Source organism: Pyxicephalus adspersus, chromosome 2 (assembly GCF_032062135.1).
Source record: "Pyxicephalus adspersus chromosome 2, UCB_Pads_2.0, whole genome shotgun sequence".
NCBI lineage: Eukaryota > Metazoa > Chordata > Amphibia > Anura > Pyxicephalidae > Pyxicephalus > Pyxicephalus adspersus.
Window position 1 is genome coordinate 19,043,064 of NC_092859.1, and position 72,089 is coordinate 19,115,152.

General features: G+C 39.4%; 3 protein-coding genes and 1 long non-coding RNA gene across 6 annotated transcripts in view; 3 read left to right on the top strand and 1 right to left on the bottom strand.

The window, feature by feature from the left end:
* Nucleotides 1–8,904: 8,904 nt before the first annotated feature.
* Nucleotides 8,905–26,480, top strand: LOC140323057 (uncharacterized). The gene is made up of 3 exons (XR_011919296.1): nt 8,905–9,012; nt 15,906–15,981; nt 26,378–26,480. It is a non-coding gene; the product is annotated as an uncharacterized lncRNA (long non-coding RNA).
* A 661-nt stretch (nt 26,481–27,141) lies between these two features.
* Nucleotides 27,142–34,825, top strand: PLAT (plasminogen activator, tissue type). The gene is made up of 9 exons (XM_072399804.1): nt 27,142–27,312; nt 27,566–27,657; nt 28,982–29,153; nt 29,745–29,830; nt 30,403–30,604; nt 30,686–30,822; nt 32,085–32,225; nt 32,568–32,716; nt 33,118–34,825. The coding sequence occupies exons 1-9, from the start codon at nt 27,200–27,202 to the stop codon at nt 33,280–33,282; spliced, it is 1,257 nt and encodes a 418-aa protein (XP_072255905.1). The 5' UTR covers nt 27,142–27,199; the 3' UTR covers nt 33,283–34,825.
* Nucleotides 34,826–36,545: 1,720 nt separating this feature from the next.
* Nucleotides 36,546–55,232, bottom strand: AP3M2 (adaptor related protein complex 3 subunit mu 2). Of its 2 annotated transcripts, none has more exons than XM_072399803.1 (9): nt 55,117–55,232; nt 48,001–48,326; nt 46,748–46,919; nt 45,166–45,303; nt 44,189–44,274; nt 42,424–42,557; nt 40,405–40,612; nt 40,172–40,316; nt 36,546–38,491 (listed from the first exon to the last, which is right to left on the bottom strand). In XM_072399803.1, the coding sequence occupies exons 2-9, from the start codon at nt 48,271–48,273 to the stop codon at nt 38,391–38,393; spliced, it is 1,257 nt and encodes a 418-aa protein (XP_072255904.1). In that variant the 5' UTR covers nt 48,274–48,326; nt 55,117–55,232; the 3' UTR covers nt 36,546–38,390. The 2 variants fall into 2 exon arrangements, with proteins under 2 accessions (XP_072255904.1, XP_072255903.1); XM_072399802.1 differs by having other exon boundaries at nt 55,066–55,224.
* Nucleotides 55,233–70,614: 15,382 nt separating this feature from the next.
* The window catches only part of KAT6A (lysine acetyltransferase 6A), a 34,719-nt gene continuing 33,244 nt past the window's right edge, over nt 70,615–72,089 (top strand). The window contains exon 1 of one of the 2 annotated variants that reach the window (XM_072399805.1): nt 70,615–70,788. The gene's annotated coding sequence lies outside the window, so the exon portion shown is untranslated. The remainder of the gene's footprint in view (nt 70,789–72,089) is intronic. The other variant, XM_072399806.1, reaches the window with a different exon arrangement.

Below are 72,089 nucleotides of genomic sequence, written 5' to 3' on the forward strand. Positions count from 1 at the left end.
ATTCTCCTTACTTTGTAAACTTCAGAACACTATGGGCATCACTTGTAGGGCCACCTAGTTACCTTCACCACTGTAGCTCATTGTCTAACAACAAAAATACTGTAAAGTTATCCTAAACCAACCACTAAAAGCTCACATTTTAAATGTTAATGTAACTTTAAAAGATGTTCTTAATATTTTGAAACATGTAGCTTTCATTCATTAAATTCCTTATAATCCTGCCATGAAGGTATTTGTTCAGGTACTTCTAGAATTAGCGTGATATCTAGTTTTAAGTTTTGTACCTGGACTGCCACCCTGTCCCATGCATGCACTCCTAGTGGAGACAGTTATGTTCCTGCACTGCTACCCTGACCCCTGCACTCCTAGTGGAGACAGTTATGTTCCTGCACTGCTACCCTGACCCCTGCACTCCTAGTGGAGACAGTTAGGTTCCTAAACTGCAACCCTGTCCCATGCACTCCTAGTTGAGACAGTAATGTTCCTGCACTGCCACCCTGTCCCATGCACTCCTGGTGGAGACAGTTATGTTCCTGAACTGCCACCCTGTCCCTTGCACTTCTGGTGGGGACAGTTATGTTCCTGCACTGCCAACCCATCACATGCACTGGAGATAATAAGCAGCCAAGCCAACACACATTGTACATAATCCACTTCTGTTTTTAGCAGAGGAATAGGTCAGATCAATGATAATGAAGAAGCAGTAAGTATATGTACGAAATGTCTAAAAACTAAGCCTGTAGGAGAATATCACTAAGATAGGAAGAAGGACGAAGAGTTGTAAAAATGTATTTTTTGGGAAAAGAATTGGGATAGTTTATGATTTACGTAGTGCTTTAGCAAACTAGATATCACCCGGTTGCGTTTCGTATATACTGTAGGGGGAACACTCCAATAAAAACACAATTGATGCATTTACTGGAATTGTACAATACTTTCTCTTTCTGTGACTATTACAGGATTGCTGAATGGCACACATCATCCAAAGTTGTGCAAGGACGGGAACATTGCAGTGTAATATCTGTAATCAGGAGCGCATAATATGTCACCTCGACCAACTAACTAGGGAGCAATGGCATAAAATGGTTTCTATGTCACAGTGGAGAGTAATCTATTTTTATATGATAAGTATTGGAGGTCAGCGTTTCCTGGCATTTCCCTGGAAGTTAGGATGATGCATAGGGTGGTCCAACATATGTATTCTGCATCACATCATCACCCCAGCATACACCGGGGATACAGACAGACCTGTCATGCTGAGTACCCCCCAAACTTGCGTCACAGGAGGGCGGGCAGACCATCACCAGAGCGTGACCTTTTAGATGGTGTCATGAATTGTAGCAGGAAAATAATCAAAAAGGCTCTGACACATCTAGAAGAGAGAGGACAGAAAAGGAAAAATATCTGACAGGAAACAAATGCAGGGTGAAACACATGGATAGAACATAGCGGAAAGCAAAAGAATAGAATTGCAAAATGAGCCTGAACTATTCCCCTATCTGAGCTGCAAGGCAGAAAGCAAAACCAGTGTATAAAACAGTTATATATCGCTGCCATGTGCTGATATATAAATACAAACTAGGCAATAAACACTGCAACAAAACACAAATAAAATAATAAAAATATAGATTACAAAAGCCATAAAATGTTTCCTAAAATTAAGAGAACCTGTGCTGTGGTGGCCACACAGGCAGGCAGAGGGCAAAGGAATAAGAACCAGCGTTGCTTGTGTTTGGTCTGCAGCCAGTCTTTGTCCTATTGCTGACCTCTGTGTGGAGGTGGCCAGCTGAGTAGGATTGGGGCTTTTCTTCTCCACATTATAGCTGCCATCCCAATAACTGGTAGGGTAATGATCAAGAAGGAGCAAGAGAAGCAGAGATACATATAATGAATAATGCAGAAACAGGTAGACGCTTTCACTAAAAGTTATCAGGTACAACTTTATCTCCAGCAAGGAGAACAATGGGCAGCCCAGTAGTGGAATCACCAAATATCGTTCTCTTCATATAACATAGACTAGCAGGTAAAGGCATCACCAAGTCTCATAGTGAATCCCATAGACTAGCAAGCAGCAGGATAACCAAATCTCATACTAAATCCTCAAAGACCAGCATTCAGTGACATCACCAAATCTCATTGTGAATCCCCAGAGACCTGCAGTCAGTGATATCACCAAATCTCATAGTAAGCCCCATAGACTAGTAGGCAGAGGCATCCCTACATCTCATAATGAATCCCTATAGAACAGCAGGCATTGGGATCACCAAATCTCATAGTGAACCCCATAGACCAGCAGGCATTGGCATCACCAAATCTCATAGTGAATCCCATAGACCAGCAGCCATTGGGATCACCAAATATCATACTAAATCCCATAGACCAGCAGGCATTGGGATCACCAAATTCCATAGACTAGTAGACAAAGGCATTCCAAAATCTCATAGTGAATCCAATAGACTAGTAGGCAGAGATATTCCTAAATCTAATAGTGAATCCCATGGACAAGCAGGCATTGTCAGCAGGAAATACCAGCAGGAAATCTCACTCCAAACTTTCATTGACCAGCAGTCAGGGGGAAATCTTTCAGGGCACAGCATAAGCACAAGCATTCCTAAATGTCCCCAATAACACAGCAAATCTTCACTTTATGAGTTTAGGTCCACTTCAAAGCTAACCTGTCACTATACAAAATTACTAAGGCATGATTCATCTGTAGATTGTAGGGGAAAATTAGAAACATTTGCTACAGCCCAACAACATTGAATGCCACTTGGATGTAACTGAAAAACCAACAATTCCACAAGTGTCCATTCCCTGCACCCCCAATAGCTCTGGTTCCTCTACTGTCTTGTGTAACAATTCATTGTAGGATAAGAGCTGTATGAGTAGTTAAAAAGGTGAGTATATGCGGCATTCTTTTTCCTTGCCTTTTGACTTTTCTTTGATGACAAGGTTACTTAAATCCCGGTGAGTTTTTCTCAATATTGTAGTTGAGTAAAACACAAATTGATGTCTTGGAAAATTGATTTAAAATTTAACACAATGGATCTTGACTTTTTTATTTGCACATACAGCATAGTGTATTTATCTAAGAAGCTGCATAGTACCTTATTTTGTAATTTGAAGCTATTTAGTACAGTGGGATTCGTATTTTTGCAAACACTCAATGTGCATTTATATAAGAAGTTATTGCCTAATACACTTTGTCCTGTTTTCAGATTTTATGAATATTATTTGATCAATTGTTCTCAAGCTCTTAACTAAAACTTCAATCCACATGGAAGCAATGTTTGTAAGGTTCTGATATACTATATTAGATTGGATCTAAACCAGAAAAAACTATTTGAGAAAAGAGACATGCAATGTCCCAATTTTCAAATACCTAATGCCCTGGCTCCTGGAGGCTTTTTGTTTTTGTTCTAAACTACTTAGCTTATGTAGCTTAGAGCTTAGTTCTGTGCAGAAGGTTATGCTTTAAGGTTTTTTTAAATCAAGATGATCTCTCAAAACTTCAGTTATTGGGGGGCATTCATCAAGCAAAATAGCAACACAATTAGTCACAAATAAAACTGCCTTGCATTCGGGAATGTCCCTGGGACAGGTTTCAGTGTGTCTACAACACACGTGTCTGTATTCTTGGGTAGCCAACTGCAACAGTTTGTAAAGTTCTAAGCTGGATTTGACTGTACATATGACCTTCTTTGGCTTCAACCAGGGGCATAATTAGAAAGTGGTCTGGGTCATGTTTTAATTCTGTCTCTGTGCTACTTTAGAGTAGATAAGGGAGATATGTATGACCTGTAGTAAATCTGCCACAAAAGCTCTCTCCTTGCTCCCTAGCATTGCCATACTGCAATGTTTCTCAACCAGGGTTCCTTAAAAGGTTGTTAGGGGGTCCCTTGAGCAAAGACCTATTTGCGCCACTCAGGTCAGTTTTACTGACACCAATGAAATTTCTGTCTATCTAGCAATATTCATACATCCAGTTTGGAACCCAAAGTTCTACTAAGCAGGCCGATCCCTGTATAATATTACTATTATTAATAGTAAACAGGATTTATATAGTGCCAACATATTACGCAGCGCTGTGCATTAAATAGGGGTTGCAAATGACAAACAGATACAGACAGTGACACAGGAGGAGAGGACCCTGCCCAGAAGAGCTTACAATCTAGGAGGTGGGGGAAGTAACAATAATAAGCACAATTCATACAAGACATAGATAGATTAGGGCCCTCTCCTCCTGTGTCACTGTCTGTGTCTGTCTGTCATTTGAACCCATTTGTAATATGTTGGCGCTATATAAATACTGTTTAATAATAATAAGGCAAGCATCACTCACCACAGTGCTGTCACACAGACTGCCTGCACTTCATCTACCTGGCGAAAGAATTCTGATAAACCTTGCAGTAGATCATTTCGCAGCAAAACATGTGTAATGTCTGCTGATAATCCTGTCTCCTCCTGACTTTGTACAGCAATCTGCTGGAATTCTGTCTTTGCAGCAAAATCTGTGAATTCATACCTCTAAACATTCCATTCATAGTCTGTTTTCCATGGATACAATGATCTTCCCCATAGCTGGGGTCATTAGCTAACCATCCATGCCTATATGTTATACGTCAGAAGACTCCATCTCATATTAATCATGTTTTAATGATTACCTAACAGCTTCTTTTTTTTACACTCCATGATTCCCTGCATAGCTATGATCATGCTGAGCTGGGGAGCTTCAAGCTCCATTAATTTGCACAGTATTGAATCCATGGAGGTGAAGCTTTGTCATTCTCATACAGAATGTTTGGACCTAATTAGGATTCAATGGACCTGATTTATGGAAGTTCTCCAAGACTGGAGAAAACTGACTTTTAAGGGAGAATCTGCTTGGTACAGCAAACCTGGAATGGATTTCTTATATAAAAATATATTGCTCTTAGTTGGCAAATGTTTTCAAACCTGGACCAGATCTTTTCCACTTTTCTGCATCACCCAGGTTCCCCATGATAGTCTATCATCTCCAGTCTAGGCTAGCTTTAATAAATCAGGCCCAGTGTCTCTCTAGTTTAACATTTATATACATCGCTTGCTACAAAACTGTTAAATGATTACTTTTTCTCCCACAAGGATCTTACGGGTTCTATGTGCCTAAAGTTTTCCACCCTGACCAACTCTTTGCAGCCTACACAACCCTGACAATGTCTACCTCTTCATGCACCATATTGTCAATAAGCTGTCTGCAATGACACTTTTGTGGTTGTAGCCATATCACTAAGGGGCAATAAAACAAGATCTCAAAAAATTATGCCCTCATCGGTGCAGCAATAGGATTTAAATATAGGCAACCCGTGAAGGAAGTGATTTCAAATTTACCATTTCCAGTCGGTGGTGACTGAACGCTTTGTTCTTTAAAATGCCAAGGGCACCACTGGTATCTCGACTTCTGGGTTTGGCATATACCTGGTCCTTGGGTAGGTGCTATAGTCTCCCCCACCAGTGGATTCATCATCGCAGTATACTGCGACCAGTGGAAAAACCAAAGCGCCCAGCAGTTGACACACTATTTTCCATATCTTAAAGTATTGGATACCAGTGGTGCCCATAGCTCTTTAAGAACACAATATTTAAATCACCTGATCCTGGAGAGGCCACAGGTTCATTTGAACCCTTGCTAGAGTTTGTTCTACATTCTGATTCCTTATAAACACTATATTATCTCCTTTGCAAAGCATTTAGTTAAGGATATGTTAAAAAAAAAAAAAATGATGATACCGTCATAGTTCCAGGTTCAACACCATTTGGCAGAGCCAGAAGGATGACACCAGTGATCTTTATAGCTGTCCAGAAGTGTGGCATTGTTTGATACTGTAACGGCATTCTGTTTTGATTATCACCATAATGGGGGCATTCTACCCACTGACCATCAATAAATACATTTTATCAGAGTCCCTGAGATCCAAAATTTGCTTCATGGGTTCCTCTGGGGTAAAAAGTTTGCCAAACATGTATAACGCATAACATTTTGACCATTCTCCATAATTTACTATTCCATTTATTGTATTAAGATAACAACATACAGAACATAAATCTAGCTTACTTGTATATGGGTAGCAGGTACATCTATTAAGTTAATCTTACTGTGTCACAAATGAGTGAAACGCCAATCATTTATATGTGTTTTTCTTTCCAATGTTTTGCTTGCATTCTTCACCGTAAGGCACCTTTTCCTTTGATTCAAAAATCAAACAATAGCAAGAAAAACACACACAGGGATTGATTGCTACAAAAATAAATAAAAATAAAATGGAGAGGTGATTTACTAAAGCAAGTATGTTTTATGGCAACTCAACAAACTGATGTTTCGTTTTCTCACGATTCGATTTAAATCAATTTTATCAATATAAAGAACAACATTTAATCTATGACTGTTTTTAAGCCATTGGATGCAGTAGATGTATTAGTTTTATTATAACAGTAAATCTAGCATACTGGTGATCTAGACCAGTGGTCACCAACCTTTTCGGACCTACGGACCACTAAATGCACGGACTCCTGTCCACGCATGTGCGGGGAGACGTGTGACACCTAAAGGGGAAGAAACTGTGAGACTGTGATGGGAGAGTGTCTCTGGACACAACCTGCCCTGAGCCTACAATCTTTACAGGAGACATGGTCCTTCTCCTGACCCCACTGGGGGGATGCAACGGCCAGAGCCGTGGACCACCAAAATTTTCTCGCGGACCATTGGTTGGCATCATTCATTTAACATACAGGGTCTGATTTAATAAAACTTTCCAAGACTGGAGAAGACTAACTTAGGAGAACCTGGTTGATCAAGCAAACCAAGAATGCATTTATTAACATACATTTGCTATTATTTGTTGGTTTCAGTCCAGGACCAGATCCATTCCAGGTTTAATGTATTACCCAGATAGTCTATATTCTCCAATCTTGGAGAGCTATGATAAATTACACCCAATGTTCTAGGCACTGCTTCAATCAACAAACAGCACTATTGAGCAGCACTGAAGTTGTATTTGGAGTTGAGGGGGTCTACAATATAAAATACAGTCTGATGCTCCTTCCTACATGCTGTCAGTGTCACAGTTAGAAACCAAAAGGGTTCATCTGGGATTTAACCTAGATGGGGAAAACACAAGGTCTACCATTACTGGCCAACTTTTAACAATGCCAGATGCCAGGTAGCTGTTCTGACACTAAAATGTTGTTTTACATACATTTATGGTGTGCATTAAATAAATGTTGGATTGTGCTATAGGTTTAAGTGGTACTAACACAAGAACATAGTCAGAGACTGCTGACATATAACAGATGACGATATGATACTGCCAACATATACCAGATGACAATATGAGACTGCACACATATAACAGATGACAATATGAGACTGCACACATATAACAGATGACAATATGAGACTGCACACATATAACAGATGACAATATGAGATTGTCGACATAAAACAGATGACAATATGAGACTGCAGACATATACCAGATGACAATATGAGACTGCTGACATATAACAGTTGACAATATGAGACTGCCAACATATAACAGATGACAATATCCCTATTTAATGTACAGTGCTGCTTAATATGTTGGCGCTATATAAATCCTGTTTATTAATAATAATAATAATAATAATAATAGTAATAATAATAATAATAATAATAATATTAATATGAGACTGCACACATATAACAGATGGCAATATGAGACTGCCAGCATATAACAGATGACAATATGAGACTGCACACATATATCAGATGACAATATGAACTGCCAACATATAACAGATGACAATACGAGACTGCCGACATATAACTGATGACATTATGAGACTGCCGACATACTAGAGAAGATGGCTTTAGGAAAGGCCAGATACCAAAGACATATAACAGAAGATGCTCAGAGGCTGGAGACATTCTACAAAAGAAGAAATGAGACAGCAGATATACAACAGATCATGATCAAAGACAGATAGTAAGATACTCCAGACATAAATTAATGATGGTCAAAGTCTGTAGATATACTAGAGAAGATGGTCAGGTACTACTGATATGCTATGGGTTTTATGGCAAACTTTTTTTGTGCAGCTAATAGTGTTTTTTCAGGTGGCAAAAGCAAATGTTTCTTCCTTAAAAAGTCAAAAACATGTAACCCCCGACCAATGTGGTTCCTTAATTGGTGCAAGTTCCTTGGTGCAATGATGAAGGAGCCTGCAGGAGGAATCACAGCACAGCACAGAAATAAGAAGTATATTCACACCTTTTTACGTTTACCCAAATGGTCACCTGTAGAAGAAAGTATATTCACACCTTCTTCTACAGGTGACCATTTGGGTAAAAGTAATGTTAAGAAGATGCATCATTTTATTTCATGAAAAAGCAATTGCATGTTTTGTGTGAATGAGCCCCTACGATCTGTCCACCTGCAAATCCTTGTTTCCCTTGGTTTCTCTGCAGGACTTATTTTACAATCAACTACTAGATTGTAAGCTCTTCGGGGCAGGGTCCTGTCATGTGTCACTGTCTGTATCTGTCTGTCATTTGCATCCCCTGTTTAATGTACAGCGCTGTTTAATACGTTGGGGCCATATAAATCATGTTTAATAATAAAATGGAATTTGTTTTCTCTCTTCCTGTTTCAACACTGACTTACAAAATACTCCAGCATTGCCAGCTGCCTTCCCTTCCTTGTTACCCCTAAGAAGGGTTAATTCTGCAATTTTTCCTGTTCTCTTGAATACTAGTTTTCCGGGTATTCAGACAAATGTGAAAGCAAGCAGCAGGGGAGGACTGAAATAATATTATTTGGAATACAAGTGTCACTGCAAAGTCCTGATCTCATTAAAACTGACCTCGGTGAAGGGTGGAGATTGGTGATGTAAATGCAAACTGACTCAAAACTTGACTGCCCCTTTATTACCAGCTTTATAAGCAAAGCAGCAATGTGGAATTCTTCACATTACAGAGGCGGATGCTGTGCACTGGTAAGTGGCATCACTTTGCTTACAGGATGCATTCCTTTAGTATTGGCTGGATGGGCTCCAACCTCAGGCTTGGCTCATCTAATTATCTCCTTGTATGCCAGAACAAGAATATTTTTCATTGATACAATGGAACATTTTGCTTCTTTGTATATCAGTGTATACGAAGCAGTATATACATTTATTTAAAATATATCTCTATATATATATCAGTATAAAGAATGCAATGTCTGATGTATATCTTATTTATACAATAGGAATTTTCTCTTGTGTATATCAGTTTGTAGGACCCAGTGTCTGGTCTATATATTTATTAGTTCTTTGCTTAATGGTATATAGGATGCAGCGTCCAGTTTACAGATCCTATTTATTCAATAGGGATTTTCATTTTCTTTATATCAATGTATAGGATATAGTATACGGAATATAGAGGTATTATTCAATAGAACATTTATCTTCTTCATATCAATGTATAGGATATAGTATCCAAAATATTTTTTTATTATATTTATTATCCAATAGGACGTTTATCTTCTTCATATCAATCTATATTATATGGTGTATAGTATATAGATGTAATATTCATTAGGACCTTTCTCTTTTTTATATGAATGTATAGTGTGCAGTGTCCGGTATATAGATTTATTATTCAATAAGACTTTTCTCTTCTCTATATGATTATATAGGATATAGTGTCTGGTATATAGATTTATTATTCCATAAGACTTTTCTCTTCTCTATATGATTCTCTATATGATTATATAGGATATAGTGTCTGGTATATAGATTTATTATTCCATAAGACTTTTCTCTTCTCTATATGATTATATAGGATATAGTGTTTGGTATACAGAATTATTATTTAATAGGACTTTTCTCCTCTTTATATCTATGTATAGAATGCAGTGTCTGTAATATAGATTTATTAATTAATAGAACTTTTCTTCTCTTTATATCATTATATAGGATATAGTGTCTAGTATATAGATTTAATATTCAATAAGACTTTTCCCTTCTTCAAATCAATGTATAGGATATAGTGCATGGTATATAGGTGTAATATTCAATAGGACTTTTCTCTTTTTTATATCAATGTATACAATGCAGTGTCCGGTATATAGATTTATTAATCAATCTTATCTCTTCTTTATATCATAATATAGGAGACAGTGTTTGGTATATAGATGAATTATTCAATAGGACTATTTTCCTCTTTACATCAATGTATAGGATGCAGTGTTTGGTATATAGATTTAATATTCAATAGGACCTTTTTTCCTCCTGCAGTTTTGCTGTAAAGATCCTATTTATAAAGTAGAAACTTTTCTCTTCTGTATTTAACTTTAAAAGGAAACAATGTTCTGTGTATAGATCTTATTCATTCAATAGGACTTTTCTCCTCTGTACATCATTGCATAGAGTAACGTGTTCAGTGTAAAGATTTATTTATACAATAGGACTTTTCTCATCTTTATATTAGTTTATAGGACGCAGTGCCCAATGAATAGATTATTTAATAGAATATGTCTTTTTTCCTCTGTGTATCAGTGTATAGTATGCAATGCTCAGTCCATATATAGCATGTATTATAATAGGACTTTTATTTTCTGTATATTAGTTTATAGGTTGCAGTGTCCAGTCTATATATCCCATTTATACAACAGAACTTTTCTCCATTGTATATTAGTGTATAGGATGCCGTTTTAGGTGTATAGATATATTTATCACAATAGAACTTTTCTTTTAGGTAAATCAGTGTGTAGGATGCAGTGTCCAGTCCCTATATCCCATTTCTGCTGTATGACTTTTCTCTTCTGTATATTAGTGTATATAGGGCAGTGTCCAGTCTATATATTCCATTTAAACATCAGGACTATTTTCTGTATATCAGTGTATAGAATGCAGTGTTCAGTGAATATATCCCATTTATACGATAGTTCTTTTCTTTTCTGTATATCAGTGTATATGACACAGTGTCCTCTGTAAAGATCTCATTTTTATGACTTTTCTCCTTTGGGGATCAGTGTATATAATGTACTGTATGCAGTTTATCGATCCAATTTAGTATATAGATACTCTCTATATTAGTGTATGAAATGCAATGCCCAGATCTCATTTATGCAATAGTACTTTCACATTATTTCTATACTTGTTCTGCATCAGCAAATTATAAAGCATTAAAATAAGCTATGCACTTGTAATTATTTACTTCTGATAAAATATTGGAGCCATGTTAACATCTATGCAATGCGGTACCACGTTATCCGCACAGTAAAATAAGTGCCATGTTTTGGTGTAATGCCATTCCTACAAGCACTCCTTCTTGATGATGGACCAAAGATGCCTCACCTTCATCCTGGGCTAAAGAAAGAACTTTAAAACAAATCCTTGTTCACCCATGTTAATGTTGCCACTGTGCTGTGTTCCAGTGGTTTTCCCGGTTGATCGTTTTCTCATCCCTAATCGCTAATAGACAACAGGGGGTACGCTAGATTTTTCCCCCAAACAATTGCATGGGAAAAAATATCTAGCTTGTGAATGTAGCTTAATGTGGAATTAAACCCAGAAGAACAAGTATAGGTTTTTGTTAGAAGAAAAATGCAAAGTCTGTTTTGCCAAAAATACTTTTTTCTGGCTTCTGGTGGCTTTTTGTTTTTTGCCCATACTGCATGGCAAATACACTATGCAGTGTAGACCTGGGCTCTGTACACAACACCGCCATGGGTACAAAGTAACAATGTTACATCAAAAGTGGCCACTCATTGGGACTGATTTATTAAAGCTCCCTGAGGCTGGAGAGGATATACTTTCATCGCTGAAGCTGGCTGATCAAGCAAACCTGGAATGGATCTGGTCCAGGATTGAAAACATTTGCTAGCAAATAGCAAATGACTTTGAAGAAATCAATTTCAGGTTTGCTGGATCAGCCAGCTTCATTGATGAAAGTGTATCCTCTCCAGCCTCGGGGAGTTTTAATAAATCAGTCCCAATGAGTGGCCACTTTTGATGTAACATTGTTACTTTGTTCCCATGGCAGTGTTGCGTACAGTGCATAGTGCATTTGCCATGCGATGTGGGCAAAAAACAAAAAGCCACTAGAAGCCACAAAAAAGTCAGGCCCAATGGTGGAAGAGGATCTTTTTGTCCCCCAAGTTGGCAGCAAAGATGGTGGCTTAGGGGGGACCTGTGATTGCTGCAGGGCTCCTGCAAAAAGTTGTGTGTACATTAGTTGGCAAGTGTGCCATGACAAACATTCACCCATACCAAGAATTTAGTACTGCCTTAAAGAGTTCTTAATTAAAAACAGCTCTCCCATACAGTCCAAATCCATGTAAATAAACAAAAGAGTAATCAGCTTATCCACAGGAAATTTGTTTGAGTGTTTTTTTCTATGCACAAGATATCAACATAAACAATAACATGTGTGACACATTTTTTGCTTTTAAAAGTCACTCACAAATTTCCTGCCTAGGTGTGCCAACTGACAATGTAAAGTGTATGTTTAGAAATAATTGTGATAAAGACAGGATGAATTAAAAAAATAGTTTCTTGCCATCATCTTGCAAGTGAGAGACATTCCTACTAAGAGATTTCTTAATTTCTTGATGTCTTGGTATTTGTTCTGCTGACAAATCCAAAATGTTAGACCCCCTCTTACTTCTCAAGGCTCTCCAGAACAAATGGAAAGGGTGAACCTCCTAAGCAGGGACACAGCAATAAAAAGTTTTATTCAAAGTTTTGCCCAGAAATACGCTTACATTTATCTTTCAAAGCAGATCTATTTGCAGACAGATGATTAGTATCATCTATGCTTGCAATATCCAGCAATTTGTTTTAATCATGTTATTATTATTAATATTATTATTATTGTTAATAAACAGGATTTATATAGCGCCAACATATTACGCAGCGTTCTACATTAAATAGGGATTGCAAATGACAGACTAATACAGACAGTGATACAGGAGGAGAGGACCCTGCCCCAAAGAGCTTACAATCAAGTAGATCTAGTTGTTTTTGCTTTAGAACCTTAATGCTTTTTGCCCCTTTGACACATTTAAAGTCTAATATGTTCTTTAAACATCTATTACTTCCTTTTAGTAGAAAGTCTGCTATCTTTATGACCCTGGGTCACCTCTTGTTGTTCAGCAGCAATTGTTCTCTGTGTATAGATCAATAATGACATTGCTTTGAGGTCAGGAAACAGTTCTTCCAGTGTGGCCTCTGTGTATGTGAGGGAGCTGAGTGCTGCCATGCCAGATAACCTTTGTGGCTGGGGGAGATAACTGTTATCTACTGCCTTGTGGAGGAATAAGTCACATAAACAACACAGAGCAGAGCTGACAACCAATACAGTATACTAGTAGTACAGTACTGTATACCGTTTCTATATATTTGTTCTCAGAATTCTAAACATTTTGTTTTGGGTCCGGCAGCCCAGAAACATTGTAGGTCTTTTAGTGGGACAAGGCCTCCTAGGTCAACATCTTACTTTGAAGACTGGAAATATTAGATCTTTATATATGCAAGCTGATTGATGCAGATATCTGGTTTGCTGCTTGCTGGGTTTGCCTTGAGGAACATGTTAGGTTGCTGCTTTAGTTTAGTTGGTGGTTTGGATGAGCAGATGTTTATTTTTGTTACGCTATGGACTTAAAAACTAAAAAATGTGCCGTGCTAAAAAGTCCAGGACAAACCTACTTGAAATAGCTGTCTGTAGCAGTTGAGTATCTTCCTCATACAACTTGCTCTGGTGCAGGCAGAGATCTATTACTGCACAAAGTGAGGATCTAACAAAGCTCGTATACCCAGCAAGAGGCTAACTGTTTACCCATCCAACAAATGCAACAACTGACTGTGGACCAGGTCTCCATAGAGGAACAATAGTCACCTGTGCTTACAACAGGCCTTGCTAGTGAGTAACATAGGCTATCGTACACCTTGACGGCTGGTGCAAAGTGCTTTAGGCAGATTGTCCCTGGAGGACAATGTTGAAGCCTAAAGCTAGGTACACACTTGAAATAATTATCGTTAGAAAACGAATGACTAACGATTATGCACGATTTTTTTGAACGATCGTATTGTGCACGATTGTGTGCATGCTGTAACGATAGGATTGTTCAAATATATTCTACCAATAGTGTACACATGTAGGAATGACAAATAAAGGAGAAAGTGTACTGCAGAACCATCCATGATCACTACACGACTGTACACACAATAGATAGTGAATGATCGTCGCTCAATCAGGTCTGCTAGGACTGTCGTTCGTTTCCAGCGACAATCCTTGTTCATCGGCGTCGTTGTGCACTTTTTTTTGTTAACGATTATTGGACGATCGGTTGTTAATAGTTTCCAATGATATTGCACGCTTTTACGCAGCTTTAGTATCCTTGAGAGATGCCGTATTGAAAGTGTTAGAAGCTACCTTAGAAGCAGAGGACTGAAGTTCTAGCAACCTTTTTAGTAGTTCCAGAATTACTTTGGCTTGCAACCCCTGGATGCCAAAATTCAAAAGTGAAATGCTATCTAGGCTTGGGGTGACCATGGCCCAACTGACCTTAGCATGAGCTCCTATGAAATAATAGGGGAGCGCACCAGTATGTATGTATTTGTTCCACTTTACAAATGTTTGCAACTGTTGTTACTTGAGGCTGCTTGGATTAGGGAGCAAGGGATCTGTGATCTTTAAATTGGAGTTTTGCTTTTTAAGATAAGGCGAGGTATTAGACACATAGTGGAACTGTTAAGTACGATAAAGGTGTAATTGGGAACTTGCTACATGGTGTACGGTGAATATACCGGGCTCTGATCTTTTGTTTTTGGCTGTGTGTGACAAAAAAAAATCTCTGGAAATGTGTCTGATGTTACTACTTGAAATTTGAGGAGAATGGTAACAACCCCACTTTAGAGATCTCTGACAACTTCCTACTAGTAGCCATGGTTGGCCAGTCAGAGGAAACCGTCTCATTTACAGAAATAGCAGATACACCAGAGGCCAGGAAATATTTGGGACTACATGGTTGTTGGGGTTCAATTAGGCAAATGCATGGAAAAATATAAACGTGATAAATGGAGATTCTGAGAAGTTGAAGTTAGCCTAGTTTACCCCCATATTGCAAATATACAACCTATTGTGGAAACAAAAGCAAATTGTGTAACAGCTAGTGGGTGCCAATTTCACACAAGGAGGGTGTTGGATCTGGCAAATGTGTTAGGTATACAACAGAGGAAGATGCAGTATTTTTTACCTGTTTTTACAAAGTAGTTTAGGAGTACTGTAAATCTTGGTCTGACTGTCTATTGAAAATGCTCCAACACATTTTTAAACTTCACTGGTACCCTTACTTATAAATGAATATTCCAATAAACTTCAAAAAAGCTTTTTCTCACTGGCAAGTTGGTACAAGAAGAAAATGTATGGCCCTAAGTGTCTTTGGATGTTATTTTAAAATGCTGACAATGAGGACTTTAGAGTCAGAGCCGGAGTCGGTACATTTGTGCCAACTCTGACACCATGTACCCAATAATTTTTCCGGACTTTGACTCCAAAGCCCAGCTGGCAATTTTGTTATTAGTGTTTTCTCTATTAATTGTCCTCATTTCCAGTTGTCGTGTAACTTTTCACCCAAGTTACCTTAAACTACTTCCTTCCCCGTCACTCATTATTACTTTTTTTGAGTTATTGCTTCCCTTATTTGCTTTATGTGCTCAGGTTTCCTCAATCCTGTGTGTCTCCAGAATTTCCTCTGGATGATTGTACTCCTTTTATTCTTTTCAATTCATGCTGTGGCCCTTTTCTCTCTCCTCCCCCTACATATCGGTCTCTTTCTCTCTCCTGTCTTTAACACTGCTGACTAACTGTTTAGTTATGTTCCTCTCTCTTCTCTCTGCAGCTGCTTCAAGTCTACAAGGAGAACAAAAGCAAGACATCAACCAAAGAACTCCAACAGAAATACAACTAAGCTGAAGGTACGTGGACACAAATTATATTTTCCAACTTGTATAGAACTTCGGCCTGCAGTCATACAAACTGTTTATGGTGAATGGCATCAGGCAGATGGGTTCATTTTGTGACATTTATTCGTCTTGTTGATGCGGAATGCCCAGTGATCACTGCGGTGCCATCTCGTGTGCAGTTATGTGTATACAAAGGAGAATTCCATTAAATGTTATGGTGCTGTCACATTACATAAGGGTGCCGAACATTGCACTATATTGTGTAAAGGTTGTTATATTAAGCAATCTTCTTTATGTTTTGCTTATTTGCAAATTAAGCGTCCATAGACGCTGGATTGGATATCTACATACTGAAATATGATTGTATGCCTATAAACACTTTTTCTGGGACATATCAATCAGACAGATTGGAGCTTCCAAACCATCTGCTGTTTAATTTCCCATGGGATATGCAGAAAGTCCTTTTCTATACTCTCTCTCTTCATGTGTGCTCAGGCAATGCAAGTCATTAGGTACTACTTAAAAACTAACTTCAGGCACAAAAACTTTTCTTTTCACAATAACCACAATAGCTATAAATCTACTATGTGTGCACCAATTAACTTTGCAAACCTAGTTATTATCTTAATAAAAGTAGCCGAGCTGTGGGTGGCCCAGCAACTACAAGCTGCCTGAGAAATCCCAAGGGGGTGGAAATAAGACCAATCACCCTGCAGGAGGACAGAGAGCAGCAGGGACTGGTCCTAATATGGAAGCTCCTAATAAAAATCACAGTGGATGAAGTAAGAATATGAGCACCTTGAAGCATATCTAAAGCCATTTTTACATTTTGGATAAAGAAGCAAAGGGTTGGAACAACTCTCTTGTGCTGTGCATGGCACAGGCAATATTTTGGAAAATATAATTTTTCAAGTCAGTAACTTAAATTAACATCTTTCTTCTAAATTCTAAGGATTATCTTTTGCCGTATATTCTGTCATTAGTCCTAACATGGACCAAGACAGCTGGATCATAGTCATCCTCTAGTAAGCCCGTAGTAAGCTGTCTACTTGGTTCACCATATGCTGATCCTTTGCAGCAAAGAGACTGCAAACCCTTTATTTGGGGTCGTTCTGCTATCTTCATGGTAGAATTACTAGCTTCAGCTACTTGTTATTCTACTTTTATAGTTCTCACCTTTACATCCCCTACTAGAATATATTGCTCTAATCAAACTTAAATACTTACATTTACAATGGCATGCAATTTAGACACATTGCTTTTTTTGCTTAGTTAATTTGTTATCAGTAATATATTAGTTAATTTTATTATGGCACGATCCAAGTCAATATACAAAGCATGCAGGACTGTAGTGCAACAAAATAGTGTAATCTGGTCCCATTAAAATGCATCTAAGATCATGACAACGTTGGGTGCAACCTTTGCTCATGGAGCTACTAGCTGCTTGTCCATGACCTCAGAAGGGATTTTTAGTTGTGGGAAATGAGTTGCAATTTATGGTATTGTTAGTTTAATGTGCTAGTTTGCAAAAAATGTTTATCTCCAGCAAGGACCCAATGAAGGAACGTTTAATGAATGATTCCTATTTGTGTGATACTTGGTAGCTGTGATTGACCTTTAATGTACAGCGCTGCGTAATATGTTGGCGCTATATAAATCCTGTTTATTAATAATAATAATAATAATAATAATAATTGACCTTGTACAAACCACATCAGTATGGTCAGTTAGTTATAACTACATAAAGCTACATACATGCTTAGCATTTGTCTACAGCCTACTTGGGAAATGCCAACTGTGTCTGAAAAACCAAAAAGAAAAAACATTGCTATAGGAATTAATGATCATCATTATGTACATCTGCTTCAGCCTGTGGCTTTGAACTACTTGTATTCCCAGTAATTGGGGCTTTGCCTGGACTCTTTGCAGGAGCAGTGGTAAGGATCCATGACTCACCCTGACAGCCACATTTCTCAGGTTTTCACGATTGTGCCAATCTTTTATGTGGGTAAAAGAAATGCCTAAAGCATATCTTTCTAACTTTTATGGTTGTTGAGACACCGTTGGATGGATGTAAACTAGACTTCCAGTATATTTTTAGATTGTGGGAGGGGTACCATACTAACACAGGTAAAGTTCTGTGCTGGCATTTTCCTGAAGGGTTATTGTGTGGTATATATATATATATACAGTATAGGTATCAAAACTACTGCAGCAACTGCGCAAGCAACATTCATCCTTAACATTGCAAAATGGTGCCATTTATATAATTTAGGTCAATTGCATTGCAAAGGTTACTTATGAACTGATATAGGTTGGCATGCTTTATAACACAGAGCTGCTTAAAATCCCATTCCAATCATGCCATATTGCCTTGCAAATAGCCTTTCTAGTAGGAATCAAAATTCAAGGGCCTTGGATATAACCCCTTGGTTATCCCCATGGGATGTGATAGATAGGATTGCAGGGAGGAAAATTTACAACTGATATATTGCATTAGGAAGGTCAGAGATTACCTGGCAATGAGGGGTCAAGAATGCTTGGACTATATAAGGTTAGATGTGATGATCTACAAAGCTCCATTAATGGTTTGGACGGACTGTCCCTCTTCTAGAACCAAGTTCCTTTGTTCCCCTTTTTCCTATAATAAGGGTTTAATTTATTCATTTTCTTGTACGTTTTGGCTTAAGGATTTTGCCCTTTGTGATATCTGCACCCTAACACTAATATGGAACTTGTCATTTGCTCAGAACTGCTGGAACCCACATGTAGGGGCTGATTTATTAAAGCTCTCCAAGGCTGGAAAGGATACACTTTCATCAGTGAAGCTGGGTGACCCAGCAAACCTGCAATGGAGCTGGTCCAGGATTTAAAACATTTGCTAGCAAATAGCAAAAGACTTTAAAGAAATCCATTCCAGGTTTGCTGGATTACCCAGCTTCACTGATGAAAATGTATCCGCTCCAACCTTGGAGAGCTTTAATAAATTAGGCCCATACTATCACAAATGTCTGTTCACATCTCACATCTCTGTCTAAATGCATATCATTACATGGTGAATAAGTATTTAACTTAGCCACAAGGTGCAAGTGAGGGCCCAAAAATTGTTCATGCTCAGGAACCCTTTTATGACCCTTTCTGGATATGTTACAGCATCCCTCTCTATACATATCACTTACTAGTGAAAACTCTTAAAAAGTTAAAGTTCAGAAAGACATTGGAAACCTCCACACTACAAACAAAATGGCTCATTTATATGTTGTTGCCAAAAACTGTTTAAAATGTCACTTTGATTTGGAAATTGGAGATAGTTTAAAGGTTTTTCTTAGCTTAGCCAGGACTCATTAATGTGATTGTGAAATGTTGTCTGGATATAAATGCTTGGGGTAGCCAGCCAAAAATACTTCCAGGATTTATCAATTGATGACAAAACCAATCCTCTACTGTATAGTGTGTACCGGGAACTGGTTTCATTAAATATAAACAAAAGCTCAGAGAGTGAGGCATGAATGTGGAGATGAGAAAGAAGAAGAGATGGTGAGGCATGATGAAGAAAATATAAAGTCACTTAACATTTCTTCCAAGCAGGTCAGGCAATAAGCCAAGTGGAGCAATCTCTGGTAATCGGGAGGATCAGATTGGGCCTCAAGTTATGTTTTTCTCTGTTTTACAGCACAAGCGTATGAGTCATCTGATGACCCACAGAGGTTCATACATGGTTTAATTGGATCCACACCCAAACCACAACAGTCAACTCTTACCACATGGAACCTATATACCATACTTCCCAACTCTCCCTGATTTGGAGAGATTGTCCCTCTTTCAGAACCATGTTCCTCTCTCCATCTTTCCTTCTAAGTTGACCATTTGTTGCAGTAATTATCAACTAGGGTTCTGTGGGATCCTAGGGTTCCTCCAGAGGTTACTAGGGGTTCCTGGAGCAATGAGCAGTCAATTTTACTGACACCAAAGATCTTTTGGCTATCTGTAAGGGTGACATTCTTCCCACTGGACAGCAATGTAAGAGGAATCCTTCCTTCTGACCACCAGGGCTTCTTGGAGTTATTTCAATGGGTACCCCATTAAAAGGCAAGAAATACTGCTTTATTAATTTGATAAATACACTTACTTAAACAAAAAAACGTGTCCCTTTTACCTATCTCCAAAGATTGGGAACTAAGCAAAAATGACTTTTGGGCTATCAAGCTTACGTATAAAGGTTTTAATAAAACGTAGACATGAAGACATGAACTTATTCACTTTAATGCAGACCTCCACAGGATCAAATACTTACCTTCTTTTACTATTGTACCACTCTCTTTTACTCCTGGTACTAAAAGAAAAAACTCAGAGTAAGCTGCAGGTCACCAGATTCGTAGGAGGGGGCTATGGATGGACATCTCCTATGTTAGCCCTGATTGGCATTGCACAGCCAGACAGAATGAGTTACATACTTCTCAGAATAATTTCCTTTAGTTCCAGGTACTAAGTAGAGGTAGGAAGGAAAGGTAAGTATACACTAGGTGTGAATAATCCAAAACTATTGCCTTGCCTTCAATAGATAACAGAAAGTTCTGCCAATTAGCTATAACTCTATTTTAGTAGTTGCACTTTTGTTCAATCAGAATTAAATTGATAATGAGTATTTTAGAATCAGATTTTGAACATGTGAACGTTAAAATTAGGCTCTGTCAAGAAATAATTGTCCTGGCTTTGTGGCCCTGACACTGATACATGAGCACAGTATTGGTCCTGTAATTTGCCTAAAGATCTGTCAAATGTTTCAGAACCCCTTGGTGGACTTAAAAAAACCTTTTTAGGTCTTATACAGTCTTGGCCAGGTCTAAATATAACATATAACATGCAGTAAAACATAGGTTATCTGCGTCTCAAATCGAATTGTTTTTCAAATCTTATAAATCCATTGTGATTTATGGTTGTGCTTTCACCAGTAAATAAGCATGCAGATCTAAAAACTGATAAAAGAATTTCTGGATATTCCCAAAAACTCATAAATTTGTGTCTTTCGTCCTCTCTTAGCTTTACCCTTGAGCTGACCCCAGCTAAGCCACCTCCTGGAAACTGTTGTTGAATTGTAGTTTATATCGGAGTCTGCAGCTTGTAAAGTTTTTTTGGCTAGAAAGTGAATTGCTTTCCCCCAGTGATTGGCAAATCTAGAACATCTGGCTTTTGAGAAACTAAAAAACATAAACACTGAAGGAGTATAAGACGTAAATGGAATTTACAGATGTCACTAAATGAAATCTAAAACAGCAGAAACATATTGCAGCCTTCTAGTTGTCAGGGAATAAGGGGCATGTAGAAGTCAGCAGATGACATGCTCCTCTATGGAAATACTGCCCATGTGCATTATGGAAGCTTGAGACCTTGGTGTTATATGGTGGGGTTATCAGAAAGCTGAACTCCAGGCGAACTTAAATGTACAGCTGAAATATATTAATGTGAACAGTTTCTGGGAAAATGATTTCTGTTCAATCAGCCTTGTGATCTGTGAATGTACCAACCAGGTCTTGTGTAGAGCAGTGTTTCTCAACCAAGGTTCTTCCAGAGCTTGCCATGGGTTCCTTGAACAATTTGCAGTTTTATAGACAACGATGATCTTTTTGGTTATCTGTAAGGGTAGCAGCGTTCCCAATGGCAAGTGATGTAAGAGGAATTCTTCCAATTGATCACCATGCTAATGTACTGTAAGCTGTCCAGTATTCTCCCCAGCCTCACTTTTCAGTAACCACCCGGCTGTTTTTGGGTTGTTAGTGAAAAGTTGGGTCACAATACAGAGGCTGCCACCCACCTACAGCTTCTTCCCACCTGGCTTGAAAAAATATTCTGGGGAGAATACGGCTTTCTATATAGTAATTAAATCAGGGGTACCCTAAAGGCCTGAAAGTTATTCAAGGTTTCCACATGTTAAAAAGTTTGAGGAACACTGCTGTAGACTATATCTGGACCAGAACCTGTCTCAGGCTTTAATCAAACAGTAAGCGGAGTAGAGTGTCACTTTCCTTTGGGAAAATGTGCAACTTTTTGAAAACCTTGCAAAGTTTTGTAGCCTGGATTAACTAGAGGCCCCTCCTTCCCTCATCTTCTGCTGGACAGGTATTCTTTCTATGTAAAAACACATAATTATTGCATTATAGGCTTAAAAAATAACCATAACCGGCCATGTCTGCCCATTATGTGGTAACAGTGAATTTATAGATGTAAATATGAATATTGAACATTTTTCTAGACAGTCATGGGGATTTGCAGTATTCTAGAAAAAAAGAGATGAGTCACGCACAGTGAATTCTGTTTGTGATCCATCTTTCGTTAGCACAGTATCACACAAACCTTGTCTGTAGCTGGCAGTGCCCTTTTCACACTCATAGATCTGTATAAATAAAAGGCTTTGTACTCAGCAGAGCATTAAACTGTCTGTTACTAACAATAGAGCCTGAGGAAAGGAGATGCTTATTGCGGAATGCAGTAAAACAAAAAATTGGCAATGGATTCCAGTCTTTTTCTCCCTACAGCCTGATCAATGGAATAACTGTCATGTTCCTTCTACTGCCTGCAAGTCACTGTTTCCTGTTCACTTTTAAAATATGCCGGATGAGCTAATAATGGCTTATTCTTGATAATTGTATTTTATCAATAATTCCATATCTATCCTCATCTACTATACCTTGATTTGAAGCAGCAAAGCATAATATTTTTACCACCATGCTTTACAGTTGGTATTTGGTTTTGAAAATCTGTTATTGGTTTCTATCAAACATATCTAGTATTATATCTACAGTATTATTGATGGATGCACTTTGACACCAACTGTTACAACAGTTACCTGCAAGACCCATGATAGTCCTTGAGACTTCTTTTAGTATTAAACAGTCAGCGCTTGATTTTGGCTAGTTTTAGACAAAGGATAGCTTTTAGTGTATTATGTGTATGGGGTAAATAATGATTCTACAGCCAACCCCTAGGTATGCAGAAACTAAACTTATTATTGTATGAAAGAATACAATAGAAAGAGGGTTTTCTGGCTAAATATATTCCATGTGCTTTTTATAGTATAGAATACAACGTGACAATATAAAAAATATCACAATAGAATGCTTGTTGAAAACTCCTTCCTTAGTCTGCATTAAAATCATGCAGTAAGCAGGGGTTTTTGTTTCTTGAAAACTAAACAAGTGTTCCTGTTTCGGAGTAATCAAAAGCTGTGGACCCTGGGATATCTGTTTTATCTATCTATCTATCTATCTATCTATCTATCTATCTATCTATCTATCTATCTGTGCCTTTGCAGCACTGGGTCCCAGGCTCAAATCTTGGCCAGTACACTATCTGCATGGAGTTTGCAGGCTCTCCCCGTGTTTGCTGGGGTTTTCATCCTGGTACTCTGGTTTCCCCCCACATTCCAAAAACATGCAGTTAGGTTAGTTCGCTTCCCCCCAAAATTGATCTTAGACTGTATTAAAGATAAATGTCTATGGTCGGGACAATTGAGCCCCTTTAAGGGACTGTTAGTGTTACAACTTTGGACTTTGTACAGCGCTGTGAAATATGATTGTGCTATATAAATGCTGTATATTAATCTATTTCTTTTCATATACCATCATATCATTCTATCCTGTAAAGGCTGGCAATGTTAAGGACAAAGACAAAATGCTTTCTTCCCATAACCTAAAACACCCTGGCCATATAATCGGCTTCCACAAAAACCATCCCTCTATATATTTGTGTCTGTATGAGGGTAGTCAGACAATTACTGGAAGCATTTTGTATGATTCAGCAGAACTGTTAACACTTTATGGTTGCACATGATTAACCCATCACCCTGCTTCACTCTCTCCCTCCTCCATATATCCTTGTCTGATACACCCTGTCCATGTTTATGGATTTATTTCAATATACAAGATTTTTTTACATCTATGTTATATATACACTGTATATCCTGTTAGGGTTTACTCATTATAGAGTCACTTTAGTGCTCTGATTTTGGAAGATTGGGGTAAACATTAGGACAGCAGGAAGAGGTGTATCTGGTGTTTTTCAGCAGATGGCTTTCATGTGTGGTGATGATGAGAACACTCAGCAAGCATTTCATGGCTGTTGGATAATATTGTTTCAGTGAATAAACTAATAAGGGGCAATGAAGAGGGGAATCCACTTCTAAGTTCAGATGAATGTTTGCCAAGTTTGCTGGCAACTGTGCCAGGGTGCCCATTTTCTGCTTATGAAACATTTGCTGAAGAGGTTGGCAGTCTATGTGGTTTGAGAGGCAGACAGCTCTGAAACACTGCAAAAAGCATTTAAAAAATGGAACTTCAACTACTTCAGTTGATTTCATTGTTAACCAGGGCCTTGGGATGGTTGAGGACTGGTTGACAGGGTTGAACCACAGACTCAGTCTTAAGCTGCATACAATTGACAATCGAAAATCCGGCCATCGAGAATCCGGTTACTTCAGTTTTCCGGCATGAATTTTGGATCGCATTTTCAATACAGGGACTGTAGTACACTGTTTGGCCACTAATGATTTGATGGCGCTGTTTTGCAGAAACAGCTGTTAGGTCTTCCTTGCTAAACTAAATACACGTTGAGACATCCCTGCTGCCTGGAACTGTGCCAGATGTCCACGGGTGCTGCAAGAGGAAGGCTGGCCTGTGTGTGGAGGTAAGTATAAGGTAAAAAAAATCCGGAATTTTCAAAAATCCGGCACTCTTTAGGTCCAGAGGTTTCCAGGTTTTTGAATTTTAACTGTATATGATCTATACTTGTTGCTGGAAACATTAGAGACAGCGCTGTTCTGTTCCAGGCAAAGAGGAGATGAGGGAGGATGAGGATCCATGCTGCATCCTCCCCAGTAGAAAACAGAGAGAGTCATTACCTGCCAATCGTTAGTGATCTGCGCCATCTTGGGATGCTAGATATTTACAAGAAATCCAGCTTTTGTATGATGTTTTACTGTATATCGATGTATTAAAAGATTTGGTAACTGTAGTAGGTCCAGAAGAGCATTAGCGTATTTTTATTATGGATTTTTAAATAGGAACAAGGTAAATGAGAAGTATAAAAACATTTTACCAGGTCTTTATTCTCAGGAAGAGAATAAATGCTGAAATATGATTTCCATTTCAAGATTTTAATTTTGGTAGCGTCATTAGATAGAAAGAATAACATTCATTAGTGATATCAGCCAACAGCAGGAAACTGATTCTAAATCTGGCCAGTCACACATCTATTTTGTATTCACGTTCTTAGTTTGAATTGGAATTTTTTCATATTTTGAGTATTACCTTATGGTGTGCCATGAACATATTTGCTGTTTTTTAACTGATGTACACTAATGGCAATCATTTTAGCAAATAGTTATTAATTCATTGCATGTTGTAAATGTATGAACTAGAAGAAATTCAATATAGAATATAGGAACAGAAGTACTATATATAATATATAGGTTGCAACAGTGTAAAAATATAGGGAAATGTTATAAACTATCTAATTGGTTCCTTTTTCTTGCAAAATGCCCTCACTTGCTATGTGTTTGCTATTAGTTGGAATTTATATATTTTGGTATTTTAGTTTATTGTCCACTGGAAAGGCAATTCTGCTCTGGTTTTACTGCAGAATGATCAGCACACATCAGCAAGTAATAAAACTATGATACTGTCCGGAATCATAAAAATAAAAACTACAAGTGACAGACTGCATGATATTTGTATTCCATGATTTTACATTAACTTGCAAACAATTTGCAATCATCCAAGTCAAGGTGAACGTAATAGCAATATGAACCACAGTATAATCTAATTGTATGTAACCTATAAGAAAGCCAAATCAACTCAAAGCTACTTCAATGCAAATTGTAGTTGACTGAAATCCGTATATAACAGGCCTCTAATGTTTTAATGAACACATTAATAAGAGGAGAGAATAATAATAATATTAAACAGCTACATTTACAATGTTGCACAGCAATCACAGCAATTCCACCCAGTGGACTATTACTGGATGGACAAAACCATGCAGTCATTGATGATCCATAATACAAATATATTGGACCTAATTCATTAAAGGTTTTCTGAATCACCCAGGTTCTCCGATGATAGTCTATCTTCTCCCGTCTTGGAGAGTTTTAATCAGGTCCTAAGTGCCAATCAATTGTCTCCTCATAAACTTTTGGGACTGCATTAATCTGTCATTGGGGCAGGATAACAAGCTGGCACTGTATGGCATAGAGGTTGTCGGACTTTCTCAGACTTTATATTTTGTTCCATGGTGGGCCACATGTTGTAGGATAAAGTAGTCCACTCCAGCATTGATGGTATGACATTAACATTTTCCACAAGCATAACTAAGCCATGGCTTTTGTTCTTACTGTCTTATTTTTCTTTTTTTGTAGTGTAAAAATGTCTTTAAAGATGACAATTGTGAATATTGTTGTGACCCTCATCCTCCTTGAAGTTATATCTGCAACAGAAGAGGTAAGGATATATATAACGGCTTGATTATTTCCCAAATCCCAGTCCCCGGAAGCACCCATACATTGATGAAGCTTAATTTGCTTAGTATGGGTTGCCAAAAGCTAATCAATCATTAGTTGCCATGAGTTAATGTTCTTCACTTCTCGTTGCCAATTGTTGACATATCTCAGTAGCTGCTGCTGAAAATTAGAGGAACAACTCATCATAATGCATTGACTCTACTTAAATAATGTATATTTTGAACACTAGGTATAAGCGAGAATGCCTCTGGCATTCTTGCAAAAATTTCCTCGAACTTCCGAAGGTTCCGCAATATTTCGGCGAACCGTTCAGAAGATTGAGGAAATTATAACAGGAGGATTCACAGGGGACTCACAGGATTCCCGGGAAATCCTCCTGTTTGAGATCCCCGGGGCACTAGAGGTTAAATAACCTCTGGTGCCAGGGATCGCAGTGGATTATGCAAACCTGGAATCCTGTTTGCGATCCCCGGCACTAGAGGTTAAATGGGGAAAAGTCTCCCCATTCAAAACCTCTAGTGCTCCCTGATTGGCTAATTTGAGTATCTCTATACACTCATAGTGATCACTCTGAATCTGTATGATGGAAATATGCTGATGAAGTGCTCCTGGTACATTACAATGGATTGATGATCTATTTTCTCATCTTTTTCTACAGACAAACAGACTAAGTGTTACGAGGGTGCGGGCCAGTCGTACAGAGGAAATCACAGCCGTACAATGAGCGGAGCAGTTTGTTTGAACTGGAACTCTCCAGCACTCAGTGGGAAGAGATTCACAGCACAGCACAGGGAGGCTTTACTATTGGGACTGGGAAATCACAACTTCTGCAGGTATCCAGGAGGATATGATATAGCATTTTTTTAAGGACATTTAAAAAATTTGGGGCCATAACCTATTCATTAGGACCCTAGAAATGCCCCAGGATTATTAATTTATCCATGTACCTAGGTCTGTGCTTGGTGAGTTCTATATTATGATGGAGCCTTATTCTTTGCCCATTTCAAATTGTACATCTCATACTGTAACCTGCTTGTGTGTGTGCTGGGTAAATATATATTTTAAAAAAACAGTTTTATTTTGTAGGAACCCCGATGGTGACACCTCTCCCTGGTGTTATGTATTTAAAGGTGGAAGGTATACCTGGGAACATTGCAGTGTACCCACCTGCAAAGAAGGTATGTACCCTGATTACCTAGATTGCTAACCTCTAATATTAAATTTAAAGAGTTGTACAGACATTTTTGACTATAGCAGAGCTCATTTAGATTAGATTTTAAAAGTTTGTCTTTGGTAAATCTTACAAATGGTAATATACACCAACAGAACATTAAGAGTAATACTACTTTATACTGGGTAGTATATACTGCAATAAAACGGATACAAAGCACAGAAAATAATATTTGGAATACTACTCAGGTACAGGGTGCTAATGTAAAATAAAGGAATATTGAAGGTAGATAGATTATACTGGTAATTTCCTAGATTCCTGGGGATGAGGGAACACATGGAGACCATGGGAAGGAAAATTGGTAGAGAGGAGGAACCAGCTAATGGTAATAGGTTATGTTACACTTTACAACCAAATATTCCATACTTCAGCATAGTTAATGGAGCATTCCATGTGTGAATTTACTAGTTACCTAAAGGGTTATAACTTGATGAACCCTATTCATAATAATAATATAGGGGTGACGCTTCACATCCATTGAACCACCAATATTTGACCATCCAGACGCAGGCTAAAGGGGGGAGAATAGTAGCGGCTGACCATCTTGCCATGGATAAGTTTAAGGTTTTGTTGGTAGCATGTTTTAATGATAGGGTAAATACAGATCAGATAATTATAGGGGGCTTGGGAGTTGTGTGGGATAATAAGGCCATGTATTTAAGGAGAGTTCAACCAGATTTTGGAAAGTTCTGCTTGGTGTTAGGGTCTCCAGGCAATCCTTACATTTTTTTTTATCTTCCAAACCCAAAGTCACTGCATGCCAACTTTAGAATGAGGTTTTACGTTGCTCAGCCTTATTATTTAAAAATAGCTATATAGTTTGCCAATATGTACCTTGCTGTTCATGCCCCCTAGTCTTCTGCCCCATTGAGGGGTTGTTCAGCATATGTTGCAGTATGAAATGCTTGCTTAACACTCCAACATTAGCCGATAAAAGACTAAACAAGTTGAACAGATTATTGATATAAATTCTGGAATGGATTTATGGTGTACTTTGTGCTGGATTGGACTTCTTGTTGTACTATGTTCCGTATTGAGCTCCTTTGTGTACTGTGTGTTGGATTTGACTCTTTGATGTACTTTGTGCTGGATTGGACTCCTTGGTGTACTTTGTGCTGGATTGGACTTCTTGGTGTACTATGTTCTATATTGATCTCCTTGGTGTACTATGTGCTGGATTGGACTACTTGGTGTACTATGCCCAGGAATGAACTTCTTGGTATATAATGCAATTAATATAATGTGCCCTATATGTTATTTTTCCCTAACAGCTACCCCTGACTGTTACTCAGAACGAGGAACTACATATCGAGGCTCTCAGGGTGTCACCATGTCTGGTGCCAGCTGTTTGCGCTGGGATTCACCATTGGTGAAGAACAAGGTCTTTAATGCTTGGAGTGGCAAATCCCGCAGGCAAGGTTTGGGCAGCCATAACTACTGCAGGTAAGTCTTCTATGCTGTAGGGTGGGCCCTGATTGGCAACATGGTAAACGAAAAGGTCTTGTCTGCCTGAGACTCTTTGTAATCCAACCTGAAATCCTAAATTGGACAGCACAGCTTTGGGAAGTTTTTTATTTTGCATGTGGGCCCCGCATTGTGTCCATCTTAATACCACTGACTGACAATTCTATAGGTATACAATAGGGGTCACAGAGGTTAGCAAAATTTGTCCAATGACTTGTTTCTCCTAAAATAATGCAGTCTTGGAGCTGCCTATATGCATTATGTTTTTACATTTCCCTTGGCAATCCATTACATTGAAATTCATTGTTTGACACTTTCAACCCAAATGATACCAGTGATGTTGATGTATGTCTTCTCTCTTTGTTTATAAAACAGGGATCTGACATTCCCTCAAACATTCCATCGTGGGAATTAATTACTGCTATTTAAACACATGGAGCTGGTAGATTCCCATAAGGGACTGTTTGAGGGAATGTCTGATTCCCTCTCTTATAAATAGTGCATTTTGTGTATAAATGTTAGAATAGTTGTTGTTCTACCTGTATTAAAGATCTCTTTTATATCAAACAGGAATCCAGATAATGATGTGCGTCCTTGGTGTCATGTAATGAATGGAACTCAGGCAGGCTGGGAATTCTGTAATGTCCCCCAATGCTGTAAGTAACAAGAGAATGTCAAAAACCTACTGAATAACAGGTTAGATATAACAGATCCACGTTGGAAGACACGTTGGTATCCAACATTTTAAAGTTAAGAATTCCTTTAGTAAGGTTGACTTTTATGTTGGGAAACCAAATCAATAATGCCAAGTGGCTTTCAAAGACATCTATCAAGGTTTCATTTTGATTAAGGTTAGGGCTCAATGCAGGTCAGGTAGTTTATCATCTTCGTAAACTTCAAAGGCAGTTCTGCAAGGCCAGAAATGTTGAGAACATACTTTTGGTAAAGATGGCATCCCATGATGATGTTCCACAATATAACTCACTGCCATTGTTTACTGATGCAGATTCTGTTGTTGTAGTTTAACATTTACACCTAGAGCTGGTTTATTAAATGGCGTCCAGATACTTTTTAGTCATCAGTTATGTATACTTGCTGGAAATTTTCATTGCCCAATGGCTTTTTGTATCAGTTAATTGGTAATCCAATATAACATAAGGGAAAGCAATGCACTAATTTAGGTTTAGTCGGCACAACCTGATCTCAATTACCATATCTTGTTCCTTAGCCACCTGTGGAATTCGAAAGCCTCCATCACCCTTACAGCCTCGATTCCGTATTGCTGGAGGTCGAAGTGCACAGATCACGTCTCACCCATGGATGGCGGGTCTCTACCGAGTTTTTAGGGGGTCAGAGCACCTCTTTTGTGGGGGGACCGTAATAAACCGCTGCTGGGTGCTGACAGCTGCTCATTGCTTCCTAGATCCCAAGTAAGTATTTGTGTTAATTTATTAGCTGCTAAACCAAAGATCATAAAGCCCTTTTGTAATGTAGCCTCTGCTTATTCCCAGACTGACTGCCAACTTAATACGTGTCAAGCTGGGCCGGACAATGCGTACTGTGCCTGGAGTTCAAGAACAAAGTTTCAATGTGAAAAAAATGTATAGGCACCCAGAATTTGATGAGTTAACCTTTGACAATGACATTGGTGAGTGAGTATGTTTAGGATAACTAATATCTCCAAAGGTAACCCTTTATAAGTCAAAGGCCCATGTGATCAGCCTTTGAAGCATGCAGCCATTCCTTATTATGTGGTCCATGAATTGGTGACTACACCTTCCTCTGACTAGTGGGTGCCTTTTTTAAAAAACCTACTCTAGTACATTTAACATTCTTACTCGGTATCTTCCACAAGATGAAAACTTGCAAGTTTTGGTTCTCTAGGCTTTCAAAATATTTGTTTAAATACCAGTGGTCACCAACCTTTTGGGCTCCAGCCGTGTGTCTCTCAAAGGGAAAGAAACTTCCCCCCAGAGTGACGTCATTATGCAAGAAGCCGCCTACTCTGTCCACAGACACAACCTGCCCAACACCGTGAGCCTACGATGCATATGGGGGACATGGTCCTCAGCTTTGGCAGGTGCGCCCTCCCAGCAGGGTCCTTCTTCTGACCCTGCTGGGGGGTGCACCAACTAGAGCCACGGACCACCATCATTTTCTGGTCTGGTTGGCGACTTAGGCTATATAACTGTGGAGGCATCCATGTTGTCATCAGGACAATGTTTAGCCTGATAGTTTACTACCTGTTACTACCTATTACCTGTGTAATAGAAACTACAAATATTTGATTATGGGTGGCAGCATGGCAGCTTGTATGGCACAAGGCTTGTGCCTTTTCACAAGGCTTATTGACCAATGAAGGCCCCATGTTGGGTACAACCCTAGAAAGGTGATCTCTTGCTTCTCCCTTTTCACTGAGCCTTACCATCAACCCTACTGATAGTTAAGAAATACCTAACCAGACTGTATCATATTCTATCATTAGGGAAACCTCAACTGCTTTCTATAGCGGTCTATCCAGGAACTAAAGAGGATACCAATGTTGGGATTTGCAACTGGTCCTTCATCTTGATGTGTCTTCAGAAAGTTGGACTTAATAGTGTTTCCAGCCCAACTGAGAATCCTTTCACAAATTACTTATTTTCTATAAGAAAACATGTCCATATTTGCCTTTGTCCTGGCTGTTTGTATATAAACTTTAAATTAAAATTGTCAACCTTGGCAAGGTGTTAAGTTTTCACACGGAAGAGGATATCCAGAAAGAGTAAATGTATTGTTTGATAGACTTTCTGTTTTATTGTCAGCCTTGTTCTAGAGATACAAACATGCATTTTCCTGTATGTCGACTGCAAATATTTAGTATCCTTATTGTCCATTTATGTTGGCTCTAATATTTTTCATTTATTACAGCTCTTCTGGAGCTGCAGTCTGCATCGGGATCGTGTGCTATGGAGACAGATAGTGCCAGGCCGGCCTGCATGCCAGAAAGAGGACAGAAGCTTTCAGACTGGACGGAGTGTGAGATCTCTGGATACGGAAGACAGCAAGAATGTAAGGAACTAAATACGTTTGTCATAGGAGCTATATAAATAGGACCAATACATTTTTGATCAGTGTGATTTTTTTTTTTTTTTGTTTATTGCTCGGAAAATGTATTTTCCATAGTCACCTAAAGGGAACCTGAAATGTATAATAATATTTCAAAAGTTCCCATATTGCTATATTCTAGCTTATTAGGTCCTAGGTCCAGGCTGTCCATGGAACCTTGATGGGTTAAGCCTTGCCTACTGCTCTTTGGAAACTGTATATGAAGGAAAATATGGGCAATGCAGCATAACAGAAGTCATGAATCTAAGGTCTAGATTTAACCATCCATTTTCTCTTTTATTATAGTTTCTGCATTCTTCTCTGATCAGCTGAAAGAAGGACATGTCAGGTTATACCCTGATAGTTTGTGTACCCCCAAGCAACTTGCTGACCGAACAGTGACACCCAACATGCTTTGTGCTGGTGACACAAGGAACCAGGATGATGCTTGCCAGGTAACTGTATACTAATCCTGCTTTTACACCCAACTCTGTCCTATGTTCCCCCATCCAAGTGGAGAACTCTTGCTTATTGGCTCCACCGAAAAAATTAAATCCAGGTTTTTCCATATCTTGGACCATGAAGTTGACTTAAAACTAAAGCTGAGATAAGGAAAGCTAGAATGGTTAGACCGCCTGTGTTGAAAAAGTGAGAAACCCCTTTGTATTAGTCAAAGCTGGTCAAAGCTGGTGGGTATTCCTGGGATTCTAAAGCAGAAGATCTGCCACCCATGCCAAAGAGATATAGAAAAAAATAGGGAATGTTCTCATGTATATTCTAGTTGGCTGGTATGGGAATAACTATTGGTTCTCAGTGTCATACAAGCTTCTCACATACTTCATCTTCTTTGCTGCAGGGTGATTCTGGAGGACCCCTGGTCTGTCTCGTCAATGACCGCATGCATCTCTTTGGCATTGTTAGCTGGGGTGAAGGATGCGGACGTAAGGGAAAGCCTGGCGTTTACACCAAAGTGACGCAATACATAGACTGGATAGAACAACACACAGACATTCGAATGTAATGATTTCAGAGAAACCTGAGACTTTTTAACCACTTTAAACCACTACGACATCATTGGAGATGTCAGGGACCATAAAATGTATCGTTAAAAGGTACTTGTCAACGTAAGATAAAGGAAGAGGTCAGTTTATGTCGTGATTTAGCATTCTTGAGGATGCAGCTTCATGATTTGCTGGTAACTTGTGAAATTCCTGGTGTATGAAGCTGAATATTAATACAGAAAACACTGGGGCTGTCCAAATGCATCAAAACTGCTCTTCATTTAGAATTGACTCATGTGCAAGCTTTTCACATCTCCGGAAGATTCCAATGGTGAGATTTGTGTGTTTCCACTCCTCCGTCTTGACAATGATGTCACTTCTTCATTGAGCTCCAAACTTTAGCAGAACTCCAAAATTGATTAGTTTTCTCTGTGTTTTGGAAAATTCAATAATAATATATACACCCTCATCTGGCTTTGTAATCTGCAGGCAGATTTTATGGGGATATCTTAACTTTGCCTTCAATAGATGTATAAAATCTGAATATGATTAAGGCCCTGTGAAGATGGTTTTGCTTTGTGAAACTAGTTTACCATCAGTTTGAGATCCTTCTGAGATGATACAGAATTTAATGATAGGTGCATTTGGCAACACTGACAATGCTTGCTTCAGTTTTGCAGCCCTATAGTCTTATATGGGAACTTTGGCAAGGGCCCCAATTTGCCAGTTAGAAAGTTGGTGTGTAACAAGTGAGCACCAGTTGTACTGGACCCATCATTCATCTATAGACGCTCCAGTTCCCATTGACATTTGAATATAAATTCTGGCAGTGAAATTTGATTGGCTGCTGTGGGCAATTAATGAGGCTCATGTATACCATGGAGTTTCATTCTCAGACCCCCTTCCATCAAAGATTCTTTTCTAAGAATTGTCTGTCGACTGCTTGCATCAGCCACTCATATCTAGACTTGTAAAGATAAAACAGTGGCCTAAGGCTATATTTACACACGTCCAATAATTGTCGTTGGAAAGGATCTTTCACGATCCTTTCCACGACTAACGACTGCACAATGCATGAACGAGTGCTGTTCATACAGAGCCATTCTGCTCGATGGAGAGGGAAGGGGAAAAATGAGGGAGCGGCACCCCGCTGTGCTCTCTCTCCATTCACTTCCATTAGGATCATTTGTCGTCCATCGTCCGTGGATCCGCCAGGGCAGTCATTCGGATGATGGACGGGGAGTGCTGTACACACGTAAGATTATCGTTCGATATCGGCCCTGAGCCAATTATCGGACGAGAACAATTGCACGTATGTACCTAGCCTAAATCTGCATTTTATGTATGGGACTACAGACAGTTCTTTTAAAACACAGTTTGGTAATGTATATATTGATTGTATGTAAATTACATGTAAACTTAACTACTAGGGAGAAACATATTTAATATGTGCAATAGAAACATAGAATATTTATTATTTTTTATATTTAATCTTACTAAGGGCAAGGAAATACTTTAAACTGTAACTCCAGGCAAACAAATAAAATTTCTTTAATAAAAAAATGGGTCTTTTTCTTTTACTTTTATTGAAATATTATTTTGAAACTCCTATTAATTCTGATGTTTTTACCTGTTACTAGATTAATGGATACTGACAATTAAAGGGCATCGTCTGCCAATGTAGAGGCATCCTCAGGGTCTTTGTTGATGGACCTTAGGCTTGTGCTGATGATATCGAATTGACATCAGTTTGAGATGCTTTAAAATCTTTTGAATTATTGATCTTCTGATTTGCTCCAGACAGGTTCTGTAGTCCAGAAATGTATGATAATGCAAAAACCCAGCTAATATGAAGCCCATTACATAGACCCTTATGGTGGTGGTGGCATTGACATGATGAGCTCCCTACCTCTTCCCACCATCACTTATGTATGAGCACCAGTAGAGCCCACCACTTAAGCAGAAAGACATATATAGGGGGATTTTTTATTTAAGCGATAAGTCTATTGATAAATGTTTCCAGCCAAGAGTCTCCCAGCTTTTACACCATTTTTACATTGCATTTTATTGCAAAAATGTGAATCAACATTTGATTAAATCCAGTTTGAAAAATGTGTGTTTTTTGGGTAAAAGTGAAAACATTCATAGACAGACTTCATTTTCGACTACCTAACCTCTATATGGACTGGACCTGCCACTCACTTTAATATCCAGTGATTATTCTATATACTGTATAAGTGTTTTTAGACTTCCTTTGTACCTCTGCAGTGCATTGTAGTTCTTTACTACACAATTTCAATAATGTTGCCCATCATGTAAACATGATTTCAAAAAAACGATCCCAAATTACAGATAGTACAAAGATAGAAAGGAAGCATAAGGAATTTTAGAAATGCAACATTAATAAATAATTCATATTTAAAGACTAGATGTAATTTTAAACTTCAGTTTTAATTTTGGGATTTTATAGGTACCAGACATGAAACGTTTTTATCTTTATAATATAACAGGGGGATGTGGTACCAGATAAATGTACCTCCCATTCAGTAATCAATGAGTTTTAATAGATGTATTCAAAAGTAAGAATAAAAACTTTACCACTAAGAACATTTGGTATACAGAATCTCAATTAATGTTCTTTACTGTGTTCGCAGACAAATGTCCGCTTCATCAGGAAGTAATTGAGACCTATAATCACCTGCAATAATGGTTACATTTCAGATACAATGTATATACAATGCATGAATGATTTAATATTGTTAGATGCTTCCTTTATATCTTTGTACCTTTTACTACACATATGTTCAGGTGTTGTAATTCACACATTACTGTGAGCTGCATTAAGGCATTATTTGTGATGTACAAAAAAATGACTTTTTGTGAGTGCACTGCACCACAACGCATGTGTACTACAAAGTGAATGCACTGGGGATAAATTCAAAAATCATGGTAGGGTGCATGGGGGAGTTCAGTGCAGGGGCGTACATCCACTTGTTGCAGGGAATTCTTGTTACAAATGTCTCTCCCATATCCAGTCCTCCAAAAAAGAGTTTGTTGAGGGAGCTTATGGTACTTCTAAGTCTATTACATTATCCAGCCATGTAAATTAATATCCATCCAATGGTAAAGGAGATCTCTGCAGGACTGCAGGGTTCAGGAATAAAACGGGATCCATGCAAGTAACAAGAAACTTTTCTACAGTTAAGGTCAAATGATTAGTGCTTGAGAAAAAAAAAATTGCCCCCATATGTGGGTGTGACAAATCTTAGCAATAAGGAATGGGTTTTAGACAATTCTCTTTTATTGCAATACATCACAGTCTATGGCTATCACCCAAACATAAATTATTTTATTGAATCATTGGGATAGTTTACAAAAGAATTACATTACTTTCAGTATTCTTTTATCACAGGAAAATAAAAAGTTCGATATGATTTTAGCAAGGACATGTCCTACTTGCCAGTTTCTCCATTGGCATCTCCTTCACCTTCAGGATTTCATTCACTGGATTAGCTGCTCTGTAACATTGCATGCGGGGTAATACCGACGTAAAGCCAGTACAGGTGCTCAACGATTGTCACCCAAAATGATTGTGAGCGATGCACAGACTGTTATGTTCTATGGATCAGGAACAAGAAAGAGATGCCTCCTGCATCCTGCCCATTTTTAAACAATTGTTGTCCTTAGTGGTCCCTATTTAGTGAACAGGCACAACATTGAGCCACCAGCAAGGCAGATCACTTAATGATGTAAATTTTCACTCAAAAAAAAAATTATCTTTTTTGGGAATGGATATCTGTAAGAGTTGTACAGGCCATGTAAAGCCTTGGGTTTATGTTTATAGAATCAGTTTTATGTCAGTTTAAGTTTTTTCTGAGATCATCAGAATTTATTGACCTCTTTTGCTTTAAACATGTTTTGTATATCGGAATGCAAACAAAAGCACATTGATGCATGCTCAACGCAGAGAGGGCTCATGTGCAGCACATGTATTGGTGCACAGGGTTATGATTTATGGTTATTTGTACCCCAAACACCTTAGCAATGCACTTGTAACCCGTGGCCAAGCATTTGCTACATTTGTCTGCAATTTGATGCATTTGGAATTTAAATGAATACGCTGCTGAACGAGGCTCACTGTGACCTAAACTTTGTCCTGGTATTATCGAAAAAGTTTTACTAAATGCATGTGCATTAATAAAATGTATTGCTTCCCTGTAATGTAAATGAGCCCTAAGTCCCCTAATAAGGTGGGGTCTACTTACTACTCCCCTTTACCCCTATTGTTTGCTGTAGGCAGAAAAAAACATTTACTTATAGCAAACATAAAGCCAAAAAGTTTCTGAAATATAAGCAGTGCACTAATAAGAAACATTACTCTATGTATAAAACAATTCATTAACATTGCCAATTCTGTTAAAGATTAACAATTATCCCTATTGGTTACTATCATTAACAAGAAATGTTCTTCTTGGCATACTTTTCAAACATAGGCATATTCGTGTTTTGTGTCCTTTGTTTTCCTTAGATCTCATAGAATTATTAGAAATGTCTAGCCTGATATTATATTTGATTGACAAGAAGAGACAAAAACTGAAGCACATTTGGAATGAAGACAGTGGAATGTACAATTGGTGTAGATTGGATCAATCCATCAATGCCGCTATAGCATACAATGAACATAATACATTTGCTTTGTTCCGGTATTACCCACCATGCATGTGCCATTTTCCCATGACCTTCAGTAGTCAGGTATAGTAGTCATACACTGGGCCACCACATTCACTCTATTACACCCATGCAGTATACAGACTTTTCATCAGAGTGCACTGCCTACAGGCCAGGTTTCAGGATATCCTCGTCTGCTTAGTAGTCATTAAGAGATTACAATAAACATTAACCTGGTAGTGTCTGATCCATAATAAATCTATACACACACAAGCCATCCGTTCACACCACTTTGGCCCCATCTTGCCATAAAACAAGACATGGTATCTACTTATCTAGAAACACACACAGCAGGTCACATCTTCTGCACACTCCACTTATTTACAATGCAGCATGAGCACCGGAGATGGCTGCATACTCCACAGGCCTTAGGGGATGTCCCTTGAATAACAGCGCCCCCTTATGTTCTGACTTGGAACTTGCCAGCCTTGGTCATGTATTTGATTCCTTTGAAGGGTTTGTACTTCTCTCCATACATGTCCAGCCTGTTCACCTTCAGACCTGCAGGAGGGGAGAAAAAGCATTACAATGATATAACACAACTTTGCAGCAACATGGATGGAACTGCAAGCCACAGCTTGGCTTAAAAGCAGAGAAAAAGACAAGGGATGCCTACTTTTGGTTAATGGCAAGGTCATTGGGATATTATTTTTTTATGTTTTTATTATGTCTAGCCAGGTGATATCATGCTTGTGATTTCTGGATGAGTAACAAAGATCTACTGAAAAAAAAGAACAAGGAGTGATTTTTGCATTGGCCTTTAGGAGAGAAACTGATTGCTTAAGCCCAACACGTCCAGCTGGTTCTTACAATGGACTCACTTGTGCTCCTTGATCAGCCCTGTGGGCAATAATCACTAGCTGGCTTTCACCTTCTCCCCCCATAATAAAATAATGAACACTATGGATACACTGATGTTTTTGGAAACAGTTCACACTAAACAGGACTCTATACCTTAATTTTAAATAAAGTGGAAATAAATAAAATGGAATTTGTGAATTTACTTTAGAAAGCAATCACAGAATTAATAATCCTCCACGCATACAAACTACACTGTGGGCTTGTGTCTGCAGTAGGAAGCCAAGCCAAATATTTATCTTTAATATTTACTGGAAGCTAAATAAGAGGGAGCCTATAGGATCAATGTCTTACAATAACTTTCCATAATTATCAAGAAGAACAAGGAGACATCCAACTACAAGGTCAATATATCCATGCCACGGGGAATCAGCTTTTACTGGAAATGATCGCCGTTACCACTGAACACTGGTTTACCACTACAGGCTAGCAGGGCTTACTTTATTACATCAGTGTTGCCTGTAATGCAGCCTTTCTCAACTTTACACCCCTGAGGAACCCCTAAAATATTTTCTGGTTTTGGGAAACCGCTGCTAAACAAAATTTATTGAGGGTAGGTTGGAGAAAAATAATGATTGAAATTGGTGTCCAGTGGAAAGAATGTCTTCCTTACAATGGTGGATAGAATAACACTTTTATATACAACTAAACCATCATTAGAGCCATGGCTCTACCAAGAGGTGTTGGCTCCAGACCTATGGAGGCATCACCAATCAGCCACAGTTCAGGGAACGCCTAGCAAACCTTGGAGGAACCCTGGGGATCTAAAGAACCTTGGTTGTGAATGGCTGCAGTAGTGGGTGAATGAAGCTTAACATCTGACCAGGCTTTCCTTGTCCTTGAACCCCCAATATGATTTATTGGGCAGGCTAGTTGAAATGAGGATGCACTAGTCTGTCAATGAATATCCCAAGGGATCATAGGGCATACATTCGACCCTCCTCTCTGTGTCCAGCACTGCCATGTATATCAATCTCATCACAGATATAAAAACCCAAGTTTTCTGGCCATTCAATAAATACATTTAAAAAGTAAAAATGGATAGTGCTTGATCTCATAATTCATCTTTTTATGAAAGGTCTTTCTCAATATAGTGGCAGAATAATGATATGTATATAAAAATATACACGCAGCCAATAGCAATAACTAGAGAATCCAAAGGCAAAAGTAGCCACAGCAAAGTATGTGACTTCTCTGGGACCCAGCATGAGAACCTATCTAGCTCCCATCATAATCTATCTTCTCCAGTCTTGGAGATCTTTATTAATTCAGGCCCATAGAGTTATACCCTTGTAAGTGTTAATACTAACTGTACCAACCTACCTGAGATAGCCAGCTGCTGGATCTTAAAATGAAGGTTCAGCGTTGGATTTTCATCCGGCTTTGAGCATCCGGCTTGGAGAATCATGGTTCCTTTTAAACTTGGTAGTTTTTGAGGATTAATTTTCCCTACATCCCATGACAACAGCTGTGGAAGTGAATGATAAAATGTGTAATGAGCTTATGTATATGCTGCAAAGATATGCAGAAGTATTGATACGGCACTGTGGACACACCTTGGTCACTGGATCAAAGACATACGTCCCCTGGGATGGGGTGAGCGTCATATTCAGGACTCCCTTTGGCATCTGTCCGGTAAGGGTCACCCCCTCCACGGTTTTACCCATGCTCTGCTTAGGTCCCAGAGTCACCTCGAATCGCCCAGAGCTGCTGCCTTCCCGAAAACTGATTGCATGCTTTACATAGACTGGAATGGCCACCAAGCTGCAAAAAAACACTAAGTAAGAACAAATTTGCATAAAGTAGCACAATTCTAGTATAAATGCATCAGTACTGTATAGATAATGCAATAGGATTACAACACTCCTGTCATGAGCAATATATAGAGGGGCTATCAGATGGGGTTTACTGGTCTGCTTATCTGTTCTACCTTAGTCGTTTAAGCATTGTAATCAGTGAATTAAAATTACAGCCCGGTAACTTTCATTTTCAGATAAAGGTCAATAATGGACCCATAGGTCCTTTAAGTGGCCCTTACACTTAGCAAATTCTGCATAATACCCCATGAAACAAGTAACCCTGCAATAAGGTAGCCTGTCATGCCCCCTGCTGGTCAACAATATAGCAGCATCTTCACTTTCAAGGGTCCAATCTTAGCCAACTGGGGAGTTATGTGAACGCTGTTTTGCCTTTTTTTTTACACTCATTACCAAGCATTGTGTTAGGGCAGCCAGATGAAATTATTGGATTAGGATGCCAAAAGAGTCAAATAACTGGGCATACCACTATGCATGAAATTACACCAAATTCACCAACCTATATAATGTGCATTAATATAAGAATAACATCTCTATTCAGTCACACTCCAGTGACATGATACTAAGCTGTGTAAGGTTAAGCTATTGAGAATATCCAACCTGTATATTCACATGGCTCATCACCTGATCTTCCCAAAAACAGAACATTACCAGCAGCATGGGGCAATAAACTTAGAACTGAAAACCAAATAAAAGCCCTAATTGGATCTTTTTAAGAGATTTCTGCTGGTTTTGCTTCTTGGATCAGAAGTAAATGGAGATATTGCCAGTGGTTCACAGGGAGCAAATACAGGTAGCCCCAGGCATACATACGAGATAGGGACTGGAGGTTTGTTCTTAAGTTGAATTTGTATGTAAGTCAGAACAGGTACATTATTTTAATAGGTGCAATTAGGACAGATGTCTCAACATAATTTTAGGCATCGTGGTGTCAGTTACTGTATAAATTCCTCACTGTGAGTTAATCACAAACAAAGCAAAAAAACGTTATGAAGCCTAGACATTCATTAACTTCTGGAGTAAGCTGTGCTTTGATATGCAAAAAGAAACAACTGCAGAGTTTGTCTTGGTCATTAAAGAGTTACAAGAGGCAGCAGAAAGAGATCACCTCCCTAAGATCACCCACACCCCAGTTGTGTTTAGCAAAAGATTTCTTCTGCAAGTCATGCAAACCGTCCCCTCCCCCCCTTCAAGCCTCCGTCTTGCACACGAGGGAGCAGGGAAGCCCTGTTCCTATCTAGGAGGCGTCCATATGTCGGATGTCTTTAACCCGGGGACTACCTGTATGGGGGTTAAAATGGAGCAAAGAGGTTTTAACTCTTACCCAAGTTATTCAAAACTAAAAAAAAAGTTTTTGATATGCATACTCTATTTATCTTCCTACTCTTAAACTCTGAACCTTTGCTTAGCTACATCCAAACAGATGACCTTCTGCAAGGAGACCTTGACCCATCTGAACTGAACAATCACTTGAGCTATTAAGCCAACCTAAAGTATTACCTCCCAGTCCTGAAAGTACATTGCTATTACATTAATTTCTCTTACAGGGATCTAAAAAGCATTATAAAGCAATTAAATTTCTTTTAAAATTGTGAACTCCTTCACCACACTTGTTTAGGACCTCACAAATGATTTCTTGAAGTTAATGTATATGGGGAGTATGAATAATACTTAAAAAAATAATTCTCAGTGTTTTAGGAAATGTGCTGCAGTCTTCTATAACATTCCCTATGACCCCACATAACTCCCCTTTCTTACTTCTGTGCACTGACGTGGTAGGACAGCAGGCGGAAGTTACCATCTGGGGGGATAAAAGACAGAATTCGCTCTGATTCCCATCGCTTAAAACGTACACAGGGGTGAAAGCTGACATCATCCAGGAGGCGAGGATTCTGGAAAATGAGATAAAGACAACTTTACGTAGAGAATTCAAGGCATATCATTAGATCATTCATATTATCATTGCAGTTATCTGTAATAATGGTGAATTGATGGTGATATTGTTCATCTGTTATTGGGTACACAGTTTTAGTGAATCTTATTCGCAGGTTTACGAAGGAATTAAAATAACATTGATATTAAAGGGTAATTCTAGACATGTGACATCTCCTAGTGGAATGGGGAGGGTTTTGAAGGTCCCAAATTCAAGAGAGCAGCGATATGTCCAAGGTTCAAATCTCACCCAGGACACTATCTGCATGGAGTTTGCAGGTTCTCCCCATATTTGCAAGGATTTCCTCCAGGTACTCGAATATTCCAAAAACATGCAGTTATAATAATTGTCTTCCCCCCCAAACATTGACCTTAGACTGCAATAAAGACATATGACTATGGTAGAGACATTAGATTGTGAGCTCCTTTGAGGGACAGCTAGTGACATAACTATGGACTTTGTACAGCGCTGTGTAATATGTTGGTGCTATATAAATACTGTGTAAGAATATTAATACTTGACGAATCCTAATCTGAGTTCTATGTACCTCAATGTACCCAGCTTCTCAAATGGGCTGTAGGTGGGTCTGCTTCCTAAATCCTGGACTATATAACCTTTTGGAGCTCCCCGCATGTATCATGGATGGGTTTTCTTCCTAAACCCTGGACAGTGTAACTTCATAGAGCTCTTCATATGGGCTTCCTAAATCATTGACTATATATTGGGGCTCCCCACATGCCATGGATGGGTCAGCTTCCTAAATCCTGGGCTGTTTAATTCCAGTGGAGCTCCCACATGTGTCATGGATGGGTCTTCGTCCAAAATCTTGTGTAACTTCATGGAGTTCCCAGCTTATGTCATGGATGGGTCTGCTTTCTAAATCCTATACTTCTCATATGGGCTGTAGGTGGGTCGGCATTCCAAATTATGGACTGTGTAATTTCATGGGGTTCCCCACATGTGTCATGGATGGGTCTGCCTACTTGAGTTGTGGGTGGGTCGGCTTCCTAAATCCTGGATTGTACAAATGCACTGAGATCCCAACATGTGTCATAGATGGGTCAGCATCCTGAATACGGTACTATCAAACTTCACAGAACTACTCACATATGTTGTGGGTGTGACTGTTCCAAATTCACATTCTATACAATTTCCTAGTGCTTCTTACAGGCTGACGAAGGGAAATAATTTCCTAAAACATGTAACTTGACCCTTTGGGAGTGGATTGAGTTATGATCTCCAGTACCAGACTTTTTACTTAACTTCTTTTCTGTACAGAACCAAAAGAGTTGGCATTCACTATGACAGCATTCCCAGCTGTTGGATACACCAGGGACAAGAGATGTATAGAAACCAGTCAAACATTTTTGCATTGGTTGCTAAGCTTTGTGACTGCATTCTTGTTTTTATCATAATACTGTATTCATTACATTCTTTTTGGCTGCATTGCTGCCCCATTTTATTTCAACCTGTGTGGGACATGACAGTCTTAAATATTGAGAGTATTGGGATGGTAAGTTCGGACTGCTATATATTGTGGTCTAATGACACTTCAGCCTGGAATATTTGTAAAACATACTTATGACATACCATGAAGGATAAGGTTAGATCCGGCATCCCGCTTAGTTTTACACAAGCATCTATCACACCCTGGATCTCAGCCGTCACTGTGCAGCCTGCAATATAGAAGGGGCAGTTAGCATGGCTCATACTATAAACCCATAATAGACAAACACTACCTCTAATTTACCAAAACCTTGTGCTGGTAGCCAAATTCAATGACAGTACTAAACAAGGACTAGCTGCTTATCTGCCCAAACTTTGAACAGATGCAACCAAACAGTCATTTTACAGAGAGCAGACAACTTTTTATGCATATCAGCTGTCTACATGAAACTTGGAGGGATCTGCTGGCCTCTCCTGCAAAAGCTGGTTAGCTATATCTCATTATGTTCTGGTTAAGTAACTCAGAAAGCAGTTGAGCCATTGATTGATCATGGCACAACAAGTAATATTTTGAACACTATACAAAGAAAAATACATTTCTGATTTTTTGAGGACTTACTCCAAACAATGTCTCATTCTGAAAGTCAGTATTTGCATAGTTACCCCCCATCTGGAGCCACCCAGGCCTGGTAGTGGTAGGAGGAGGTTTGCATCCCCCTTTTCCCCATACTTGCAAATCCAGGTTTTTCTGAAACCTCAGGAGATTTTCTAAGATAGTAAAGGCTGGATGTTAAAGTTAATGTCAGATGAGCCAATTTGAGATGCAGGTTTATTTGAACTGAGCAGATTGGATGCTACTCAAATACTTCTATGTGCAGAGCTTCAGTGGCGTGTTGTATGGGTCCAGGCGTTAGTACAGAGGTTGCATTAGAGCTCCTGCATTGTGAAGAACACATCTTTTAATAGTTTAGTCTGGTCAATTTCAGGCAATTTGACCATATCATTAGGATCCCAGCATCCAATGTCATCTTTTTACTAACTCCTAGCAATTCCTATAATGGTCACTTGCCCTATGTATGCCCACTATAACCTTAATAAATCATTATGTATTAACCATCGACCTGATTTGTCAATGATGGCATCTATCTCTTCTATGACATCAAAGTAAGCCTCATTGTTGGTATATTTGACTCCTGTCCTCCTCCATGGAACCACCGAGAGTTGGCCTGTTGGGAGCTGGTCACCCACATTCGAGCTACCTGTAACCAAATGCAAAAAAAAAAGAACACAAAGATTACAATCAAATAATTTTTTAGAATATTCATTTATAGAGGAAATGGCAATATATACTGGTCAGGTCATAGACAGCAGTAAAGTCTTGATGGTGAAAACCTAATCCCACTGAAACATAGCAATCATTATAGCTGGAGCCCCTTAAAGTGTAACTTATTTGTTAGTTTTGGATAGATTGAAGAAGTTTTAATAAATCCAGCAAGGTTTTACTGAAATCAGAGACTTAAGCTACGTACACACTTCCAATTATTATCATTGGTAAACGAACGACGAACGATCCTGCACGATATCGGCGAACGATCGTATAGCACCGATCCTGTACATGCAGATAACGACACGATCGTTCGCAGATATTGTACACACAATAGATGCGATCGTTTGAACGATACAGGAAGTGACGTGCACCACAGGAAGTGAACGAACGTTCGTTCATCACGCATGCTCAGACCATGGACGATCAATGAACGACCGTACACACGATAGATGGTAAACGATCGTCGTCCAATCCGATCCGCCGGTCCGGTCGTTCATTTCCAGCGACTATTCTCGTTCGTCGGCGTCGTTGGTTACTTTTTTTACAAACGATTTTTGACCAATCGATCGTTTGTCGTTCGTTCGTCGTTCATTTCCAACGATAAAAATTGGAAGTGTGTACGCAGCTTTAGTTGGAGAGATTCTTTTTTTCCGCCCTTTTTGAAGGTTGTCCAACTAGGACAGAAAATGGGAAGAACTCTCCAACAGAATTTCAGAGACAAGGTAAGTAGGGGGCATTTTATATTGTCCATTTTCCTATTGCAGATTTTTCTTATTATCATTTGGTAAAAGCTTGTCATAAAAACTGGAAGTAAGAATGGAGACCCAGATAGCAATAAAACGTTATAGGGGTTCTAATCTTTTCTCATTTTTTGCAAAACTAGAAATAATGGAGGTAATTACACCAAGGAGAATATCTGGATGGGACACAGAACAAAGACCATTTAAATGGCTGGTTGTATGAAATTATCTTAATGTTTATTTTAAGAGTCTATGAACTTCACACAGGAACGAGATAGAGCTCAGCCAGTTATCTATACCAGCTTGTTCATACATTTCAATAAAGAATTGATCCCTTGACCTATTTGTCCAATCGAGGAATTAAGTGTGGAAACAGAAGTTACTATGTTTCTGAGGAAGCGGACTATGTTCCGAGAAACGTGTTGAACTGTTATAAACCTTTCTGTAACAACCACAGATTGATTATTGAAGCATGTAAATGTTTTTATATTTGTATCTGTTTAGTAAATATTTGTATGAACAAGAGATACATATTGGACTGTGAATGAATATATGCCAAAGGTTATTGAACCCGTTGTAAAAAAATGTCTAAAAAAAAAGTATATTTTAGGTCAAGGTAAAGCCAAATCCTGTTACCTGTAATTGTGTTCACCACACTGCGGAGTATAGTGGGAGGTTTAATAAGTTCCTTCAGTATATTTGATTCAGTGGCAAGAGGGAATCCATTATCCAGCATCTCCTCAAGTACTTCATAGACAACCACCACATTTTCTTTGATGACAGCTTCTGAACACGAACCAAAGTAATCCTAACACAATGAAATAAAAGATACAGTTTAATGGCAAGACAGGTTGAGTAATTCAAACCACGGCTTGGCTATAGGTAGGTTGATTCCAAATACCGATCACAGCTGATCTACATAATTTTCCTAAACCCAAGAAAAGTAAAATAATCTTACTGCCTGTGGCAACAACTACCAGTCAACAGTTAACATTCTCTATTCTACACTAATAGAATAGTAAATGATAAACGTAATGGGTAACGTACACAGCTAGAAATAGTTAGTCACATCCGGTTGGACTTGTCCTTGTTAAAGACGTTTTGAAGTTTTACGAGCAACTTCATCAGTTCAGATAAAGTGGCTTGTAAAGCTTCAAAACAATCTTCAACATTGCAAGAACAAGTTTAATTAAATGTGACTAACCACTAGTTATATGGCGACCTGGATAAATAAAGAAGCTTCACATACATATTGGTAACATACTTTCAACCAATTCTTCTCCAGATAGGTTTAGGTCTTTTATGCTGCATGTGTGTCATCTGTACAACAAAGGCAGAAGATGAAGATCTGTATTCTTATTAAATAAAGGGTGTTAGATGTTTCTTTTCTCCAGATCTGGGTTGTAGAAAATCTGTGTATGTCACCAAAAACCCTACACCATGAAATGGTTCATACTTACACTATGGATCTATACACTACACGTATCAAAACACACTATTAACAACTTCGAAACAAAAAGTATACAATATTTTTATCCCACACCTTAGTAGATGTTCTGTGAGGGACCATTGTTGAAAGAAGGTTTAAAGAGACCCTATCACCAACTTAAAATATTCCTTGAACTTAATAGGAAATCTGACCACTCAAAAAGTGTCAATTCTCCAGCACAGCCACAGTTACCACTCCTTCCGTCACATTAAAGTCTTTTATGTCCCTGACTTTTCTACATAACATTTTATGTTGAACATGTTGGGCTGCCAACATCAGCTCCAAGATGGTGACGCCCAGCAGAAGTCCCAAACTTTCTTTTTTGCTGCGGTCTGCACAATGATATCTGATAAGTAGAAATCTACAGATATAAAAGATGACTGTGATTGTAAAGTCCCACCTGGAATGTGTCCACCACTCGGTGAAGAAATTCAATAGCAAACAACGGAGGCACCTCAGTCTGTATGACAGCCACAAAAAATATGGAGTGCCTGTAAACACTCAGCAGGTAATGATGGGGAGTTTGGATGATGGGCGGCACATTCTCTGGATCGGACGCCCTTTCTTGTGCCTCAAAAAAGTAGTCACAAACAGATCGGGACACCACACTTTTCCAGTGTTTCTCCAAGAAGATGTCCCCAGAAGGGTTGATAAGGAATAGGCTGTGGATCATGGCTGGTGGTGCAGTCCAGATGAAAGAAATGTATGATCTTCTTGGAGCTTGCTCTAGAAAAAAACAAAATACCATTTTAACTTTGCGTTCTATAAACCATTACCACACTGTTATTGGCCACAGTCCATCAATGATATGGCGAGACTACTGTGATGGCACATGGCTACACTGGGAGCTCTTTTGCTTTATTTGCTAGGGAGCAAGCAAGTCTACAAGCAACCAAACTCAAAAGGAATGACATACATAACAGCAGTAATATGCCTGGACCCTTTGAGCATCCTCAGAGCTGGCCAATCACAGTTATGCCTCTGTAACCCCAACACCGGGGAACCCTCTACAGCCCATTGCTGGTCCTCCTAAACTGAAAAGTTTAATTTGCCTTCAACCATCACATTGTTAAAATTGTTAAATAAAACCATTCTCTTTTCTTTGCAAATATATATATATATATAATATATATATATATATACACACATAACACACAATACGCCTTGATGAGTGGATACTTGTCTAGAGGAATAAGTGTTCCTGAAAGGTTGAATTTGCACTGCCTAAGGTCATGCCTGTAAATAAAGGTTTTTAACAATTGCATTAAATAAAATTAAAAAAGTGAAGGGTCAAATGTAGTCAGGTAGCATAATAAAGGAAATGAGATGGATTCTGGTTTTCTGTAACTTCTAATGCACAGAGTAAAGATCAGTGTTCAGTAAAATCAGAGTATGCAATATTAGTACAAGTAAGGAGTTAGTACAACTTTTTATCCATTTGGATAAGTAAGAATCTCTTCTTTTGTTCATGTATAACCAAGTAAGACAGACGAGAAGGCTGGAGATCAACATTAATCATTGCATTACTATCTTGTGGCTATGTTGTTGGTACTATAAAACATTTTATATTATTTACACGTTCAATGCTTTTAATTGATGCAGAATATAAAAAAAAATGTAAACATAGAATTTGCTTTCAAAGGCTTCTACAATAATTCTTATATAAACATCCTGGAGAGGTTTCCATGTACACGTTCCAAAATGTTCACTCACTTCACGGACGATAAGATCTCAGTGCACAGTGTTGTGATAGATTGCAGCTTTACTGATAACAGTGTACAGCGCTGTGGTTACCAATGATAGAAGCAGAATGTTTGGAGATAAAGGGATCATTGACCAATTTAAAAAATGAAAACCAAAGATCCTAAAACAAGTTAGATTTCTTCATTAGGCGTGGCTGAAAAATGGTTACATAATGTGTTTCGAAATATTATGTTAGCCAATAAAGAGTATCAGTTGAACTCTAAACTTTCTTATGTTTTTCAGCATATCTTTCAAATAAGATCATAAATGGGCAAGGCCATCCTCCTATAATAAAGGCCATGTGTCTGGGAAGTGAGATGTTTTAGAAAACATTTAGCAAAGTTTAAACTAGTGTTTTTTGGTTTACAATAGCAGTAAAAATGGTTAACATTGGACCTATTGGATCTAGTCATTATTCTTTATTTTACAGGAGGAAGGTGGTTCAATTCTGCCGCTTCTGCCACCTCCATTGACTTGCCCCTTGCAAATTCTTAAAAATGCTTGCACAACATGTTTTTACAAGAGATTACAATACAGAAAAAGTGAGACTGGATCACTCTTCCTGGCTTTTGCAGCCACTCTCAAAAGCCTGCACAGGTGTCTGCAAATATCTGGAAAACCAAGCAGTTACTGCCCATCACTCCTCCCGGGCACGTAGTGTTGTAGAGAAGATGCACAGGGGGTGTAAATGCCACTAGTTTGAACATTGCCTTTAATTTTCATTACAAAAAGCACATGGACTGCTGCAGGTTACCACCATCAACCAGTCCTCGGTTGCCCTAGGCATTTTGTTGTAATGTGTATCTGGGTTGTCTGGCTCTTGATCCACTTCCATAATCTTTAACTTCTTCAGCTAAAAGCTACTGAACATTCCTTGATGCCCAGGAGTTAAAATAGACACCCGGTATCGGTTAACAAATGTCCATATGAACATAGCCTAAAGGCCTATTAAGCCATTTAGAGTATTTCTACTGCAACCTTTTACCGTTTTCTTTTTGACTTTTTCATCTTAGCATCAAATAATGTAATGAAATCTTTGCAAAGTGAGAGTAATTGCCCTTTGATGCCACAACGGATGTCTCTTTACCTGTACTGGTGACATTTATATTATTTTGGTGGTCACAAAGACAAATAGAAAGGGTCAATTTCCCCAGTGAGGACACAAGGTGGATTATAAAGGAGGATCCAATTGATCAGCCAATTTGGGCTCGCTGGATGATTAGGACCCATAGTGGAACTAATTATTGGCACAGCAGCAAGGGATAAAAGGAACATTTCATTCATTGTTCCAATTGGGATTAAAGATATGGTGGTGTCGCAGTTTACTGCCTAGGCAGAGTTTCCCAGAATTATTTGTACAGTGAAGCTGCACATCAGGGTATTCTTGAAGTGCGAGCTTTCAATTATATCTACCTAGTTTATGATGATCTGATATTTTCCAGGTCAGAATAAGCATTGTCTACAGTTCACCATTTACTGGATCTATGGGGTAGACCTTTCTGTGTTGTATGACAGGTCCTCTAATTCCTAAAATAAAGCTCAGTGTGGAAGCCACATCCTACCAATAAAATAGTTTTACAGATTTGTAATGAGTTCCCTGGTGTTTGACTGGTCAACATACAGCTGGCAGTGCCCGGCCCGCAAGATAAATAAATGAAAAAGGTCACAGTCAGCTGTTTATATCTAAGCATTCTGTACTTTTCTTTGGGTTCTAAGAGGAAGATATAGAACGCCTGTCAGGTTTTATTTTTGTAACCTGTGACCCCATTAGGGAGAATTGCTATTGTCTCCTGTCCTGGTAGAAAATGAGAAAAAATCTTCCCAATTGGGGGCACAGATGTTGCTTGGCTGATCCAATCATTGGATGGAAGCCCATTGTTAAGGTGGGCAGTGGGCAGCATTCCCATTGGCTGGTGGTTGCAAGGGATGGCTCATGATAAGGCAACCTCCAGCCAATGAGAATGTTACTCACTGTGTACATTAACAACTGGCTCCTTGCCGGTGTTTACTTGCCACCATCTTTGTGGTTTGGAGTTTCTTAGTAACACCTTTGAAATCTGCATAGAAAAGTGTAAGAAATATGGAAACTCCATTACTTTATTACAGGACTTTAATCGCGAAAGAAGTAGCAGGCTGCTATTGCTGACCACATTTTTCTTTCCCCAATTCTCATGCTGGTTTTTAGCCTTAGTGCTTTCTGAGTCACTGACCTTCCATAAGGCAGCTCTGACCCCATTGACTAAATACCTGTCCTGGATTAGTGGATCGCTAATTAATGGAGACAAAAATCAGTATGGCTGCCAGAAAACCATTTATTCAGAAGGAGGTTGACGATGCTGACCATGTCACACTTACTGTCATTTCACCAGCAGACAACTCAGCTATAGCATGGCAGAAACCAAGGTGGTGTTGCTCCATATTTGATGCTGGAAACCCCCATGCCATTGAGGAAGTGATGCTGTGGGAACATGTATGTAGTTCCCCTAGTGATCATTTCACTGAGCTCATGGATCATAGATATACCATAGGCTTCAGGCACCAAATTCCATTAATGACAGGTTACCTTTAAACTTAATTCACACAGTTCTATATACATGTGAATTGGCACAGCTGGTCATGCATCATAATTCATGTTTTGCTTCATGAAAACAACAAATGTGAATAGACCCTGGGGGCCGGAACACATCTTTCCAATTATTGGTAAATCATGCAATGCCTCACGTTAATGAACATTACGTGTTTTGATTAAATAGTACGCCATTCTTTCTAATGGCATGCCAAGTGTTAAGGTCATGCAACTCCTATGTACTGTGTTGAACTGCACCACAACGAATGGTAGCATACTACTATAAGTTGTGGTGGACTGCCCTTGAAAAAAATATGCATGTTATTATTATTATTGTTATTATTATTATTATTATTATTATTATTATTAATAATAATAAACAGGATTTATATAGCGGCAACATATTATGCAGAGCTGTACATTAAATAGTGGTTGCAAGTGACAGTGGCACAGGAGGAGAGCACCCTGCTCAGAAGAGCTTACAATCTAGGAGGTGGGAGAAGTAACATACAATAGGAGGGGGGATATAGAATGGTGGGAGGTAGTGAGGGTTGCTGTTTTAAACAAGCAGAAAGTAGGAGCACGCTGAATAGGATGAGACCATTCCAGAGAGTGGGGGCAGCTTATGTTGTAGACCCTTCCTGTAGGCTGTAAGCCCAATCAAAATGAATGAGCAGCCTTAAAGTTAATGCCTGTGCTTTAACGCTAACTCATTACTGTGAATTAAATGATAAGTCTACCCTTTTACAATGGCCACCAGTTGCTCTAAAAGTCTTAAGATCAGCATATCCATTGGAGGAAGATATAGAACGCCTGTCAGGTTTTATTTTTGTAACCTGTGACCCCATTAGGGAGAATTGCTATTGTCTCCTGTCCTGGTAGAAAATGAGAAAAAATCTTCCCAATTGGGGGCACAGATGTTGCTTGGCTGATCCAATCATTGGATGGAAGCCCATTGTTAAGGTGGGCAGTGGGCAGCATTCCCATTGGCTGGTGGTTGCAAGGGATGGCTCATGATAAGGCAACCTCCAGCCAATGAGAATGTTACTCACTGTGTACATTAACAACTGGCTCCTTGCCGGTGTTTACTTGCCACCATCTTTGTGGTTTGGAGTTTCTTAGTAACACCTTTGAAATCTGCATAGAAAAGTGTAAGAAATATGGAAACTCCATTACTTTATTACAGGACTTTAATCGCGAAAGAAGTAGCAGGCTGCTATTGCTGACCACATTTTTCTTTCCCCAATTCTCATGCTGGTTTTTAGCCTTAGTGCTTTCTGAGTCACTGACCTTCCATAAGGCAGCTCTGACCCCATTGACTAAATACCTGTCCTGGATTAGTGGATCGCTAATTAATGGAGACAAAAATCAGTATGGCTGCCAGAAAACCATTTATTCAGAAGGAGGTTGACGATGCTGACCATGTCACACTTACTGTCATTTCACCAGCAGACAACTCAGCTATAGCATGGCAGAAACCAAGGTGGTGTTGCTCCATATTTGATGCTGGAAACCCCCATGCCATTGAGGAAGTGATGCTGTGGGAACATGTATGTAGTTCCCCTAGTGATCATTTCACTGAGCTCATGGATCATAAATATACCATAGGCTTCAGGCACCAAATTCCATTAATGACAGGTTACCTTTAAACTTAATTCACACAGTTCCATATACATGTGAATTGGCACAGCTGGTCATGCATCACAATTCATGTTTTGCTTCATGAAAACAACAAATGTGAATAGACCCTGGGGGCCGGAACACATCTTTCCAATTATTGGTAAATCATGCAATGCCTCACGTTAATGAACATTATGTGTTTTGATGAAATAGTACGCCATTCTTTTTAATGGCATGCCAAGTGTTAAGGTCATGCAACTCCTATGTACTGTGTTGAACTGCACCACAACGAATGGTAGCATACTACTATAAGTTGTGGTGGACTGCCCTTGAAAAAAATATGCATGTTATTATTATTATTGTTATTATTATTATTATTATTATTAATAATAAACAGGATTTATATAGCGGCAACATATTATGCAGAGCTGTACATTAAATAGTGGTTGCAAGTGACAGTGGCACAGGAGGAGAGCACCCTGCTCAGAAGAGCTTACAATCTAGGAGGTGGGAGAAGTAACATACAATAGGAGGGGGGATATAGAATGGTGGGAGGTAGTGAGGGTTGCTGTTTTAAACGAGCAGAAAGTAGGAGCAAGCTGAATAGGACGAGACCATTCCAGAGAGTGGGGGCAGCTTATGTTGTAGACCCTTCCTGTAGGCTGTAAGCCCAATCAAAATGAATGAGCAACCTTAAAGTTAATGCCTGTGCTTTAACGCTAACTCATTACTGTGAATTAAATGATAAGTCTACCCTTTTACAATGGCCACCAGTTGCTCTAAAAGTCTTAAGATCAGCATATCCATTGCTTTGAACTGATGTTGGCAGGAGCAACCTCTGCAATGCTACCTATGCTTTAGGCCGGGTGGGAAGAATTGTAGGCGAGTGGCATCCCCTGTATTGTGACTCAACTCTCCAGTAACCACCCAAAAACAGCCGTGTGGTTGCTAAAAAGTACCGGGGGGTGCGCCCAGCTAAAAGGGGCTGGGGAGAACACTGTACCTGTATTTTCCAACCTGTTTACGGTGTATATCTTTCTTTTTGATTGTAAGCTCTTTAGGGCAGAGTCCTCTCCTCCTCCTGCATCATTGTTTGTATCCACCAGTCATTAGCAACCTTATTCATTGTACATTGCTGCATAATATGTTGGAGCTTGATAAATACAGTTTATTAATGATAAAAGCCATGGATAACACTACCACCTTCATAATAGATCTTCCCATCATCATACCTTTCTGCTTTCATATACAAAATTTCACCAGCATCACAAGAATCCTAAAATGTATTACCATACGTATGGACTTCCTGCAACAATGACCAGGTCAAGCAATGGAACAAAATGGCCTATACACCATAATCCATAGGTTGGATATCCAACGCTGGATGAGCATAAATAACAGAGCACATGACTACAAACATGCAGTGGCAGCTTGTACAGAACAGGGGACATATTGTATGCAAGCACAGCACATTACATACATCAGATCTTGCAATGCACTGTGCTGAGCGCTGCATTATAAGCGAAGGTCACTTACCTATCTGTAATGATGTGGATGTTTTCTATGGAGGATAATAAAGGCTGTTACCTTACACAGGAGTTCCCTGCACACAGGGATACAATGTCACACTCATACAGCTCCTTCCTCTGTATCATATGATGCTTCCTCCCCTCTCTCAGCTGACTCCCTCCTCCCTGCACCAGCTGCTGCTTCCTCCATTGTGCACAGGGGGAGGAACCATTATCAGGTCTGTTCCTCTGCTGTATAATAAATTATTCCTCCCATGGCCTACGCATGCTTCCTCTCATGCAAAGACACCCATGGGCCAGCTTGTACATGGTTCTTATACATAGGTGCATCCCCTGTGCTATAGTGTATAATAAAATCTATCTACCGGCTTTGGATTTATTGTACTTTGCACGGCTGGTCCCCTAGTTCAGCGGTCGCCAACCTTTCGGACATCACGGACCACTAAATTCATAATTTTAAATCCCGCCGACCTTTAATATGAATTTTTTTATAAAAAGATAAATACATTTGTCAAAATAATGATCTTCCTAATGGTGCTGACAAAGACTGTGGCGGCTCTGATTCATTGATCAGCTCACGGTTATGTGAAGTATTACTATTGTTACTATTATCATTAATTGTATTATCTTTGGTATTACTAAAGGAATGCAAAATATTTGTTTGCTTTTTCTTACTCATTACGGGTTGATTTAATTCCAATCTAAGACCAAACAAAAAAAGATAGTTATCAAAGTCAAACTATTTGACGCCATTAAATATAACAGGTAAAGAAAATACACAGCTAAGGTACTACTACATACTTACCTAAAAGAGCATGTGAGAAATAAACAAATAAAATAGGACAATGGGATGAGAATCGGTATTGGCGGAGCGGGGTGACTGTTGTAATGATGGAAACAATACTGAAGCGTACGGCACAGTAACGGTCGCCTCATACAACTTAATACTACACTGACGTCACGCTGCGCCTCCCTTGTTTTCCCATCACTAGTACAGTTTTTGCAAATAATGTCCAATAATGTCCAAATTTTCTGTGGACCAAAAAATTATTTCCACTGGTTGGCGACCACTGCCTTAGTTCAATCATGGGGTCATACAATGGTGAGCATATTGTGATTGTATTGCCCAAAGAGAACTTAAAAGGTTGCCTTATTCCTGAGCCTGCCACTAATGTATAAAAAGTAAATCCCTATCTGATCAACATGATCCCTAATATCTTATATAGGTGACTTAATATAAGCACATAATAACTGGTGATCATCACTAGGCAGTTACTGTTAAGGGGTGACAATGGTTTGGATCTGTTTCCCAATTGTTCTCAGCGTTGTCACATGTTCTCACAAGGGAGACTATATGTGGTATATAATAATACTTATTATGCAGGCATAGTTCACCATTGTCACCATCAGGAAGCCTACCCTGAAAACTGCCATGCAGCCATCTATGCAGTGCATGTAGACATGAAGTAGTGGCTAGAAGTTTGCAATAATCAGTGCTAATCTGAAAGTGAGAATACACAACAGTATTTAAAAAAAATGCCATTGATGATATTACCATATTGTATTTATATAGCACCGACATACTATGCAGTAGTATAAAGAATCACTAATTGTGTCACAGTGACTCAGAGGAGCTCACAATCTAATGTCCCTACCATTGTCATAAACTATTACCACAGCCTAAGGCAAACATGGGAGAAACAAATTGCTTACCAGTATGTTTTTAGGAGGAATTCAGAGTGCCCGGAGGAAACATGGGGAACACATATTAACTTCATTCACTCCAGGTTCAAACCTGGGTCCCGAGTGCTGCAAAAGCAAGAGGCTTGGACAATTTTAAGAAATGGACTGCCGAAAAGGTAAGTATATAGAGATAAAACAGTTCTGACAGGTCTTCTTTAATGATATTTCAAGTACTGAACTGGAAGTATTATGTATGAATTCCAATTGCTGAAGTCAGGTACATCCAGGTCACCAGTGTTTATAGAATGCAGTCAGTAATTATAGGCTGAATATTCCATCTGATATCACACGTACTGAATCACCGTTGGGTCCTGTTGGGTCAGAGAAAGGCGCTAACACAGGGTGGGGGCCTCAGGTATAGGACACTTTTGAATGTGATGAATGCTGAAGAGGCTTTCCGAAATTGCAGCACTGGGACTAGGAGAAATGGTCCGACCCTGGAGGTGAGTATTTGCTGTCTTCTGCAGAGGAGTAAGAATTTTACTCTTACTGGACCTGACCCAGTGCTTTTAAGTAGTTAGAACAAATGTACTCTGGTTTCTGATGACAATAAAGGTCCATCTGTAATTATGAAGCCTTAGCTGGGTCCGAAGCTTCTAGGGTTCACCATCTGAGCAGGGCTACTAAACATATACATGATTGCTTAGAACAGGGGTCAGAAAACTTTTTAGGCTACCAGGCCATTTCAGGAGGTCAAGAAGGCCCATAGGCCCGACTCTCCCCCACCAGGAATGCCCCTGAAGGGAAATCCCTCTCTTCTGCAATGCATACAGTCGCAGTAAATAGGAAAGGGAGGCATAACAAGGAGGCTAAAAAGCTGCATGCTTCTCCAGAGCCGCGGTTCGCCAACCGGGATTAGGTTGAACGACCTGGGGGCGTTAGGCCGGAACGCAGTACTGGCTAGGCCGTATCTGGCCTAAAGACCAGAGTTTGCTGACCTCTGGCTTAGAACAAGAATGGGACATGTTCCTATTGCCATTGTTTGCCTAATTGTTAACTAAAGAGTTCTGTACAGGTGTTGAAATCTGGAACGTTATTCTTGAAGTTTAGGTGAAAGGATCGTTTTGGGGCGCAATTAAACTTTAATAATATAACTATGGATCAGGTGTCTGAACAATGAATGTATTCCTGCCCCGAAGAAGTGTTTCTTCTTCTAAATCGAAACCATATCAATGGATTAGATGTTTTATAAACCCTGAGGGTACAACTGCTCAAAGAGGTGCTTGGCCTTCTTGGTGTTGTTTAGCCTAACCTTGGACAGAAATCTGAATTATGTGGCTAGGATGTAGTGTTGCACAAATAGGTCAGGTCCCTTGGTAAAATGATAGCTTTCATGTTGACTGGTGCCATTGTTAAAACAGGTAATTTGTACTTTCAAAGTGCTCTGGGTATCCTTAATTGTGTAATAATGTTTATTGGATATTATATAAAATTATATACTGCTACCTAAGGCTTTGGGAGCTTTCGTTAAAGTGGAACTAAACTGAAAAGGGCCTAAAACAAAAAAAATACACCTACCTTCATTTCTGTAGAGCAGTCCGATCCATCCAGAGGTTTCTTCCATCGGGTCCACCTGGCATCCGTCCCTGAGCCAGTGCGCCGGGTGCCGCCATTTTCGCCTCTTCTTCCTGTTCTTCTTCCTATGTTACCTGACCCAGGCGCCGGATTAGGTGACGTAGGTTGGAAAAAAAACTTGCGGAATTTGATTAAGCCTCTCGGGATGCATGACGTAGGTATCCTGGGAGACTTTGCGCTCCCATTCATTCTCGATTGGCTAGGCGATTAAAAAAAGAAGGGTGTTGCACCTAAGTAAAAATTTTCATTCCTTTTTTTTTTTAACATAAAAGGGTTGTCTACTCTTATGTAAAGTGAAATTTCTGGGTTTAGGTAGCACTTTATTTTTGTTGTTGATTTTATCTATTGTTAATGATTCTTGTTGGGAATTGGGAAGATGTTAGTATTTCCAATGTTCTTAACACTATTTCCCTCGTTCTCTATTTTTTGCTTGTTGCCCCATATTGTTCCTCATTGTATGATGTACTAATGTTTGTCTGTTTTCCAATATTGTTCACTTCGATGTATCACTCTCCCTTTGGCTTTCTTCCCCCCCCCCCCCCCCACCCCCCCCCCCCTCCCCGGCTTTCCCTCTCTGAAAAACCCTAAATAAAAAATGTTTAAAAAACAGTTGGTTTGGTAAGTGAGTGAGAAATCCTTGTTACAAAAAGATCCTCTACTTAAAAAGCAGGTCAACTTTTCGGGCCCAATCCCTCTTGCCAAGTCAACTACTCCTATTAGTTTAAAAAAGTATCCCAAGAAATTAGAACCATAGTACAACTTTACCATTCTATAGAAAAAAAAGGGGTAACCAGCAGTAGGGTGCCTCTAATCAAATGCACTTTTGCTCATCAGCAAGTGTGCCCACCTTCATAAATACAGAGGTTTGGGCAGTTTGCTGGTCTGGAGCATTAACGTGTGTGTTAACATAATGCCAAGGAAAAAGAATATCAGTAATGATCTTGGATAAACTAATGTTAATGCTCATCAATCTGGAAAGGGTTATAAGGCCATTTCCAAACAGGTCCGTTATTCTACAGTGAGAAATATTACTCACAAGTGGAAAACATTCAAGATAATTACCAATCTTGCTAAGAGTAGACATCCCGGCTAAATCACCCCAAGGTTAGACCATGCAAATTGCAAAAAAGAACTACATCTTGCACTCTACAGGCCTCAGCATGGTAAATGTTGGATTTTAGAGCCATACAATTAGAAAACTACAGAATAAGGAAGAATTGTTTTGCAGGGCTGCCAATAGGAAGCGTTTTTCTATAAAGAACATTCTTTCTATAAAACCAACACGCTTGGGTTTGCAGGTTGCACCTGAACAAACTACAAGACTTCTGGAACAATGTTCTTTTGACAGACAAGATCAAAGCTTGTTTTACAGCCATAGGACCTGGGTACCTTGCAGTCATTGATTCGCCAATGAACTCTTCTTCATACCCCGGGACAAATGTGAGGCCATCTGTGTGACAGCTAAAGCTTGACCAAAACTGGGACCATGCAACAGGACAAAGATTCTAAACACAGCTGCATATATACAACGGATTAATACAAGAATCAAGGTGTTGCAGTGGGCCAGTCAAAGTCCAATCCTCAGCCTCAACAAAATGCTGTGGTGGGATCTTAGGGTGGCTGTGCATAAACAAATGCCTGAAAACCTGAAGTAATGTTGTAAAGAAGAGTGGGCCAAAATTCCTCCACAGCAATGGGTCTGATTTATTAAAGCTCTCCAAGGCTGGGGAGGATACACTTTCATCAGGGAACTTGGGTGATCCAGAAAATCTGGAATGGATCTGGTCCAGGATTCAAAACATTTGCTAGTAATAAAAGTTTCCTGGATCTCCCAGGTTGACTGATGAAAATGTATCCTCTCCAGCCTTGGAGAGCTTTAATAAATCAGGAGACTGATAACGTCATAGAGGTAATACTGCAAAAGGAAATTCTACTGGCTATTGAATCATGGGGTGTACATAGGTTATCACACATGGAATTTTGACTTTATGTTTGATAAATAAATAATGACACAGTGGAATCTGTTTTGTGTTGTTTTACACAGGTTAGATTCAAATATTTTTAGAACCTGCTAAGCAGCAGAGGATTTTTTATATTATATCCTGATATATAAAAACTTGTTTTGTGTGGACTTTCTTTTTTACATGACTGTAAGTATATTTGAGGGAGGTAAGGGGATCTATAGCATATAAGGGAGTTCTATGTTAGTGGAAACTACACTTCAATAAAATAGTTTTTATAGTTTTAAGTAGATGGAGGATCCTGTTGGGTACTTGTTCTGTGTGTTGTACTATTATTGTGCAGAGAAATTTGCACTCAAGGCTTTGAGACATGGAAGAAAGCAAGCGTAAATCTCCCTTAAGGAAAGGAGTACATTTGCAGTAAAAAAAGAACATACATGATGTTGACAACCTCACCCACATTGGTTTCTCCTGCACTTCTGATGGGTTACAATGTACTTTTGGGCCCCTGAGCAGTGGTGCACTCTTTATAGTCAGTATATGCCACCCTGAGTCCTTCTTACTTCCATGGAAATCTCCTACTTCAATGGGAACCAGTCCAGCATTTGAAACCAGCAATGGGTGCAGGGTCTTGGGTCCTGTCAGCTCCACATATCCAGGTACAAAGTAAAGCATCAGGCAGAACACAAGTGAATCCATGTCAAGTTTCCAGCTTTTTTAGACCCAGGTGAATCCAGGTGATCACAGAACAGATACAGTCTGACACATTGCGCCCCCTAGTGGAGCTCAGCCCTAAGACAGTCTGCACATGGGTCTTACAAATATATAATATTGATATTATTATATTTTATTATTATATTATTTATTTCATATTTCTGATCTAATCCAGTGCTATGTTTCCAATCATAACCAACCTTTTCTAATGCAGCGAATGCTTTAAAGCATGGAACCTGTTTATTAAAAGGAGCACTGTAAGCTGGCACATTTTTATATGTTTCCCTTTTAATTCGTAATATAAAACATCAGGTATTGGAGTACATTTTTGTACCCTGAACTGCAAACTTACTGTGATCATTATATTAAATAGACCAATAGAATATTAGCTGATTGAAATCTGATTGTTTACTGTTAGTATGGTTATCACTAACATTCCAGGGAATTTCGGGAAAAAGGTTTTGGCAAAAAAGCTGAACCACCCTAACCAGTGCCATCCTATTACTACATAGGCATGTGTTGAATTTTCAGGGCTTTTTAAGTAATTAGAAGGTTTAGACATCAATGGAAAGCTGACATCCTCTACTCTGCAACCTATATACAAGCAGCGCTGATCCAATACAGATTCCAGATTTCAGTGTTAAAAAACAATTGTAGCCCCTCAATGGGAAATAGGGTATTACAAGCTCATATAATAGAAAGTAATACGGCAGTATAGCCAAATAAACTTTAGAGGGGAGATAAAACTTTCACCAGACACCACTTGGCTGCACTCAAACTGGGGCATGTGACACAACAATTCTATATAAAGTAAAGATCTTCAGTGTTTTAAAGCTAGCCAGCAAAGAAAAAAAAACTCACGTGATTCAATTATTTCGTGTGTGTTCAGTTTTAGACTTTATTGTACCATGCCTGGATTAAGGTGTATTAGCTATTAAATGAAAATGATTTCCTTGGAATTGTCTATCAACAATACGTAATAAGCAGAAGAATTTTGCTCCAATTTCCCCACACTGGCAGCACCAGAGCACTGTTGATTCTTGGATGATAATCTGAATATTTTATAGGCATTTGCTAGAATACATATAAATGGTATATTTCACTGTTTACGATTTAACATTTACTTTACAAAAAATTCAGACAATAAACCATTCCTTTAAAATGAAGATGTGTGCAATTAAAATACTATACTGATGGTATTTCTCATTAATATGACATGGAATCCATTAATAATAATCTGTCCATGTGATCTACATAACAAGCCAGTGATCACATGATCCAGCATGGCTGTGTTGCAGGTATTATAAAGAGATAGTATAGGCTTTTAATGCTATCATCAGGAAAATGTGCGATACGCATGTACTTTTTCTCATACCAATATGGGATAATGGGCTTGATTTATTAAAGCTCTCAATTGCTGGAGAGGATACACTTTCATCAGTGAAGCTGGGTGATCCAGCAAACCTGGAATGGATCTGGTCCAGGATTCAAAACATTTGCTAACAAATACCAATTATCTCTATCATTTGTCTTTTATACCCCCATCATTTGGTTTCTATACCTCATCCTTTAGTTCTAAAACCTCATCATTTTGTTCCCTTAACCCTATAATTTGGTTTCCATGCCCCCATCATTTGATTTCCAAGCTTTGATTATTTGGTTTCCATACCCCATTGATTGGTTCTCATACATCCATCAATTGGTTCCCATACCCCCATCACTTAGTTTCCATTCTCACATCATTTGGTTCCTACACCTTATTATTTAGTTCCAAAACTCCATTATTTTGTTCCCATAACCCTATAATTTGATTTCCATGCCTCTATCATTTGGTTCCTGTATCCTCATCACTTGGTTCTTGTATCTTTATCATTTGGTCCCCATGCATCAAAATTTGGTACCCGTACATCATCATTTGGTTCACATTGCCCCATCGATTGGTTCCCATAGCCCCATTGTATGGTTGTCATACCTTATCACTTGGATTCCATACCCCCATTATTTGGTACTTTTACTCTTATCATATGGTTTCCATGCCCCTCTCATTTGGTCTCCATACCCCTATCATATTAAACTTTGCACATAATTACACTTTATTTTACATTAGATAAATAGCAAGTCACTGTTTCTAGAACCTAGCCACTTCACATCCCAAAACTGAATGCCAATTGCATCATACTCAAATAGAATGTTGGATTTTTAAGGTATGATACTAACAGAATATATGACAAAAAAAAACTTTTATTTTTCATTCTTAAAAGAAAACAGTTTTTATTAATCAGTGTTTACAAGTAAAACATAATAAAACCATGTATATAAAGGTATCGTTCAAAACAAGGATACTCAACAATGTTCTAATTCACAGGTATTTGCAGACAATATTTCACATTGTCATTTCATAATCAGAAATCTATGATCTTTGCATATCAAAGTAGTGCTCAATGTGTTTTGTGGGAACTACAAACTTTTTTCATGAATAAGGAAAATTTAAACAAATTATGAGTGTAAAGAATACAACTATTGGTTGCAGTAACTCCAAGAATACATAAATCACTGAATACTTTATTTAGCTTGCATGAATACCATGACATAAATATATACTTGATCATGACAAATAACACTTACTTGAATATGACAATTGTTTACCCAAATTTTGGGGGTTATGACAATGGAAATAGTAGGAACCAGAGGTTTAAACAACAACATGTTGAGGAAGCGGCAAGATAGCTAAGAAAAAGGACTGATCGCTATATTTAGGACCCCAACTTGAGTAAGAATGTGCACTTTATTAAAGGCATGGCAATATTGGTATAGGCATTGGTTTTGTTCAGGTTTTATTACCTGTTGATTCTGCCTGTAGATCAAATGGGCCAGGTTTATTAAAGCTCTCCAAGGCTGGAGAGGAAACACTTTCATCAGTGAAAATGGGTGATCCAGCAAACCTAGAATGGATTCCTTAAAAGGCATTTGTAAGTGTTTTGAATCCTGGATCAGATCCATTCCAGGTTTACTGGATCTTTCAGCTTCAATGGTGAAAGTGTATACTCTCCAGCCTTGGAGAACTCAGGCCCAATGTTACCACATCGTTTATCCGCATGACAGCATTGTTCATTTTGCAGTAAAACTCCACAGCAGCATTGTCACTCCACAGCAGCATTATCACTCCACAGCAGCTTTGTCACTCCACAGCAGCATTATCACTCCACAGCAGCATTGTCACTCCACAGCAGCATTATCACTCCACAGCAGCATTGTCACTCCACAGCAGCATTATCACTCCACAGCAGCATTGTCACTCCACAGCAGCATTATCACTCCACAGCAGCATTGTCACTCCACAGCAGCATTATCACTCCACAGCAGCATTGTCACTCCACAGCAGCATTGTCACTCCACAGCAGCATTTTCACTCCACAGCAGCATTGTCACTCTAACTTTAATAGATACGGTATACACATATAAAAATTTATAGACCTAATGAGCAGTTTTTTCCTTCTTAATTTAGCTACAAGATTAGAAAATATATACAATGCAGAGCAGGAGATTCAGCATTATGTTATGTTAATACAAGGAACAACAAAGGTATATGTTGGTCATCAATAAAGGATTCCAAACACATCAGAAGTTGTCTGCCCCTTGTTCCGTACTGTGGGTAAGAGGTAAGATCTTAAACTGTGGGATTATAAGTGGGGTTAAGTCTCTCACAGTTCAAATTTAAAGGGGAAGAGTGTAGAAGAAAGCTAGAAGATTAAAAGGGGTGGGTGGTGCAGGGGAAGGGGAAAGAAAGAAGAGAAAGAAGGAGGGGTAGAAATGAAGACTGTTGAGCATCAGATAATGATAATTAGACTTATGGGACTCCAGCCAAGAGTATTTCTTCTTCGTAAGATTTGATTGAATTGGCCCAAGAAAGTCAAGGTTTTAGATAAACATTAGATTTAGTAAGGGCCTCCATTGGTCCACATTCTTCAAAGTCATAGATTCACATGAGTGTCATATACCAGGGTAAGAATCAGCTGGGGATAGGCTTGTTCAGGAAGTAGGAGCCTAATACTGCTACTCAAGAGAAGTAAGTCCAAGGTGCAGAGTCTACGGAGCCACTGGTGTTCACCAGAACAATCCACAAGGTTTGGCTCTGTCTTCACCAGACACATCAGGGCAAGCAGCCACAGAGCAAGGTACAAAAACAGCTAACAATCTCTGAGTCAAGAACAAATATATGAAGGTCTCAAGAGTATAAATGGAAGCAGGAACACACAGTGGCGTTTATGAGGAACAGGGATCACAGAAAGTACTGGAGGCACTAAAAAGACAGGGTCACAGGAGAAACCGGGTGAATAGGAGCTCTGGAGAAACAAGATCACTGGATGCACCGGGTCACTGGAGGGATGGGGTCACCAAAGGCACAGGGTAATTATAGTTACAGGAACACAGATATTGGTAGCATTGGGGCCCCACCACTTGCATCACAAGGCAATGGTCAAATGTCCAGCAATGTTTTGTATGCACATACCAAGCAGCACTGGTTGCCATGCCGATCCCAAAAGCTTTGGCACATTAGATAGTGCTGCAATGCAAAAAAACCCCGGATGCCAGACGAATGAAAACTGTGATATATGGAGAAGTACAGACCTCTATAGTGCAAAGGAATACAATAGTTGGCTGTGTTCAGAATATATGAAGGATGGAGCCTTCCTCCCGACAACACCACCAACAAAAGTTAGGGACTCAAACTTTAGGTTGGATCGGTATATGTGGTTTCTTGGGCTCTAGGACAAATAAAAGATTTCAAACTAGTAAAGGTTTTTGTTGTTTGTGCGAGAATGTTAATTCAAGGTTCCTTGAGGTAGGTGAAAGGTTGTCCAGATATAGGCTGATTGAGAAGAAATTAGAAGTTGTGTAGAGAGTGTCATATGGACCCGTCCCTAAGCAATGCATTTCAAAACCCAGCAAAGGTCTAATGGAAACTCATGATGGAGAAAGTGTTGTAAAGTAATATTAAAGTAGAAGGACCTTCCAAAAATCCATAAAGGACAAGGGTGACCCTAAAGACCAGTGTGAAGTGGGAGGCATGAAGGTAATCCTGGGCCATTAGGTTTTCATAAGTGTTCATCCAAGGAGAGAAGTCTGACTTTCCTGATATAGGGAATGGAGGAGAAGAAAGTGGGGAGAACTTAGAGAAGTCTGTGGTGAATATATTCAGAGATGTGCCTATAATTTGGTTTGGGTGGCTGGAAAGCTTGTGAGCACACCAAGGGAAGCAGAACCTGTTGTTTTATGGGTTTGTGTCTACACCAATCAATGAGTATTACCATAAGGCAGCCTATGTGGGATTTTCAGATATCTGGTAAAGTAATACTCCATTGAAGCTTAGAAAGAGTTCATGGTCTGGTGTCTCATACAAGGTGGAGCGATGCACTCTGAAGAATTCGGTGACCAAAAGGTGGCAGAACAATGGGCCTGATTTATTAAAGCTGGAGCAGATACACTTTCATCAGGGAAGCTGGGTGATCCAGCACACCTGGAATGGATCTGGTCCCGGATTGAAAACATTTGCTAACAAATAAGAAATCTATTCCAGGTTTTTGGATCACCCAGCTTCACTGATGAAAGTGTATCGTTTCCAGTCTTGGAGAGCTTTAATAAAGCAGGCCCATATAAAGAGCTATAACTAAGAAAAGCTATTTTCTGTACGATCGTCATCGTATTGATATTACAATGAGATCAGTCACAAGTGCTATTTCTGGAGCAAAGACTTCACTGTTTTTGAAGAATGGGAGGACAAGTGTCCTTGAGGGTTTGTCCCTAAGTATTTATTAGCCATGGAGGTCCATTTAAATTTCAACTTTAACCTTTGTATTTGTAAATTGGAAAGTTTTTTAATAAATCTCATATTCCTTCCCTTGTTTTAGTATAAAGATTGAATATAAAGATTTTTGGGTGGTCACATCTGGTTCTATTTTAGCTTGGTAACATACTGAATCCTCCATCTGTATGATGTATTTGTTACTTTTTTATTACCATTTGGCTTAGCCTGCAACATTTCATTTCATGATGTTTACAGAATCCACTATTAAGATGCAGCATTGGGCAATGGTTATATGATTTATAATCTTTCCCAGGCTGAAGAGGATACACTTTCATCCGTGAAGATGGGTGATCCACTTTTCTTCTGCTGCATCTCTTTGTAGTTCTCTTCATTGGCTTCCATTCCACCTTAGAATCAAATTCATCTCCTGTGCTTTGCCTTCAAATCCCTACACAGTTCTTGTCCCACTTACCTTTCTGTCCCACTTACCTATTGATATTACAATGAGATCAGTCACAGGTGCTCTTTCTGGAGCAAAGACCTCACTGTTTTTGAAGAATGGCTCCCCTAGCCGCTCTCTTCGCTCCTCCAATGACCTACTAATGACTTCCTCACTCATAACCTCCTCAAATGCATGGCTCCAAGACTTTTCTAGAGCTGCCCTGACTCTCTGGAATGGTCTTCCTCATCCTATTCGGCTTGCTCCTACTTTCTATTCATTTAAAAGAGCGCTCAAAACCCATTTCTTCAACGTCATCTACCCGACTTCTTCTATCTCCTAAACCCTCACTACTTCCCTCCATTCCAGATCCCCCTCCTATTGTGTGCTGCTTCCTCACCTCTTCGGGGCAGGGTCCTCTCCTCCTCCTGTGTCACTGTCTGTATCTGTCATTTGCAACCCCTATTTAATGGACAGCGCTGTATAATATGTTGGGGCTAAAAAAAATATTGTTTATTATTATTATTAATAATAATAATATTAATAATAATAATAATAATAATATTAATTTGGAGATGTTCCATGTCTTTCTTTGCTGACTCCAGGAGAGTCGTTGTTAATCTTTATGTTGTGGAGGTGGAAAAGAAATCTGGGCAGGACTGACACCACTGTCCATGAAAATGCTGTGTGTTGTCAGCCCACAACAAAGAACTAAAGCTACAAACACATATCAGATTATAGTTGCCCGAGATAAGTAGTCATGCTCATATCAGGGCAAAATTCTGTGTGCAGCGGGCAGCAGTCCCCAGACATCATTTCATTTGCCATGGCTGATTGATTGATCCTATGGAGGAGAGCACAGCGGGGTGCCACTCACTCATCCTCCTCACTCCATACAACAGAACAGCGATGTGTGTACGGCGCTCGTTTATCTGTCAATGGAAACAATCACCAAAAATAATTTCCAGCAGCAATCATCTGACGACCATTAGACATCTGTATGAGGTTTTCTGCTGACCACACATGGATCTTTATCTGTCTGATTGAGTGATCCATTCCATCATTTCATTGAATCTTCTATAAACCAAATCTTTATTTCAGAATTTGATCAGCCAAAGAGTGATCAATATCTAATCTCTGAGGTGAGAATATTTCTGTCCAATATACAACTATATGAAAAGTTTTTATACACTATTATTATTATTATTATTATTAATAATAATAAACAGGATTTATTTGGCACCAACACTTTATGTAGCGCTGTACGTTAATTAGGGGTTGCAAATGACAGTCAGATACAGACAGGGACACAGGAGGAGAGGACACTGCCCCGAAGAGCTTACAATCTAAGAAGTGGGGGCGGTATCACACAATAGGAGGGGTGATATGTAGTGGTGGAAAGTAGTGAGGGTTTAGGAGACAGGGGAAGACGAGTAGGCAGGTTTGAAAAGATGGGTTTTAGGGCTCTTACAATCTAAGCGATGGGGAGAGTAGCACACACTGGGCTTGATTAAATAAATCTCTCAAAGGCTGGAGAGGATAAACTTTCATCAGTGAAGCTGGGTGATCCAGCAAACCTGGAATGGATCTGGTCCAGGTTTTTAAACATTTGCTTACAAATAGCAAATGACTTTGAAGAAATTAAATTCAGGTTTGCTGGATCACCCAGGTTCTCTGATGAAAGTGTATCCTCTCCAGCCTTGGAGAGCTTTAAAAATTCAGGGCCACTATGCCCATTTATATTGGTATAATATTATTATTTTGTATTTATATGGGGACACCAAGGATCTTTGCAGACATGTTTTGTCTACATTCACTCCAATGACGGCTTGCTGGCATTTCTCAGAGAAGGTTTCCTGATAGTGACAACGGTGGATCACGTCTGTATCATGTATAGTCTCTGTGTGACACGCTCAGCAAGAGGGAGACACGGACAGAGCATTGTCACAGGAAGTAGTGAACAAGGACCTCAAGGCGGGATCACCGGCTTTCATTTTAATAAAGCGAAAGAGCTTACAGGATTTATTATGATTTTATTTTACTTTTAAAGTAAACAGGTCACTAAAATAAAAGGTCTGTGTACACTTTCTATTCATCTTCCGCAAATCACTTCCTGTGAGGTGCACCGTGCCTGTGTATTGTGAGCTGAAATACCCACTTGTGTGGGTGACAACGCAGGACATGACTGGAAGACAAAGACAAGGGAGTGGTCACTGTATTTTAGGAAGAACCTCTGCAAGGACCTTCATGGCAGGATCCTCAGGTATCACTGTGAAGAAGGTCCAGATTTTAAAATAATAACGACAGCTAAATTTTATTAAATAGATATGATTTATAATGACTTTGTTAACCCTTTCAGTGTATTGTCAATAAAGATTTAGCTTCATGAATCCCTCCATATTTGTTCTGGAATTCTATTTCCTGCATCTCCCATAGCAACCAGTCAGGTTTGTTTTATTTCTCACCAGAATAGCTTAAACATAGTTTAATGGGCAACACTGAAATTATTTATTTTCTTACACGGCTGCGGCATAGAATGATTTATATGTTGAATTATTGTTATTTTGAAGCGACGTGCCATGGCACACAGAGATTTGCAATATTTGCCCTTCGTAATCATCATCGCCCTGGTTTACCCCCATCATCCAGGCCGGTGACCCGGATAATGACACTTGGTGTGATCTATGTGCCACCATTTCACGCTCAGCTTTATTTATATATACAGCCACATAGTACGACCCTCCCTAGATTTCTATCTACTGATATGCAAATACACCTAATTTACATGCCAATATTACTAACAGCTTGCATATGCATGAAAGGGAGGGGTTATGTCGGGTAACAGTTCAAGGTAAAAAGGTGCAGAATGGGTTAATAAAATGGACGTCTTTTGTTTTGCCCAAAACTAAGATGGAGATCGCGCTCGTCCTGCCCTTTCTTGGTCACGTGGCACAGCCCGCTACCCCAAGCGCCTTTACCTCGGGCCGCTCATTCCCAGCCGCAAACTATGCGCTATTCCACTCACGTCCGCCCCTCCCTCTCTGACTCGCTGAATCCCTCCAACAACAACCTCACAGCCCCGCCTTAAGGTGACGTAATTGACCAATCAGGAAGAGACCTCGGCTACTGTTCTCCAACTGGTTCCCCATCCCTGACCTAGTCCTTTCACAGCTCCGCCCTCGCCCCCGTTTCTATGACCCGAAACCCTCCCATCACGTGACACATCCACAACAACTCCGCCCCTTGTTCCGGCTGTTCCGCGCGTCTCCCTCTGCGTAACACGGAGCTGTTCTGTCTGTGGGGCTCTTCTCCCGCCGGGATCTTCCAGTCACCTGCTTTTTCGCCCTCCGCGCTATGCCGAGAAGCTTTCCCTCCTCCCGCCGCGCTCTTCCCAGCTTTGCCTTACCTCCCTGGGTTTCAGTTTTCAAGATGGCCGCCGCATCAGCCCGGGGTGTCTCCGCGCTCCGCCGCTGCTGCCTCCTGGGACTCCCGGTAAGTCATGAGCCTTTTGTCGGTCTTTCGCTACCTCTCACCGTCCGCTGCTTCTCCCTGTGACACGGTGGCTTTTTCCCCCACCGCCAGGCTCCACCCAGGGCCGCCTTCCCACCTCTCGCCAGGCCCCGGCCTGAGGCCTACGCCGCCTGACTGAGCCGGGGACTCGCGTAGTTCCCTTGCCCGGCCTGCAGTACATAGGGACCGGTTGGGCCTAGACGGCCTCCCTCGACATATCCGGAATCCTGTCGGTCTCCATAGTGATGCTGAACATATTTTCACCCAGCACAGAGCCATAGCGAGCCTTCCTATGGGCCAATGGTTGGACATAAAGCTGTGTATGTTAGTACTGAGCCCCCTGGGCCAGGCCTTGGCCCCTAGCCCTGTGTGGTGCCCTGTGGCCAATCCCAGCCACAGATATCCACGCTGGGACTTGCAGTACTTCCACAGTGACAACACTGCATGGAGTGCTACAAAATTCAGCACCTGGGATCACCGCCACCAACCCTTGCAGCCGTTTATAGGTCCAGGTTGGATATCGGAATTGTCAACCCGATCCTGATTTGCTGGGACTTGTGGTTGCTAATCACAACCCTGATCATTATGGGGAATTTGATTGGTTCTTGATCAGGTGTTGTGAATCTTTATGGCGTATGTTTGTATAGATCATCACGTGTTGTGTAGGGAGATCTCTGCTCCATGCACCAGGCCAAGTGTCTTCATATTTACCAAGGCTTCCGTATAATGTGCCCCATAATCCTGTATAACGCAGGGATGTGTCATAGTGCCACCAGATGTTTTGTTTGTTGTTGTGACACTTTATTTGTGGTTGTGTGTTATTTTAAGGAGTACAAAGTCTGTGTACAGCCAGAATTGTTTCTCTTAGGTAAAGAGACCCTGTCATCGGTAATATTCAGAGATAGAGGGTGCTGTGCCTGTAAAGTGCTCACCTTCCTTATCACATCTTCATTGCAACTGACAGCCATGCTCTGTGAACGATCATGTGACTTTCTCCCATGTGATGTTGTTTGGGTCTGGCAGCCAATAGCTAGGCCTAAGAACTTTAGGGTTCTTCCAGAGATTGCCAGTGGTTTGAGTTGTGGCAGACTGTCTGTCTATTTGATGGTTCCAGCAGAGTTTCAGGACCAATGGCCACTTGGTAGGACCATTAAACTGACCGCCAGTGTGTAGGGGGAGGGCCTTCTTCCCACTGAATGGTGGGCGTCGGGATACCCTCTTCATGCTGAATGGAGGGTGGTAGGGGATCTCTCTTTCCACTGAATGGTGGGCGGTGGGGATCT

Coding starts and splice junctions, on each gene's coding strand:
- PLAT (XM_072399804.1), top strand. CDS start 27,200: ATGAGCGGAGCAGTTTGTTTGAACTGGAACTCTCCAGCACTCAGTGGG. Junction 27,313..27,565: donor GGAAATCACAACTTCTGCAG/GTATCCAGGAGG, acceptor TTTATTTTGTAG/GAACCCCGATGGTGACACCT. Junction 30,605..30,685: donor CATTGCTTCCTAGATCCCAA/GTAAGTATTTGT, acceptor GCTTATTCCCAG/ACTGACTGCCAACTTAATAC.
- AP3M2 (XM_072399803.1), bottom strand. CDS start 48,273: ATGATCCACAGCCTATTCCTTATCAACCCTTCTGGGGACATCTTCTTG. Junction 40,613..42,423: donor TACCACGTCAGTGCACAGAA/GTAAGAAAGGGG, acceptor GTTTTTTTGCAG/CTTGGTGGCCATTCCAGTCT. Junction 40,317..40,404: donor TCTTTGATCCAGTGACCAAG/GTGTGTCCACAG, acceptor TCACTTCCACAG/CTGTTGTCATGGGATGTAGG.